The sequence below is a fragment of the Mandrillus leucophaeus genome, unplaced genomic scaffold (assembly GCF_000951045.1).
Source record: "Mandrillus leucophaeus isolate KB7577 unplaced genomic scaffold, Mleu.le_1.0 Scaffold429, whole genome shotgun sequence".
Classification (NCBI taxonomy): Eukaryota; Metazoa; Chordata; class Mammalia; order Primates; family Cercopithecidae; genus Mandrillus; species Mandrillus leucophaeus.
Window position 1 is genome coordinate 1404319 of NW_012104576.1, and position 64608 is coordinate 1468926.

The window sequence follows — 64608 nt, forward strand, 5'->3', positions numbered from 1 at the left end:
CAAATTATCCAATCCAAAGGGGTGGAATCATGAGACCCTGATTTATAGCCAGTTAATCAAAAGCACAAGCTGCAACCCATGATTCGCCCTTGGTGTCTGAAGTGGGGGCAGCCTTGTGGGGCTGAGCCCTCAATCTGCGGGTCTGACAGTAGTTCCAGGTAGTGTCAGACCCAGTGACAGAATTGAATTGAATTATAGGACACCCAGTTGGTGCCTGCTGGAGAATTGCTTGGTATATTTGGAAAAAAAAAAAAAAAAAACCAAAACCACGTATCTGGTTGCAGAAGTGTTATATGTTGAGTGTGAAAGCAGAGAGAGAAAAAACAGTTTGATTTTTCCTTTACATAAAGGTTCTGAGTAAAGGAAGGAATGGAATGAAACAGAAGGTTCTGGTATCACCTGGTGTAAATGAAATTCAGGGCAGTCAGTAACAAAGTCACCTTTTAAAGCTCTAACAATCAGAAAGCTTAAATGTGTTTTATTTTTAGGTTTATAAAACTTATAACTGGGAAAGATGTTAGATCTCAGGTATCCACTCTTCACACTTCTTTTGTCTTCCCTTCCCTTCTCAATGAGCATCAAACCCCTCCCAGGTAAGGAAGATTTTAGGACCGAAACCTGGTTAAAGTCATAGACCAAGGACAAAAGCAATCTGACTCTGGTGGGATGTTGTGGATGAGGATGTTACTCAGAAAGGTGGCTGAGGCCAGGTGGGGATCACTTGAGCCCAGGAGTTTAAGACCAGCCTCGGTAACATAGCAAGACTTTGTTTCTACAAAAATTTAAAAAACAAAAAAAATTAGCCAAAAGGCATGGTGGTGTGGACCTGTAGTCCCAACTACTTGGGAGGCTGAAGTGAGAGGATCACTTGATCCCAGGAGGTCGAGGCTGCAGTGAGTCATGATCATACCACTGCATTCCAGCCTGGGTAACAGAATGATACCCCCATCTCTATAAGATACAAATAAAAAAAGAAATAGCCAGTCATGGTGGCACACACCTGTAGTCCCAGCTACTCAAGAGGCTGAGGCAGGAGGATCACTTTAGCCCTGGAGTTTGAGGCTGCAGTGAGCCATGATTGCACCACTGCACTCCAGCCTGGGACACAGAGCAAGACCTCATCTCAAAAATTAAAAATTAAAAATTAAAAAAAAAAGTGGCCAGCAGGAGGGGTCAGAAGCAGAAATACAAAGATACATTATCCTCAAGTCAAGGCAGAATGTGACAATTGTCATAACTCATGCACAAAGAAAGCTGTGGGTCTTCAGAAGACAGTAAGTCCACATCCTGTGAGATTTGAAAAAAAAAAAAAAAAAGGTAATAGAAAACCAATGGTTGTGGTTCAAAGTGCTCAAAAACCTAGGGTGTCAGATACTGAGCAAACGTGATCCTGTTGTTTCAATTTTGCATTTTTGTTTTGAGTATTGGTGGCGTTTGAGCCATTCCCTTAAAAAGTAAAGGATATGCACCCTTTTTATTTCATAGATAGATACAGCTTTCTTGTGGCAAGAAAGGATTATTTGCAGACACAGAAGTATTTATTTTCTCTTCATTTTCAAAGTACTTGCCTCAGGTTTGGAATTCACTTTCCATCATGAAAGTGGAATAGAGAAAATCACCCTTTATTCCTTTTGTTATTGCAAATTTGAAACATAACTGTCATGTCTGTCACGACACTGGCCTTTTTGATCACTTATGTGTCCGACCCTGGGCTGGGGCCTTTAGTGACAGGATCCTACTTAATCTTCCCATTTTACAGATGAGGAAACAGAGGCTCAAATTACTTAATTGGTCCAAGGTCCCAAGAGACCAGGGCTGTCTGGTGTGGAAGCCCAAGCACCTTCAGTTTCACTTCACTGCTTGGGACTGGTACTCCCTCAGTCCACACATGAAACCACCTTTGCAAGATTATAATAGTAAGAGAAATCTGACATAACTGACGCCATCTTGCTTCTGACCTCCAAGTTGTCCTTGATGATTCCTGGGCATAGGCCAAGCTAACTTTGGAAGAAGTTTAGTTTATAGTTTAACTTGAAGGCAAAGATGATAATAGTCTCTCCCTAAAATTAACGCTCTCCTGGTTTAGGGATTGAAAACCACCTTTGTGAGTCTAATAAGAGAGCATGAGAATAGGATTATGGGAAGGGCATGAACTCTGCTAAAATGTAACATAGTTTCTATAATCACTTACTGCTCAGAAGTCCCACAGCCAGGAGTCACAAGGTTTGTGATTTCCCTAGTTGCGCCTATAGATAACATTACCATTGTAAAACTGAAGATGGGTTTTTGGAGATATTTCTCAGACTGACCCTACCCAGGCTCATGACTCATAACTCAACTAGTCCTGTAGCCCCACACCCCTGTGATTTAATTCACAACCAATAAACAGCACACATTTCCTAGTCCCCTGCTCACCAAATCGTCCATAAAACCTTGGACCTCTGAGCCTTTAGGAAGACTGTTTTGAGAGATAACCCCAATTCTCTCACAGGGGCCATACTTGCATCAATTAAACTCTTTCTCTACTGCAATGCTGGGGTCTCAGTGAGTTGATTTTGCCTGTGCAGTGGGCAGGAAGGACCCACTGGCAATTACCCATGCATTGCAGTGGTAGGGGAGCCATTGCGCACCTGATCCCTTCTATCCTTCCCCTTCCCCATGGCTCTTGAAACTTTCCTATTCATTGGTTGTCTCTTGGTTCTTGAACTTAATTTACTCTCCTCCATTGTGTTTGAAGTGAATTTGTTGCATGACTTTGTTTGTTTTTATTTCTGTTTTTGAAAACAGTGTTTTGATGGGGTTTGAGAGAAAGAGGTGGTGGAGACACTAGAAGCCTGAAGGAAGCAGAGTCAGAGGCATTAGTGACAGAATAATGATAGTATAGACCAGGGATTCTGAAGGAAATTTGTGTTCTTCCTAATTCTGTTGAGGCCAGCTTTGCTTCCTGATCCAGAAGATGTTGTCTCCTAGGCCCTGTACTGAACTTAACACTGAGGTTTAAGGGGTAAAAACTGGAAGACGAAAAAGGAATAGAAACCATGTAATATTTGGGTAATATATTTAAAAACTTTGCTTTCTCTTTCCAAAATTGCAGGCTTTTTTTTTTTTTTTTTTACATTTTTCTTCCTGTATTGGACTGCAATTTACGTATTCATTAAATAATTAATTACTGGTATACATGAAAGAGGCGGTTTTTAAGTATGCATTAATTTATTAAATTGAACATCACCTAATAGTTGCAAATATAATCTGCAGTCCATGGGTATGCTTGCAGAAATCTGCAGAGGAATTCCCACAAATTTTGTGTTAAAGCAACTCTTCATGCTTTGAAATGTGCCTCTTGCTGGCTTTGCATGTATTTTTATGAGGAATACAAATAAGTGGACATAAATAAAACATTTAAAAACTATTACCCATCCAGATTGCTATACTTAATATCTGAACTTGGGGAAACCAGATTGCTTTTATTGGCTAGCTTTCTAGGTAGAGGAATATTTGAAACTGCTAAATGTTTTGAAGGTAGTATTAAGGGATTAGTAAACTGAAATTTTAACTTCCATAGATCTATAATTATCTATAGATAGAGTCTTGAAAGTCATAGGCTAGTTTGAGACAATCAGGGTTTGCACCTTTTAAAATAATACAATGAAGAGTTGAGTAAATGTCTTCAGGGCATGCTGAGTGATGAAAGCAAATCTTCACCTGTAAGACTAAATTATTTTTAAATGCTCTTTATTTATTTTATTTTACTTCATTTTATTCTTTTGAGATGGAGTCTGTCGCTTAGGCTAGAGTGCAGGGACACAATCTCGGCTCACTGCAACCTCTGCTTCCCAGGTTCAAGTGATTCTCCTGCCTCAGTCTCCCAAGTAGCTGGGATTACAGGCATGCACCGCCACTCCTGGCTAATTTTTTGTATTTTAGTAGACAGGAGGTTTCATCATATTGGCCAGGCTGGTCTCAAACTCCTGACCTCAAGTGATCCACTCCCAAAGTGCTGGGATTACAGGCATCAGCCACTGCAACTGGTCACATATATTTATTTATTTATTTTATTTTTATTTATTTATGTATTTATTTTTTGAGATGGAGTCTCTCTCTGTAGCCCAGGCTGGAGTGCAGTGGCGCAATCTCTGGCTCCGCCCCCCAGGTTCACGCCATTCTCTTGCCTCAGCCTCCTTGAGTAGCTGGGACTACAGGCGCCTGCCACCATGCCCTGCTAATTTTTTTGTATTTTCAGTGGAGACAGGGTTTCACTGTGTTAGCCAGGACAGTCTCGATCTCTTGACCTCATGATCTGCCTGCCTCGGTCTCCCAAAGTGCTGTGATTACAGACATGAGCCACCGTGCCTGGCCACATTTATTTTTTAATTGTCACATATGTTCATTGGGAAAATGGAAAATACAGAATATAAGTAATTTCTTTTTTTTTTTTTTTTTGAGACAGAGTCTTGCTCTGTTGCCCAGGCTGGAGTGCAATGGTGCAATCTTGGCTCACTGCAACCTCTGCCTCCCAGGTTCAAGCAGTTCTCCTGCTTCAGCCTCCTGAGTAGCTGGGACTACAAGTGCCTGCCAACACACCCGGCTAATTTTTGCATTTTTAGTAGAGGCGGGGTTTCACCGTGTTGGCCAGGCTGGTCTCAAACTCCTGACCTTAAGTAATCTACTCACCTCGGCCTCCCAAACTGCTGGGATTACAGGTGTGAGCCACTGTACCCAGCCAATAAAAATATTTTAAGAGAAGCATTCACAATTCTACTACCCCAATTTTTGGGGGAGTGCCATGAGAATACATATTCATCTACACAAAGTAATTACATAAATATATTAAATATACAATTATACAACTACCTTTTACCATTCAACATTTTTTATCTTAAGCATTTTCCATAATATTAACTATGCCTCAAAATATCATTTTCGAGGACTGAATGAGTTACTATCTTTTGGATATCCAAAAGTTAATATTAACAGTATTCCATTGGTATGCCACTTAGAATTTATTTAGCATAAATAAATAACCCTAATGGACAATCTTATATTTATTTATCTTTAGGTTTGTATGTGTTTTTGTATAGATAGTTAAGTAGCTCGCTTTCTTAGGACGATGTCTAGTAGGAGAATGCCTAGGTTAAAGATTATGAGCATTTTCACAATCCACATTTGGATCCTAGGTCAGTTTTTCAAAGTCATCCATGCCAGGAGCTGCTGATTTGTAGCCAGTCTCCTTTGGCGAGGGTAGACTGCCATAACGGACAATTCCAATTTATGATGGGTATCGTCCCAATTGGCAGATACAAGGCTCTGTGAGTTTGGCAGCAATAGGTTCCATCCAGGGCTTATTTTACCTCCACCTGCCCAGAGTTCATTATGGACCCTGGAGGAAGGCCCATCCATCCACAATGAGCTCCTAGTGGGCAGAGGAAACAATGGCAGCTATTGAGATGCTGGCTGGAGATGTCAACTTTATGCAGACAACTGTGTCTCTCTTATTCAGTTCACCAGCTGCTCCTGAATATCCCAGTGAACTACTCACCCCTCAAATGTCCTTCTGAACGGGATGAGGGGGAGGACTGGGAGAAGGATAACAAATGTCTCCTGGATAAAGCAATTCATGTCTAGGAAAATAAGAATGAATGTGGAAAGTGTGTCTGGAGAAGACACCGTATTCTATTTTTGGCCACATGTGAACATCTATAGGTAAATTGCTCTGTTTCCAGCACATCCAGATTTGACCACCTGTGAATTTAATTGAGGCATACCCAAGTAGCAATTTAGGTAATCTACTCATTTATAAAGTTGGTGCCTGTGATTTATCCCCGTAACGAGGGGGAGTTGGTTTGCTTTTGATTTTTCAAAGTTGAAAAAAAAAATGGTTATCTTACTTGAGGCTAGTTTAAAGTTTAAAGGAGGGCAGTGACCCAGGGTCATTGGTCACTTTGTGCATACATCTGTTTCCTGTGGGTCACAAGTCAATGTAGCCTCTCTGTTTTCAATTATTATATTATTCTCATTCTCAGGGCTGGCGGGAGTCCCTGCTCCAGCAGCTGTCAGTCTGTTCCCAAACAGCAGCTCTGAAATGGCATCTGATGCGGGATCCGGGTGGACAGGGTCCAGAGAGCTGCAGACTGGGAGAAAGATGCATTTGGGAGTGAAGTGATTCATAATGTCCATGGTAACAAGAAATGCAGGCATTTGATAATTACAGTTGCACTCAAAGCTTGCAATGGAAGGCACTGTTTCACCGCAGCAAGTCAGACACTGTGCACAGTGCATTCCTCGGTGGTTTATGTTGGAAGGTAATGGATTCTGACTGTGGACTCCCTGAAGGGATCCCCGGTGTCTCCTTTATCTCTAGCCTCAGAGTTCAGCACTTGGCCCGCCCACTCCGTGATTGTGAATTCATGGGAAATGGCCTTAAATAACAAATCTTTTTCATCACACTCAGATTTGTACTAGGAAAAAATAACCTGGAAAGAGGCCTGCATCGACTAATTTTGATTAACCTACAAGTGAACCAAGTCACTCACCCCTGCAGCCGGTTCTGCTCCCTCCAGTGAATATGGGTGTCAAAATTAAAGCAAGAACATAATTTTTAAAAATAAGTACATTTCACGCTGGGCGTGGTGGCTCACACCTGTAATCCCACTCTGGGAGACCGAGACGGGTGGATCACCTGAGGTCATCAGGAGTTCAAGACCAGCCTGGCCAACATGGTGAAACCCTGTCTCTAGTAAAAATAGAAAAATTTGCTGGGCGTGGTGGCATGCCTATAATCCCAGCTACACAGGAGTCTGAGGCAGGAGAATTGCTTGAACCCAGGAAGTGGAGGCTGCAGTGAGCTGAGATCAGCCACTGTTCCCAAGCACACACCCTATAAACCCAGCCTGGTAACAAGAGTGAAATTCCATCTCAAAATAAAATAAAATAAAATAAAATAAAACTCCATTTCAGGTAATCTTTCTGTAAAACCTCCCATAGAATCCTCTTACCCATTGTCATTGAATTGCTATGGACCATGAGAAATCTTTTCTCTTTTGCCTTTCAGTAAGTAAATGATCAAATCACCCAGGACAGATGAGGCTGTCTCCCTTGTTCTTAAAGATCCCCATGATAATATCAGGTATTGGCAAGCATGGGAAGAAATGGATTCTCTAAGGCACTGTAGGTATTAGTTGCTACTTTCAGCATTGTCTGTAATAGGAAAAATTTAAAACAGTCTAAGAATCAACAAAAAGGGAATAGTTGAATAAATTATTTTGAGCCATGTTATGGAATACTTTACAAAACGTAGATCAATACACACTGATACAGAAAGATCACCAAGATGAATATTTTTGGAATGAAAGAATAAGTGTAGAATATTATGTATATAGTGTGATAGCATCTATCATATATAAATAGAATGCTATCCACCAGATATATGTACTCATGGGGGAAGTGTGTGCATATGTGGATGTAAGAAGAAGATCTGGAAAAACACACGGCAAATTGATTAGTGTGTTGTGCACTTTTTGAAAGGAAAATTAGGTGTGGTGGGAGAGAGTGTGGTCTGAGGTACTTCAACTTTATTTGTAATGTTTAAAATGAAGATAACTCGCATTTATCCATTTTTTATATATTCTATTTATTACTTTTAATTTACTTTTTGTTTTTTTCTGAGACAAGGTCTCATTCTGCCACCCAGGCTGGAGTGCAATGGCGCCATCATATCTCATTGCAGCCTTGAACTCCTGGGCTCAAGTGATCCTCTCACCTCAGCCTCCCAAGTAGCTGGGACCACAGGCACAGGCCACCGCAGCTGGTTAATTTTTGTATTTTATTTTTGTAGAGCTGGGGTCTCACTATGTTGCCCAGGCTGGTGGCAAACTCCTGAGCAAAGCGATCCACCCGCCTTGGCCTCCCAAAGTACTGGGACTAGAGGCATGAGCCAGTGTGCCCAGTCAGTCTAATTACTTTTTATATTAGTTCACTTATTACTCCATTAAAGTAATAGTTATTATTGATTGCTTATGAATTTATTGATTACTTATACAATCTAAAAAGGGAAAAGTAAAGCTCTCTAGAGTGAGGCACACAGCAAGCACTCAATACATGCTGTCAGGAATGTTGCTCCAAGGGCATGTGGTTCCAATGTTTGTTGTGTCCTTGATTACAGACTGAATCAGGCTGAAATCCTTCTCATCTTGGCTTGAGCTTATGCTTATTTTTCCTGTTTCTGCTCTCCCGTTGGGCATTTTGAAAATTCAAAGAACACGTCTAGCGTTTCCTACTCTTGTCAGAAGGCGTTTCCTTCTGACAGGCCTGTTTGACATTCTGCCTGCTTACCTGGCTCCCTTGGCGGGGAGAAAGTTCTCGGCTGTGGATCTGGCTGCCCCGGATCATGGTGGTACTTGCGGGTGAACAAGCACATCAGCTCCCTGCTCAGTTAACGTGAGCACTTACGGACAGGGTCTGTCTACATCTTCTCGACAGAACATAGGAGTGGTCCCTGCTGGCTTAGGGGGAAAAAATTAAGATTCATTTTTCCCTGTAAAAGTGGTTGACCCAGGGAAAAAATGTCCACACCAAACTTGAGCTGTTAAGCTATTCTGTGGACAATTAGTTCCCTGTGGGTTGTTGCATATCAATACATATCTGCAAACTCAGAGATTTAACAACTCCAGCCAAACACACTTATCTACCCACAGTGGGATAAAGTGTTCACAGTAGATTATGTTAACTGTTGATCCAAGTTCTTTTTAACACATGAAAACAGCTGTCTTACTTTTCTCACAAGTCAGCGGCCTGCAGAATTCTATTACCTGAGTCAAATTTAACGCAATTTAAATTCAAATAGATGAGCTTTATGATGAGAGACAAATAGAAACAGAGAATCCCATCTCTGGCTGGTGGGGAGAGGCCAGGCGAGAGCAGAATGAATCTACTGGAAATTATTTGCAGGGAAGAGAGCATGCCCCAGTTTTAAATTTCGCCACTTGGCCCTGTTTGGTTCCTTCTATCAAATAATGATGTTAGTCTCACCCCCTACCCCTTGAATCGGACCCCAGCAGGATGCTACAGTGATAGCCAGTACCAAGTTCTAGAAGTTTTCCTGTCTTGGGCAATTTCCTGACTTTTAAAAATGTCTTTCTTAGGTGGTTTCCATCCATGCAAATTGATGGGAAGCATATGCTGAATAAAATGCAGCCCCAGAGAAGAGCAGAGGAGACAGGAGGCCTTGAGAAGAAAATGCCCACTCTCCCAATTTTTCTGCTTCACCCTTGCTAGAGCTCTGCATCCAGTGCGCTGGCCTCGCCGCCAGCTGCAAGTCCTTTCATTTTCAGTGGAAGCTCCACCCTCCCAGGGCCCTGGCTGGATACCATTCCCTCTTGCCTACTGCAACAGTCAAGGTCCCCTCCAGGCTGAGGTCTGCCGTTGTAACTGCTCTTTCAGATCCAGACGACAAGATTCCCCAGTGGCATAGGCCTTCTCTCTCCCCAGGCCCTTCTATGGCCCAAGATGGCCTGGAGAAGTCACACACCCACCTCTTTCTAAGACAGGGTCCTCTGAACTCTGGGGACTCCTCCTGTCCATTTTTTTTTAAGACTCTAGAATTACTTGTTGGATCAAGTTCCTGCCTCATCAGTTGAAAACATTTCTGTTATTTTTCTGTGTCTTTTAAGGTGGTGCATTATAGAAATGTAGCTGATTTTAAGTTCAATGTGTCTCAGACTGTGAAACTATATGTCTGAGAGGCGAGTTGAGAATGTCCAAACTTTGCACATCTTGGAAGTGCGATGAGCAGGCTATGAGGCCCACACCACTGATGTTTGCTCTGTACAGAATTCTTGTCTGCAGAGCGGCAAACAGGAGTGGAGTTGTGGCTGAATCAGATTCTGCATCCTGGCTGTGGCCTCTGTTCCCCAGCACACACGCTATACCTGTCTAAGGGCCTCTAGGTTCCCCTGCTTCTCTCTTTCTATCTCACACACATCTTTTGCCAGCTCCCTTGCGTTGAATATCAAATAATATTAAAATCGTACAGGCATACTTCCAATATATTGCAGGTTTGGTTCCAGACCACCACAATAAAACAGTTATCACAATAAAGTTAGTAACACAATTGTCTTTGTTTTCCAGTGCATATAAGTTATATTCACATGACACTGTAGTTTTTTAAGTGTGTAATGGCATTATGTCTAAAAACCTATGTAAACACCTTAATTTAAAAATATTGCAGCCAGGCATGGCGACTCATGCCTATAATCCCAGCACTTTGGGAGGCCAAGGCAGGCAGATTGTTTGAGGCCAGGAGTTCGAGACCAGCCTGGCCAACATGGCAAAACCTCATCTCTACTAAAAATACAAAACTTAAGCCAGGCAGAGTAGCACGCACATAATCCCAGCTACTCCAGAGGCAGATGCATGAGGATTGCTTGAACCTGGGAGGTGGGGGTTGCACTGAGCCAAGATTGTATCACAGCACTCCAGCCCGGGCCACAGAGTGGGACTCCATCTCAAAATAAATAAATAAATAAATAGTAATAAATAAATAAGTAAAAATATTGCTAAAAACATTAACGATTATCTGAGCCTTCAATGAATAAATTGTCGTCTTTTGTTGGTAGAGGGTTTTGTCTCAGTATTGATGGCTGCTGACTGATCAAGGTGGTGGTTGCTGAAGACTGGGGTGGCAGTGGTCGTTTTTTAGAATAAGAGAGCAACGCAATTTGTTGCACTGATTGACTCTTCCTTTCATGAAAGATTTCTCTGTAGCATGCAATGCTATTTGATAGCATTTTACCCACAGTAGAACTCCTTTCACAATTGAAGTTAATCCTCTCAAACCCTGCTACTGTGTTATCAACTAAGTTCATGGAATATTCTAAATCTTTTGTTGTCATTTCAACAATGTTCACAGCACCTTCACCAGAAGTAGGTTCCATATCTTCAGAAAGCAATTTCTTTGCTCATCCATAAGAAGCAACTCCTTAACTGTTCAAGTTTTATCATAAGATTGCAGCAATTCAGTCACCTCTTCAGGCTCCATTTCTAATTCTTGTTCCCTTGCCATTTCCACTACATCTGCAGTTCCTCCCTCCACGGATGTCTTGGACCCCAAAATGTCATCCATGAGGGCTGGAATGAACTTCTTCCAAACTTCTGTTAATATGGATATTTTGACCTCCTCCTATGAATCACGAATGTTCTTAATGGCATCTAGAAAGGTGAATTGTTTCCTGAAGGTTTTCAATGTAAGCTATAGCCTTACAAAATATATTCCTTAAATAGTAAGACTTGAAAGTCGAAATTTCTTCTTGATTCATGGGCTGCAGAGTGGATGTTAACAGGCATGAAAACAACATTAATCTTCTTGTACATCTCCATCAGAGCTCTTGGGTAACCACCAGGTGCATTGTCAATGAATGGTAGTATTTTCAAAGGAATCTTTTTTTGTTTAAGCAGCAGGTCTCAACAGTGGGCTTAAAATATTCAGTAAGCTATGCTGTAAACAGATGTGCTGTCACCTAGGCTTTGTGGTTCCATGTATAGAGCTCAGGTTGAATACATTCAGAATAATTCTTAAGGGCTCTAGGATTTTCAGAACAGTCAATAAACATTGGCTTTAACTTAAAGTCACCAGTTGCATTAGCCCCTAAGAGAGTCAGCCTGTCCTTTGAAGCTTTGACACTAGGCAGTGACTTCTCTCTAGGTATGAAAATCTTAGGTGGCATATTCTCCCACAGAAGGCTGTTTCATCTACACTGAAATTCTATTGTTTAGTGAAGCTATCTTCATCCATGATCTTAGCTAGATCTTCTGGATAACTTGCTGCAGCTTCTCCACCAGCATTTGCTGCTTCACCTTGCACTTTCATGTTACGGAGATGGTTTCTTTTCTTAAACCTCATGCACCAACCTCTGCTAGCTTCCGACTTTTCTTCTGCAGCTTCCTCATCTGTCTCAGCCTTCATAGAATGGCATGACGCAGAGCCTTGCTATGGATTAGGCATTGGCTTAAGGGAATGTTATGGCTGGTTTGATCTCCTACCTAGACCATTCAAACAACTTTCTCTATGTTGGTAGTAAGGCTGTTTTATCACTTATCTGTTCACTGGAGTAGTGCTTTTTATTTCCTTCAGTAACTTTTCCTTGACACTCACAACTTGGCTAACTGGATCAAGAGGCCTAGCTTTCATCCTATCTCAGCTTTTGATGTGCCTTCCTCACTAAGCTTAATCATTTCTAGTTTTTTATTTAAAGTGATAGACATGCAACTCTTTCTTTTACCTGAATACTTAGAAGTTGTTGCAAGGTTATTAATTGGCCTAATTTCTGCATTTTTGTGTCTTGTGGAATAGGAAGACCCTAGGAGAGAGAGAGAGAGACTGGAAAATGGCCAATTGGTGGAGCATTCAGAAAACACACAACATTTATTAAGTGTTCTGTCTTATATGGGCATGATTTGTGCTGCCCCCAAACAATTACAATAGTAACATCAAAGATCACTGATCACAGACTACCCTAACAGATATATTAATAACAAAAGCATTTGAAGAGTTGCAAAAATTACCAAAATGTGACACAGAGATACAAAGTGAACATATGCTGTTGGTAAAATGGTGCCTACAGACTTGCTTGATGTGGAATTGCCATAAACCTTCCATTTGTGGAAAAAGCAATATCTGCAAAGTGCAATAAGGTGAAGTGCAATAAAATGAGGTCTGCCTGTACCTAATTTTGGTATGTAGAGATCCTTTTATGACAGTCTGACTTGCCACCTCTTATGGATAGAAATACATCCTCCAAAAATATATGTTCAAATCCTAATCCCCATACCCAGGTAAGTGACCTTATTGGGAAATTGGTTCTTTGCAAATGCAATTAGTTAAAATGAGATCATGCTGGCATCAGGTGGCCTTTAATCCAACATGGCTGGTGTCCTTGTAAGAAACTAGAAGAGACACCAAGACACTTGCTCAGAGGGAAGTTGTCATGTGGCTATAGAGACAGTGTTTGGAGTGAAGCAGCTATGAGCCAAGGGATGATAGAAGGGACAGATTCTCCTGCATAGGCTCCAGAAGGAATCAGTCCTGCTGACACTTTGATTTTGGACTTTGAGACTCCAGAATTGTGATACAATAAATTTCTCTTAACATAAGCCACCCAGTTCTTGGTAATCTGTTACAGCAGCCTTCAGAAACTAACACACCACCCAAGCAACAACTTTACCTCCTTCCACATCCTGAACCCATCTACAGCAGGTGCTCTGCTGTCCCGTTCACACACCTCAGTTACTTGTAACTCACAAGTTTCTGTATCTTCAGGGTCCAGCACTGGGAACCACAGATAAAATAAGCTCAGAAAAAAAGGCAATCGGGTTTTCTCAGACCACAATGACCTCTGAGTAATGAGGCATTTGCTCCCTAGGTGAATATCCTTAGCTGGTCAGCGGAAAAACTTATAATATAAATTGAAGTTAAGTGTAATAATAAAATAGACAAGGGCAGATGATCTATCATGACACCTGTGTGGTGTGATCTTTTCCCATAGAACTTAAATGCTGTGGTCAATATTGAACCCAGGAGAAATTGGGATATGAGGGTAGCTGCATGAAACCTGTCTGGTTCAACTTTTATGTAACAAAGTTGTGAGCTGTTTTTCAGTTGCCATGGACCCTCAAGTCATGTAACATGAGCATGCCCAAATAAATCAAGTGTGCAACCACAGGGGGAACCCAAGTGCTCAGAGAGAGCGTGGGGAACTGAATTAAGAAGCGGATACAGCATGGTAGGATCCAGGATCCAATCAGATGGAGCCCTGGTGTCGCCTCACAGCAAAATCCAGTCAGATCATGCCACTTGGCATCACCTCATTGCAACATCCAATCAGATCACACTTCATTACCACCCCATGCTTGTAAAACCTGACCCAGCCCCCAGCTCAGGGAGGCACTGCTTTGGGAATTATCCCTGGGATTCTCCTTACTTGTTTCAAGTAATAAAATCCCCTGGCTAAATCCTCCTTGGTTGTGGTCATTGGGCTGATACCCACCAAACGACTGAACCTACCCATTGTGTAGGTAACACAAATGCAACAAAGTCTAGTGCCTCAGAAGCAGTGTGTAGTCAGAAGCAGCCTATCTGGTTGGATTATCTAAGAGTGGAACTTTTTTCTTTTTTCTTTTCTTTTTCTTTTTTTTTTTGAGATGGAGTCTCGCTCTGTCCCAGGCTGGAGTGCAGTGGCATGACCTCGGCTCACTGCAATCTCCACCTCCTGGATTCAAGTGATTCTCCTGCTTCAGCCTTCCGAGTAGCTGGGATAACAGGATCACGCCACCACACCCGGGTAATTTTTGTATTTTTAGTAGAGACAGGGTTTCTCCATGTTGGTCAAGCTGGTCTCGAACTCCCGACCTCAGGTGATCCACCCACCTCGGCCTCTCAAAGTGCTGGGACTACAGGCGTGAGCCACTGCTCCTGGCCAAGAGTGGAATTTCTGGCATCCAGCCCATAGGAAACACATTAAGTATACACTCACAGTTCTAACATTGTGTATTCTGATGGAGTCCATGGTCAAACATTAGGGCTTCAATCTTATGGGTCAGATTTTTCTGGCCATAATGAAGCTGGAGGAAATTGGGATACATTTCCATTTCTGCTTTTAGTTTTTCAATTTTTGCCATCTTCCACTATTCATAGACAGTCATGTTCCTTGACTTGAGTTCAAGGAAATGCTATAAAGTTTCTTAAGTCTTTACCCTTACACATACTTGTAGTGCAAATGGTACTTATGAGGCATCTATATAGAAAGAAAGAACTGCTGGGCATGGTGGCTTATGCCTGTAATCCCAGCACTTTGGGAGGCTGAGGTGGGAGGATTGCTTGAGGTCAGGAGTTTGAGACCAGCTTGGATAACACAGCGAAATCCGGTCTCTACAAAAAAATTTAATTAATTAAAAAAGAAAGAGAGAGCTAAAATAGAGTTGAATGAACGAATAAGTTAGTAAGAAAATGGAGGCTATAAAACTCTAAATTGATTTGCTGAAGCTTTTCAAGCTGACATCCTTCTCAGGGCAACAGAGCAGGAAGAGAAAGTGCCTGGTGGGTTGCATGGTCAGGGATGTGAAGAGGAAGAGTAACTCTCACTCATTCCGTAAGAACAGCTTCTTCTTCTTTCACTGGTTAGGCAGAAATTCTTTTTAGAAGTCATGAAGGATTTTACATGTATTAGGTTAAGGATTTTTTTCGCTTTTGCATATTTCTAGTTTTTTCTTCTTCTTTTTTTTTCCACTCCAGGCTATATCCATGGGATTTGTGGAACTCATTGGAAACAAAATTTCTGACATTTAATCCAATCAATTCACATGCTGCTTTTCAGAGGGATTAGAGCTTTCTCCAGTTGGTGGACAGTACACACTGCAATGTCACCTCAAAATCACGACTAAACTTTGGATTACAATTTGATCTGGCCACTCTAGACAAAATGTGTACACTGCTTTTGTATCCAGCCTTCTTTATGATTGTCTTGTTACCTGTTTCTGAGCTATGTGGAAATGCTTGTCTAGATGTGCACACACACACACACACATTTAAACACACGGAAGAACGCACAAACATCGGTGCTTCTTCCTACAGGGAAAATGGAGGGCAGGGATAGTTCATCATTTTATTTGCTTCATTGAATTATGATTCTACGTGTACCATTGGCTTCATTCCGAAGCTGCCTGAGCACAAGGGGGCGAATTCTGTTACAGCACAAGGCTGCACAACTGAGCAGCCAAAAGTATTTAGTGTTGCATTTGTTGTTGATTTTGAAAACAAACAAATGTGCATTGACGTAAAGCGATCTAAAAATTCAATTCAGGCATACTGACTTTTTTCACACTTAGGCATCAGAGAGTAGCTGAGAAATGAAAGATTCAACCAATAATGGATACGTGCCAGCCCGTGGATGTAATGCACATTTGAAGGCTTTTCATCTCAAGTGTTGATCACAGTTTTTAGCACAAATGAACACTTTGGTTGGCACTTTGAATGTTTTTAAGGGGCGTGGATGGACGTAAATGCTTGCATTCCTGTACAGTTTCTTTCTTCTCCACCTTCTTTGCTTTTTTCGGATGCATACAGAGGGATCTCTTTATCTGAAATCCGTCCCCACAAGCTTTGTACTTCATCAGACACCAGGTTGAGATAGTAGAACTAGGTTTCCTACCCCACTGTACCCCAAATCTCAGGGGAAATTGTCAGTGATGGAAAATTTGAGAAGCCACTGTTTGGTACAGGCCTCCCAAATCAAGCTATTACTTTTTTTGTTTTGTTTTGATTTTTTGGGGATGGAGTCTCACTCTGGGGCCCAGGCTGGAGTGGAGTAATGCAATCTCGGCTTATGGCAAACTCCACCTCCCAGGTTCAAGTGATTCTCCTGCCTCAGCCTCTTGAGTAGTTGGGATCACAGGTGTGTGGCACCACGCCAGGTTAATTTTTGTATTTCTAGTAGAGATGAGGTTTTGCCATGTTGGTCAGGCTGACCTCGAACTCCTGACTTCAGGTGATCCTCCCACCTCAGCCTCCCAAAGTGCTAGGATTACAGGTGTGAGCCACTGCACCCAGCCAAACTATTACTTTTTAATGAATGATTTATTCTAGAAATTCCCAATCTTTTGGGACTTGCCATACTCTTATTTTAGAGTTGTGCTATTCTCAACTCTCCCTGTTTTCTAAGAGCGTATATTTTAGACCACGAGCTAGCATGTCAAGAGAATTTAAATTATTGTGATCTCTTGAGGCAGTTTATAAAAATGTGTGAGTTTTCTGTTTTTATAATCACTGGACCTCTCCCATCCTGGGACAACATCAAGATGGCAATGTACTGATCTGTCATCTTTTTCTAGTGTAGGATGAGCTGCCACTCTGTAAAACTAGGCATTGTTTAATCCAGGTGCTTCTTTATACATACACCAAAGAGTATAACCCCCAAATAACAGGTGATTGTTATTTAATACACAGAGCTAAACAGAGTAATTATAGGTTCCGAGGTAACAGGCCACATGGATGGAAGCTGCATCAGTTTGGGCTTTCTTTGCATGAAGATGTTCTAATTATATCTTTAATGGCCTAGAAGTCACAAGAAGCTGAGAAAGCAATACATTGATATTCTTTCTGGGGTTGTATTGGTTGATAGTTTTTGTTGTGAAAGTGATACAAGGAAATGTTGAAGAGTCTATCAATACTTCAGTAGAGGTGCTTATTCCTTCTGAAATTGGCAGATTCTAGCCTTGATATGTATCCTGCCGTGTAATACTTTAGGTTTTGGTTTTTTGAAACGTGGGTTTTAGGGTCTGAAAGATAAGTCTTTTTGAAAGCACCTCTTTTTGGTTTTTAGGTCTGAAAGATAACTTCCTTATGTTGGTATTCTAACAAATACTGATTGCAATCATCTCGTGTAGCTTCAGTTTAACTCTAAGCTCTAAAATAGAACAAAGTCCCTAACGTTTGCATTTTCTTAATGGAAGATAGTTTAAAAGCATTGTATTTCACCCAGATTTTAAGTCATTACCATTTTATAAGCTTAGAAGAATATCATTTTCATTGGAAAGTTATAAACATCATTTCTACTTCTTAAGCCATATGGAATGTATGATTAAATAAACAGAACACATATAACAGTACCTACAAAATTATTTTGATTGTTATTTGATGCATTAAAAAAGCAAAAGGGTATTTTAAAACTGAGACTAGTGATGACTTCCTTCTGGAGTCTACTGTTAGTGTGTGTTTATTATATGCCAATCAACCAAGCAAATCTATGAATCAGCCATTTTAATAGGGGAAAAAGTGGGTCAAACCAATTGCTTGGCCTTATATAGCTAAAGTGATTGGTCAAATGACCTAAATTTTGCTGGTCAACAGGTTCTCATGATGTCTTGTAGCTAAAGTCCAAATTAGTTTTAGGGCCAGAGTAGTCAAAAGATTGAGAAAACTATATGATTATCCTTCTGTTTTTTTTCTATTTTTAGTGTTATTTTACTTTCTTTTCTCTCAAATGAAGAGAAAGTGATTTTCCCAAGCGCAGGAGGAAAGAGTTACCTCCCTACTCTCTCCCATAGTCTCATCCACAACAGGATGAAAAAGTGAAATAATCCCACTTAATAGATTCAGGAATTCTGCTTTTGCTTGTGGTGTGATCATCTAAAAACACCTACTTAACTTTCTCATTGGATGTTTAATATAGACTTATATAAAACTAAAACTCAAGGGACTATGAAAATACTATTCTTTTTTTAAATTTCTTAAACTCATGGGCTCGAGTGATCCTCCTGCCTCGGCCTCCCAAAGTGCTGGGATTGCAGGTGTGAGCCACTGCACCTGGCTTCTGTTCAATTCTTAAAGCTGTGACATGAGGTCTTGATTGGCCTTGGAGATGATCACATCCCAACATCCCAAGAGTTCCTGAAGTGACCCCGGTAGGTGTCTGTTTATATGATAGGCAGAGGCTAGGTCTCAGCCTCAGTAAAGCATGCCTTGAAGCTCATGGGGGCACATTTCCAAGGACACCATAATATCTGCCACTCTAATTTCATTCACCCAAGTTCCCAAGGGCTCAAACAGCAGTCCAAGGAAGAAGGTATAGTAAAGATCTGAGTGACAAAGGAAAGAGCTGTTTTCCTAACACCACTATATCACATGCCAGGAATTGTGGACATGGCCTATGTGATAGCTCAGCCACTGGTGTGGACAGTGGGCACTTTCTCCCTTTATCACTGGGATATGAAACTGCTCCAGCAAAAGTGCCCTTGTGGTACCTTTGCTACATCACTGTGTAGCACATTGTGAGGGCCTTCCTTTAGCTGCATTTCCACTGACCACTGCAATCTTTGAGACCTTCTCAGAAGCATCATGGTTGCAGTAGCACCTTTAGACATTGGTGGAAGGAGCAGTCCCACTGGCAGGTATCACTGTAGCCTTCATGTCCACAGCCACCGATGGCATCTTGACCAAAAACCAGAGAAAAAGACAGTGGCAGATACCACGCAGTAACTTACAGAGCTCAAGCACCTCAGAAATAATCTCTCATGTTCCTTTCTGGAACACGAGAATTTGAGGGGACTGGCCATTCTGCAGTAATGGGGGGTCAGAGGAGAGCCAGGACACAGCAATAGCATTTTGTCATGGCAGAGTGAGCCTACTGTTATTCCCAGGCTGGAATGGTGTCACAGAATATATGGGCCCGAAAGGCTGTGAATTTCTTGTCTCTCAAGCTAAAAGCAAAAATTCCTCTTTGAAAATTCAGAGAGAAACTCTTTTAGTACAGAATTGCTGTCAAAACTGCGTTATCTTGTCAACCAGGGTGTCAATTAAACTGGGCTTGAAGAAGCACGTTCAGAGGTCCCCACTACGCCTTGTGTCTTGGAATTTCAAGTGGCAATCCTCCACATATAGTGCATGCAGCGTTTCTGTCACAATGTGAGAATGGGAATCATATGCTCTGTTTTCCTGAGGGGGAGAAAAATATTCTTTAATGTTCTGCAGAAATGAGACTGTTTTTCATGATCGGGTGCACCTCACGTCTGCTGTTCAGCTCAATACATTAGATTCACATCCTCCTGGCTGTTTCCACAGGCTGCAGAGGGGAATCAGCATTTTTCTCTGCTATGAATTTGGAAAGTACGTATTTATTTCCCTTGAGAAAAGAGAACGAGAATAAACTTTTCTCTCCTGTATTTCCACCTTGCCCTCTGCCATCTCATTTACTGTGTAATGAGTGTGTTAGTTTGGTCTTGAAAACATCTCCCCAGAAATACAAACTTGCCATTGGAATAACGGACATAGCTGAGGGATCATCAGCATTTTCTTTGCCATCATTTACTGTTTAGAAATCAACGTGGTTCTTAATGGGACTTTGCAAGATATAATCTTACAGTACATTTCAAGACAGAAGGGGGCCATATGGTCTATCCAAACCCATCCACCTGTCTGTCTAATGTTGGTATCATGGAATTTTTTTCTTCCTTGTCTAGCTCTTTGAATATCCTCACAGTTGCATTGTTTCATTGTTGCCTTTGGTAGACCATTTCACACCTTAATTATTCTCTGCATAAAGAAGTTGGGTACTTTTTTCCCCCCTTCCTAAAGGCTGAAGTGGGAAAAGGCTGATGATGACTAACCTGAATCTTATAATAGCAGGTGGGCAGTTAATTGGGAAATGAAAGCGACCTAACACTAATTTGCAGGAGTGTTCAGATTTCATGAGTAATTGCCATGTAAAAGGTAACTTGGCGGTGGGCTCAATGAAGCTGAACAGCAGACCGAGTCTAAATATGGCTATGGCATTTCTGACATATGTTCCTTGCCTAGAGGTATAGCAAAAGAAAGGGGTTGTTCCTGGATGTAAACCTTGAATCAAAAGACATAGGGCATTTTTCAAAAAAAAGCAAACACCAATGAGGCTGGGTATTTTCAGTGAAGTCAGATGATCTCTGAGTTGAAGTGACTTTTCTCATCATGGAGGCTGGGGTGTTACAGTTGCAGTATTTGACTGAGTGCAGGTACAATCACCTGAGGCCAACTTTCTTTCTCTAACCCAAGAGAATCCCTGCAAAATGCAATCTTGAGGAAAGAGCCTGCATTTTACCAGCCCCCCACCTTTTATTTTATTTTATTTTATTTTGAGACAGAGTTTCGCTCTTGTCGCCCAGGTTGGAGAGGTTGGAGAGCAATGGCGCAGTCGTGGCTCACTGCAACCTTCACCTCCCAGTTTCAAGCGATTCTCCTGCCTCAGCCTCCTGAGTAGCTGGGATCACAGGCATGTGACACCGCACCCAGCTAATTTTTATATTCTTAGTAGAGACGGGCTTTCACCATGTTGGCCAGGCTGGTCTTGAACTCCTGACCACAGGTGATCCACCCACCTCGGCCTCCCAAAGTGCTGGGATTACAGGCGTGAGCCACTGCGCCTGGCCCATTTTACCCTTTTAATGGCTATGCAGGCCCTCTTAGTGTCAGAGGTGTTTGAACCAGAACGAGCCCATCTTGAATAGGGGCTGGGTAAAATAAGGGTGAGACCTACTGGGCTGTAGTCCCAGGAGGTTAGGCATTCTAAGTCACAGGATGAGATAGGAAGTTGGCACAAGGCAGAGGTCACAAAGACCTTGCTGATAGAACAACTGTGGTAAAGAAGCTGGCCAAAACCCACCAAAACTGAGATTGCCATGAAAGTGATCTCTAGTCATCCTCACTGCTCATTGTACGCTGATTGTAATACAGTAACATGCTAAGAGACACTCCCCCCAGCACCATGACAGTTTACAAATGCCATGGCAACATCAAGAAGTTACGCTATATGGTTTGAAAAGTGGAGGAATCCTTTTCCGGGAATTACCCACCACTTCTCAGAAAATACACGAATAATCGTTTAGCATACAATAAAAAAATAAGTGAAAGTATAATTAGTCGAGCAGCCCACACTGCTGTTCTGCCTATGGAGTAGACATTCTTTACTCATTTACTTAATAAACTTGCTTTCAGTTCACTCTGTGGACTTGCCTTGAATTCTTTCTTGGGTGAGGTCCAAGAACCCTCTCATGGGGTCTGGATCTGGACCCCTTTCCAGTAGCATAAGAGTGCCTTGCACACAACTGGTTCTCGATAAACAGAAGGGTGTTTGATGGAAATATGGAAGGTTTGGGCCTTCCATTCCATCTTGAAGGGTGTATTCAGACTGAAACTTTTGAGTGAACTGTTGCTTGTCCCAGTTCCAAAGATGAAAGATACTAAGTTCCCTTCTGACTTCCTTCTCCAGTATGTCTTTGCTCCTTCTCCTCTCTACTGGTCTATTCCAATTATCCAACTGGATTATTAAGTGGTCTTCCCCGCAGAATGCAACTGCACATCTAACTCATGTTCCTGAGTAAAACCAGGAGCCGGGAAGAGTTTTACTGAATCCTGTGCCACACACTGCCTCATGTGCCAGAGAGCCTTATACCATTCACCAGGGGATCTTGAAAGACCAATGAAGCAGGAAAACTCCCCTTGTCCCCCGCACAGAGTGTGCAACAGGGGGAGTAGCTCACTTCTTCGATGCCCAGCTGCTCAAACCTCTAGGGGAGCATATAAGGTGGGCAGGTTGTAGGGGCTCCGACCCCATGACAGCTTCTGGGGAGAATATTTACAGCTCCTGAAGCCCCAGTGGGCATGCGTTACATACAGAGTGCTCTTTTAATTTTGCACTTTTAGTTTTCCATTTATAGGCTTGTGTTAACCAGCTCAATTACACCCTCTGCCTTGTTGCAAAGACAGAGGGCTTTCTGTATTGCCTTTGTATACCAGAAGAATCAGATCACACCTGGGCTTGGAGATTTAGTGCAAGGTTTTATTGAGTGGAAGTGGCTCTCTGCAGATGGGAAAGCCAGCAGGCAGATGGCTTTTTCCTTGGAGTTGGGCTGCTCCACAGCGTAACTCTCCTCCAACCACTCAGGCCAAACTCTGCATCGTGTGTCTGGAATTTGTGGCTTCTTGGTTTCACTGACTTCAAGAATGAAGCCGCAGACCCTCGCAGTCAGTGTTACAGTTCTTAAAGATGGTGTGTCTGGAGTTTATTCCTTCAGCTGTGCAGATGTGTATGGAGTTTCTTCTTTCTGGTGGGTTCATAGTCTCGCTGGCTTCAGGAGTGAAGCTGCAGACATTTGCGGTGAGTGTTACAGCTCATAAAGGTGGTGCGGACCCAAAGAGTGAGCAGCGACAAGATTTATTGCAAAGAGTGAAAGAAGGAAGTTTCCACAGCATGGAAGGTTACCACAGCAGGTTGCCCCTGCTGGTTGGGGCAGCTTGCTTTTATTCCCTTATCTGACCCCACCCACATCCTGATGATTGGTCCATTTCACAGAGAGCTGATTGGTCCATTCTACAGAGAGCTGATTGTTCCTTTTTGACAGGGTGCTGATTGGTGCATTTACAAACCTTGAGCTAGACACAGAGTGCTGATTGGTGCATCTACAATCCTTTAGCTCAACATAAAAGTTCTCCAAGTCCCCACCAGATTAGCTAGATACAGAGCACTAATTGGTGCATTTACAAACCTTGAGCTAGACACAGTGTGCTGACTGGTGCATCTGCAAACCTTGAGCTAGACACAGAGTGCTGACTGTTGCATTTACAATCCTTTAGCTAGACACAAAAGTTCTCCAAGTCCCCACTAGATTAGCTAGACACAGAGCACTGATTGGTGCATTTACAAACCTTGAGCTAGACACAGGGTGCTGATTGGTGCCTTTACAATCCTCCAGCTAGACATATAAGTTCTGCAAGTTCTCACTCGACTCAGGAGCCCAGCTGGCTTTGCCTAGTGGATCCTGCACCGGGACTGCAGGCGGAGCTGCCTGCCAGTCCCCAGCCGTGCCTGCACTGCTCAGCCTTTGGGTAGTAGATGGGACCAGGCTCCACGGAGCAGGGGCGGTGCCCCTTGGGGAGGCTTGGGTCAAGCACCGGAGTCCACCGCAGTTGGGGAGCTCAGACATAGTGGGCTGTAGGTTTCAAGCCCTGCCTCGTGGGGAGGCAGCTAAACCTGGCAAGAATTTGAGTGCAGCACCAGTGCTGGCGGGCAGGCACTGCTGGGGGACCCGGCGCAACCTCTGTAGCTGCTGGCCCAGGTGCTAAGCCCCTCACTGCCCTGGGCCGGCAGCGCCTGCCGGCAGTTCCATCTGTGCACCCGGCTAGTCTGCCACAGCGCCTGTTGCAACTCGCACTGGCTCTCCGAGTGCGCCCTGGTTGCTGCTGGTGCCTCTCCCTCCACACCTCCCCAAAAGCAGAGGGAGGCAGCTCTAGCCTCAGCCAGCCCAGAGAGGGGCTCCCACGGTGCCTTGGTGGGCTGAAGGGCTCCTCAAGCCTGCTAGAGTGGACTCCGAGGCGGAGGAGGCGCTGAGAGTGAGGGCTGCTAGCACATTGTCACCTCTCACTAGGGTATCAGGTTTTTATAGGCCCAGGATGGGAGCATGATGGGCCAGGGTGGTCTTGGAAAATGCAACATTTGGGCAGGAAGACAGGAGTTCCTGTCCTGGTCTAGATCCCTGGGGGTGAAGCCCTAACCAGGGACCACGCCTTCCTCTACCCAGCACTTCCCTTTCCACTTCCGTATCGTTTAAAGGGACCACGCTCTTCTCTTCCCAGAACTTCTGTATCACCAGGATGGGGATCCTTCAGATGGGGGAGCTTCGTAAATGCACTCTGGACTGAAAGCCCAACAGCTTTGGGGCCCAAACTGTCCATGGCTCAGAGGCGAATTTACTATCCATAGACATCTCCCTGAGAGTGAAGAGATCGAGTCCCTCACTGACTGAGCTCTGTAAACAACTGCTGTGTTTGGCTGGGGCCCTGAATTATGCCATATGGTGCCCAGGCTCCTGACCAAGTCATAACCAAGACAGGACATAGCAACCCTCAAGAAAAGGGTCTCTTATGGGAGGCAGGGAGGTGGTCACCAAGACACAGAGAACACGTGTGGACTGAGAAAATTAACTTTAATGGGGCATTTAAGGCATATGGGAAAGCATTTGGAAGAATCACAATTTTCATGCTGGCTTCCCAAGTCCTTAAGAAAAAAATTCAGAAAAGGTCTCATCACCATTTGTGAATTGTGAAATAAACACATCTCCAGGGGAGTGCGTGGGTGTGTGTACATATTAATATTACAGGGGTGGGGGAAATATTGACACCGATGATTTTTGAAGTATTTGCAATTCCTGTCCAACTCAGACTGATCTGAAATGGCTGCCAGATTCCCTTTGAAAGGAAATGTTTCCTCCCATTACCTTTCAAAGTCAGCTCTCCAGAGTTTAGCCAAGAGCTGTATTTCAATGTGTTGATGTCACTTAACAAGAGGAAGAGGAAGCATTCCTCTCTGAGTGGGGTTTAGAGGGGACCAGGAGAGTAACTGCAGCCACGTTACAAGGAAATGTGCCTGATGACTTAGCTGGGGCTTTTGTATCTTCCCCATCTACTAATAATTTGCTAAATGCCTTTGCTAAATTGTCTTTTTTCTGCTCCCATTGTTCTATGTAACTGAAACAAGCGAGCATAGCATTGTCATCTAAGTCAATAATGGTCACAAAAGTGCTTTCTCTCCTTCTGCAGCAGACTGCCTGCAAAACATAAAAGAGGGTAGTGATGCACCCGAGCAAATTACCCTCCCAAACTCATTTAAATAACGTCTTCTCCTCATCTATGCAAAACTCAGATGAATATTTACAACGTCCAGGAATAGGTACCCCAGGAAAGAAAGAAAGAAAAATAATAATAATAAAAAAACTCCCCAACCAGCCCAACCTAATCCTGCAAGTGTAATCATTCTCAAAATGATCCCCAAACAAAGTGTTCTAGCTGTGGTTGCCCGGCAACAGTCCCACTGTAGTATTCTGCCTAGGTACATATAAAGTGGAGTCGTCTTTTCTGCACAGAGTGTGCACTATCAACGTAACAGCAGAGATGGAGAGCAAGAAGTGAGGAGGTTAAAAGTCAGGGTCAGAAGTTCAGGTTGCTCTGACCCTCAAATCAATTTCAAGCACTGTTTGTGACATTTTTCTGTGTTCCCTCGCTTGATGTTAGACTTTGCAATGAACCACCGAATCAGACTTCAGGGATCATGGGACCTTGGGGTTTCAGTGGGGTCAGCTCAATTTCTACCTACCAGTGTACTGCCACCTATGAAGCAAACCATTATCTAGGCGTCTGAGAACCTCAAAGTCGTGAAACTCCGAGGGGAGAGAGAGAGGATGAAGTTGCTGTGGCCCCTGTGTCTTTGGGTCCTGCCATAGCTCAACCTGTGGCTTTAGGGGGACTGTGTGCAGGCAGGTCATAGTGTTACCAGAAAGGGATCCTGATCCAGACCCCAAGAGAGGGTTCTTGGACCTTGTGCAAGAAAAATTTGGGGTGAGTCTATAGAATAAAGTGAAAGCAAGTTTGTTAGAGAAGTAAAGAAACAAAAGAATGGCTATTCCATAAACAGAGCAGCCCTGAGGGCTACTGGTTGCCTATTTTTATGGTTATTTCTTGATTATATGCTAAACAAGGGGTGGATCATTCATGAGATTTCTGAGAAAGGAGTGGGGATTTCCTTGAAACTGAGGGATCCTCCGGTTTTCAGACCGTATAGGGTAACTTCTTGATGTTGCTATGGCATTTGTAAACTGTCATGGTGCTGGTGGGAGTGTCTTTTAGCAGCTAATATATTATAATTAGCATATAATGAGCAATGAGGACGACCCGAGGTCACTTTCATCACCATCTTGCTTTTGGTGGATTTTGACCGAAATGTCTTTATTCCAATCTGTTTTACAGCAAGGCCTTTTTGACCTGTATCTTGTGCCGACCTTCTGTCTCTTCCCATGACTTAGAATGCCTAACCTCCTCGGAATGCACCTCAATAGGTCTCAGCCTCATTTAGCGCCCTGGTCAAGATAGAGTCACTCTGGTTCGAAGGCCTTTGGCAATAGGATTGGCAACTCAGTTAGAGAAAGCTGGTTGGGCATCTCTCCCAAGGCATTCTTCCAAAGGTACAGGGATCATTTTTTAGTCACCTTTTTAACAAATGCATGTGTACAGGGGAAAAAGAAGAAGAAGTAAATCACATAAAATAATACATCCTCATATGGCCTTAATCATTGGTCCTAATAGAGTTATGAAAGCATGGAAACATGAGGCTACAGTGTACTCAGGTCCACCCCCACCCCCTCCCCAGAGCTAGACATGCTACCTAGGATGGTTCCAAATCTCATAGGACTTTTCCTTTTATTTCTAGATCATTTTAAGATAGTCTCATGCACCTAAGCAATAGATGACTTCATTTTTAATTGAGTGTTTTTCTTATTTATTGTTTATTAATTTATAATATAATTAAGGAGTTTTATTCACTACAAGGCACAATTATTTGGGGGGAGGGGTTCTCATAATTGCTTAATTTGTGACTTATCTTAGCAAAATATTAACAATACCCCTGAAAACTCCCACCTAAAATTTCCCCAAATATCTCTGTGATTAGAAAAACTTTCCTGCTCAAAGATCTTTAGTGAGTACCCCATTCCTCAGAATAACATTTAAGCCCCCTAGTTTAGCAATTTTGCTGCCTGGCCCTAACCTACCTTTTTAAGGCTTATCTCCCACTACTTCCCTCTGTGAAGTCTGGGTTCAATCAAACTAAAAGTGCAGCTGGATAAAGCCGAAGCTGCACAGCAGGGCGTCAGGGCATCTGCCTGCTAGTCAGCTCCCTCTTGATTGACAGTGTGATTGTGGGCAGGCGCCTTCACGTCTCTTGGTCTTCGTTTCCTAATAAATGCATTGGAGGAGTGAGACCAGGTGCTTTCTAAGATGTCACACGTTTAGACGCTGGCTTCTCCAAAGGGTTTTAGGCAGTTGACCATCCTGTCATTTCAGAAGCTTTCTTCTCTTGTATTTCACGATATTGTTCTCTCTTGGTTTTCTTTCTACTTCTCTAGTGCTTCTTTTTTAGTTTGTTTCTCATGTAATGCATCCTGTGTTCCAGGATTAATATTGACAAGACCTGCCTTCAGCAATCCTCTCTTTCAATTTCCTGGATGATCTCAATCATAATAACAACTCTATGTAATGCCCCAGAGCCCATTTCTGTAATCTGCATCTCCATCTGAGAAGGCCCCACTGAATTCCAGTTACATGCTCCAACTCCACCAGACTTCTCCATTGGGGCGTCTCAGGCACTCCCATCCCAGGGTTTCCAAGCCTGAACTCATGATTTTTCTCCTCAAACTGGTTGTTCACCATACTTTACTCCTACATTTGGTTTAGCATATCATGCAAGCCACAGACTTCGCAGTCATATTAGAATGCTACCTTTCCCTAACCTCCAACAGATATTCTCAGGTGAGTCATCAAAGTCTGGCCATTTTTTATTCCAATTAAATATCTCTTGAGTCTGTCCTTTATTCTCCAACCCCACTGTCAATACCCTTGTGGAGACCTGACTGCTCTTCAGGTCTCCTAGCTAGTTTCTCTACCTTTAGAATGAGCAACCACCCTGAGGCCTTCATTCTGCTGCCAGTGCCATCTGTATAACATGAAGTATGACCAAGCCCTTTCTTTTCCGAAATCTGTTTGTGTTTCGTCATAGCCTATTGGGTGAAGTCTGATATCCTGAGCATGATGTACAAGGCCTTTGTGATTGGAGCTGTCTCATTTCTCTCGATCTGCCCTGTGCACCAGGAAGATGGCATTACTTTGAGTTCATGACTGGACCATGCTCTCTAACACCTCTATACCTTTTCAATGTGGCCCCCTCTGCCTAAAATAACCTTACTTACTCTTCTACTCCTCTGTGCTTCTCTAATGCCCTAGCTGTGCCTCTGTTTTCTGTTGTATTTTTTTTTCTGTGTGTGCGTGTTTCCCACCATTGGATTGAAAGCTACTTGAGGTCTAGGACTGCCCTCATTTTTGCACACTTAGCTCACTAGTGGAAGGAAACTGACATTTATATAATTGTTGAAGGCTAAGTGTGATGGCTTATGCCTGTAATCCCAGCACTTTGGGAGCCCAAGGCGGGAGGGTTGTTTGAGCCCAGGAATTCAAGACCAGCTTGGGCAACATAGTGAGACCTTGTCTCTACAAAAAAATTTTCAAAATTAGCTGGGTGAGGTGGCATGTACCTGTAGTTTCAGCTATTCAGGAGGCTGTGGTGGGAGAGTTGCTTGAGCCTGGAAGGTCAAGGCTACAGTGAACTATGGTTGCACCACTGCACTCCAGCCTGGGTGACAGAGTGAAACCTGTCTTAAATAAAAATTATAAAAATAAAAGAAAAAAATATATATACAAAATCGTTAAGTAAATGGTTGAATCTGTATGGTTTATTTATTCACTCTCTGATAAATGGGTCTTGCATTTTTCTTGAATGACTTCTCTATTTCTCTTTGACTTTTCATATAATGTTTAAATTTGAATATCTCATTCTTTCCTTGTCTAAGCTTTTTCCAACTATCCTAATCTAAAGAAATAACTTCATCTTCAGAAATATTATGTATTTAATAATTAATGTTGCCCATGTCAGTTCCTACTCCCCAGGTAAGGTATTCAAAGTGTTTGTCTTGCCCACAATGATTTGGCAATCATGGTCTTCAGAAAGTACCTCTTTCTGTGTTGATTATTACTGGTGTACCTGGTTTACTAATGCCAGTCTTGTCATGTCTTTTTTTTTTTTAAGACAGGGTCTCACTCTGTCACCCCAGTTGGAGTGCAGTGGTGCGAACTCAGCTCACTGCAGCCTCCTGGGCTCAAGCCATCCCCTCACCTCAACTCTCTAGTAGCTGGAACTACAGGTGTGCACTACCATGCCTGGCTAATTTTTTTGTATTTTTAGTAGAGATAGGGTTTCACCATTTGCCCAGGCTGGTCTTGAACTCCTGGCCTCAAGCGATCCATCCACCTTGGCCTCCCACAGTGTTGGGATTACAGGCATGAGCTACTGTGCCTGGCCATTGTCTTTTCTATTTAGTGCCATTTTTATATCACCACAGAGTGGTCACTTAATATCTTAGCCATAAAAAATGGAGCTGGTACCATTTCTTTTCTTCAGTAAGAGTCTGCTTTCTTCCCTTATTTGTTTGTTTAATATTTAAAGAAATAAAGCAAGGTGTCACAGTTACATTATAGAAAATGTTGCCGTGACAAGCATTTATATTAAAGAAATTCTAGTCTTATCTGTGCTTTGATGATATGTATATTTTAATTAATCTTACAAGGGGAGCTCAGAGAAATTTTGGTTCTCAAAGCAGTAATATCAAAAGACAAACTCCAAATACGAGTGGTTTTGGAAAGCCGGCGGCAAGGAAGATGTTCTATTAAGATGTACTGGTTGTGTAAGAGCTGTTATTATTCATAATTCTGCTTTAGATGCTTAATATTTTCTTCAGAGGTTTAGGCAAAGATTATTGCTACATTTCTGCAGTCATTGGAAAAATCCAGTGTAAAACTTGATACTAGGAATAGATAAACCTTTTTAAAAAAGTAAGTTTTGGGTGAGGATAAGTATCCCACAGTACACTGGACATTTCATAGAACTTATCCGATGCCTTCTTGGGAGACTGTCAGAAATTTTGTAAGTATCAGGAGAGTAGACTTTCCGGGGCTGCTTCTGTGCTCCACTTCTGCCTCTAACAAAAAGAAAAAATATAAAGTTATGCAATTAAAAAGGTGTTAGTTAAATCCTTTCAGGCCAGAATGGAGACTGAACTGGAGTTTGGGGTATATGTTTTATTTAGCCCTTAAATTTATAAAACAAAATTTCAGTCTTTGGTGAAAGTTACATTCCTAGAAACCCACTGGAAAAAATGGTTGTTTATCACCTTAAAAATATGCATTATCCTTTTATTTAAGTGCTTTCAATGTGGAGTGCAATATTTTATATCTGTCTAAACTTTTAATTTCATAAAATCACAATTTTTAATTTCATAAAATCCAGCTGGCCAAATGCAGCCACCACAATTGAAATTACCTTCTGACCTCAAGCCCCTTAGTTTAAGAAAGTTTACTGGGAGGGTTCAAAGGATGCATTGGAAGACTTTATGGAATAAAAGATGTGATCGGAAATGGCATTAAAAACTATGCTGGATTCTAATTTGTGGGGCTTGTGATATTTACTAACCTGGTTCAGGAAAATTGGGTCTTGAAACTAAGACTTTCTTATGTGAAATATATCTAACTTTGCTTCCACTAAGTTTAACAGTACAATTAATAAAATCCTGTTACTGCCTCCCCAGCTGATGGCACTAGAACTGAACCCAGAAGCTGCAGCAGTGGATGGATGATGATCTGAAGAAATGAGATCCCTGATGAGCTGGGAGTCAGGGTTCCTGTAACCATGATGTCACACCCTCATCCTCACACCAAGATGGGCTGGACCCATCTGTCACCCAAGGCAAACAAAATGCTTGGTCTGAATCTTTCAGAAGAAAACTAAAAATCGAGTCACTGTTCAGAATTTTGCTTGTGTGTGACTTAAGTCTTCTTCTCCTGTTGAGGAAGGTGTTGAGTTTGACCATGACAGCCCCACCCAATCCTCAGCTCATCCCAGCCACCAGAGAGGATCTGGAGATTCGAGGCTATGTCATGGAAGACCTTGTCAGAGCACCAGGTCATACTGTGCTGCAGGTGGGGTTCGGGTGCCCAGTGACAACCACCGGGAACACTCATCCCTAAAAGTCTGTTGAACTTAAAGTTCTACTCAAGACTTTCTACATTAAATACCCTTTCATATAGCAAAATCAGCCATGTTCTGAGATGTGAAACTGCAGCACAAATTACTGTGGTCTCCACCTATAGAAATGGAATGTTACTTCATAAAGCCCCAGGCCAAAAAAGAAACCCCAAAACTCTGAAACGACACCCTTAAATTTAACCCGAACATCTGGCCAGCCTCCTCCATCATTGAAACTTCTCCTGAGTGTTGGCATGGATCCTATGTTTCTCCAGCCAGGGAGCTTTGCTCCCCATTCTTGATGGACCCACTGAGTCCCAATTTTCTACATTTTACTTGGGTCACTCCTCCACTTTGGGATGCTTTTCTTACTTTGTCGTACTTTAAAAATGTTTCTTCTCTCCTGCACTCAGCTTCGCGCATTTGTCTTCTTTCTTGATTTAACTTGCTTGGTTCTCGCTACATCAATTCCTAGAGCCATTCATCTGTACTTCTGAATCATTTAAGTTTTGTTTCGTTGCAAGTAATGGAAACCCACTCTGAGTAACTCAAGCAAGAACTGGAATTTATTGGAAGGACAGTGGGATATATCATAAGATCCAAAAAGAATTGAACAAACAGAATTTCAGAGGGAAGAAAAAGGGCAGCTCCAGTGAGTTCAGCAACAAGACAACATAAATCTTCCTAGAGCATAGCTACTAATATTATTCAGCTGCAAGAGCCCCTACCCCATGAGAAACTTGATTGAAAATTCTGATTTCCTGCAGAGAAGAATCTGATTGACCCAGTTTAGTTTTGGTTGCCCAATTGCTCAATCTTACATGAATTATTTCCAGCCAAGGGGACAGGGTGTATTATAGGGACATACCTGCTTTCTCCAAAGAAAAGATCTCGGCATTTCCTGATCATTTCCCTGAGAAGGAGGAATCTTTGTGAGCCAAGAAGATACCTCAAGTATAATGAACTCAGTTACACTTTTTTGAAATCTGAGTATTTGGTATGTAGTGTGCATTTTAAAAAACATGTCTCTTTCCAGGATACAATCTTAACCTCTTCCATGGTGGAGTAGGGCTATGTGATTTTGTGCTCAATTTACCTAGCTGGTGGGCCTCCAGTAGAGGCTGAACCAGTCAAGCCAGCTGATACCACATTAATTTTCCAAAGGTAAATTTCTCTTGGCTAATATTCCTTCTCTCAACTTAAAAAACACCCACTATACACCGAGATACATTGAAAATTTAAAGGTAAATTAGACGTGATCACTTTTCTTAAGACATAAAATCTAGAAGATTTCCTATATAATGAATATTTTTTAATTTTCATTTTTAAAGACAAGGTCTCACTCTATCACCCAGGCTGGAATACAGTGGCACAATCATAGTTCACTCACTGCAACCTCAACTCCCGATCTCAAACAATCCTCCTGCCCCTGCCTTCCAAGTAGCTATGACCACAGGCACATGTCACCATGCCCAGTTAATTTTAAACAATTTTTTTTTTTTTTTTTTTGTAGAGGCAGGGTCTTACATGTTGCCCAGGCAGATCTTGATCTCCTGGCCTTAAGCAATGCTTCTGCCTTGGCTTCCCAAAGTGCTAGGATTACAATTGTGAGCCCATGCACCCAACCTATATGAATAATATTTTAAGGATTTTTGATTAAAAAATACTTTCAAAAAGTTATCATTAGACCCATTTTGAAGATTCTCAGAAGCTGGGCAGTTTCTGCTTGAGTTATCAAGTGGCCTTCACTTTAGGCAAGTTTTTGGGGACTCACTGTAAAGTAGAGGACTCTGAGTGACCACATCTCTCAAATACAGTGTTTTTTATTATCTCCTGACATTTGGAGCTTAAGGAAATATACAATGACATGATTTTTTTTTCCTCTTAACTATCCAAGACAACATTGGAAGACCACACACGTCTCCACTTTATTGATGTTTTACATTGTGCTTGCAGGTGCTATCTTAGAGGTGTGATGTTGCTCTGGTACTATGTATATAAATGCTTTCTATGACTCAGGAATTCTATTGCATTTAAATGAAACTTGTTAGAGTAGAAAGAGACCGGAGTAAGCTAGACTTGGGTTTCAGTCTTTTCAACTTTGCAACTTACTAGCTTTATGGCTTTGGCCAAGTTACTTCCTGAGACTTGGTTTCTTCATCAGCAAAGTAGAATAATAATAATACATGTTTTACACAGTTGTTATGGGAAATAAGTACGATAATATATGTGAAAGGGGTCAGGCACGGTGGCTCACATCTGTAATCCTAGCACTTTGGGAGGCCGAGGCAGATGGATCACCTGAGGTCAGGAGTTGGAGATCAGCCTGGCCAACATGGTGAAACCCTGTCTCTACTAAAAATACAAAAATTAATTGTGAGTAGTGGCACGTTCCTGTAGTACCAGCTATGTTGGAGGCAGGGGCATGAAAATTGCTTGAACTTGGGAGGCAGAGGTTGTAGTGAGCCGAGATTGTGCCATGGCACACCAGCCCAGGCAGTGAAGAGAGACCTTGTCTAAAATATATATATATATATATATGAAAGGGCCTGCCAAATATGTGTGTGTGTGTGTGTGTGTGTGTGTGTGTATGTGTGTGAGAGAGAGAGACTGAGAGAGAGAGAAAGGACCTGCAAAATAGAAAAATCAGCATACATTTTCTTGCCTCCAGCATAGTAAAACCATGAATCTCCTTCCCTGGGCCTCCATCTCATTATAGATGCCTCCTCTGTGTCCTAGCCTGCAAAGACAAGCAGCTCAGGGAGGATGGGCAGGTGGGTTCCTATTCCTTCCAAGGCAGCCCAGCTTGATAGTATCTAATGATTTCTGAGGCTGCATGGCCATAGGCAGTCAAACCCTGGGTATCTGAACAGAAGGCTGAAACCATAGAATCTTGTCCCTGTGACTGTTGGCACAGCTTTGTGTATTCTACAGAGGCTTACTGTATAGTTTATTTCAACACACAGACAAAGATGCTTCATGTAAGGAATCGCTACAGGTTAATCAATCAATGGCACCTCTAGTGGTTTTCATTTTTAAAAACAAGTGGATGAATAAACAAATTTGGCCTTGGGATGCCATTCAGCTCAAAGTCAGTGGCAATCACAAATAGCTTTAATAAATGAAAGAGATATTTTGGCATAGCCCATTGAGGCATATGAAGAGCAATGCCCTTGCCAGTATCATAGAGTATATTAGATACTCTACGTTAATTGCTTCTTATGAATGGAAGGGATGTAGGAAATGGAATTTTAATTTGTACATTTAAGCTATGCGATTGAAGTTGAAAAGGTCTTTGTGACCTTATGGATTTGAAAGAAAAAGAAAACTTTTTTTCTTTCAAAAGAAAGAAAAAGGCATAGCTGAAATTGGCATAAAAGTTATGTCCCATGGCTGATGTTGCTGCTGTTTGATGCTTGCTGTCAAATTGTAGAAAAGCAAGACATGAATCCCAGAGTAATTTTCTATGTGTGCATTTGCCAACAAATAAGGCTGAGTCTAGTTGGAATTTGGGTTGTTCAGAAATGGTAGAAACATAATCAGTTTGTGTTCTATCTTCCATCGCGAGTTCTTGAGTTGGTAGAAGCTTAAACTGTTTTTACACCTCTTGCTTGATAATCAGACCCAGACTGCATGTTCTGCAGATATACGGACATATTCTATGACAAGCCTTGAGGGCTTCTAGCATGAATTAAGAGGAAAACCCTAGAGTGGTATTGACATTTCATTTTTGGAAAAGACAGAGAAGGCATAAGGAGCATGGCTGGATTGCAGGCTGGGGTAGCTTCTTCACCTGGGCTCTGTTATCATTTTCCACAGCACCATTTGCTGCCACACCCTGAAATGCATTCTTTGATGGTAGAACTTCCTCGCCATTTAAATTCCATGTGCCTATGACTTATTCTAAGGATACCCTGAGTGCATTGTGTTTGCAGCTCTTGTGCAGTCGGATCTCTGCCACTTTTCCTGTAATTGTCAACCATCTTGGTTGCCCAATGAGAAGCAGCTTGATATATGCATCAAGCCAACTCATTTTCTCTGTTTTCATGCCTAATTCCCCAAAATGAGTTTATTCCTCACAGTATATAAGTAGATATTTTATATATATCTGACATATCATACGCCTGAAAAATCTGATATACGTGTACAACAATGAAAATAAACATTAGACCAAAAATAAATAAATAAAAATAAAAAAGAGATAAGGCTTTGTTCCTAGCTAATTATATGATCTTAAGTAAATAAATAATGTATCTTCTTTGGGCTTCTCATTTCTCATCTTTAAAATTCGTAAACAAAAAAGTGAAAAGACCAAAATAAAAAAGAAGAAAAAAATTAAAAATCCACAAACAAGATATAAAAATAAAAATAGATAGTCTGTAAAAAGTATTTGAAAACTATCAAGTTCTATATAAATGGGGACTGTCTTAGTCTGTTTTGTGTTGGTATAAAACAGGGGTGTTCAATCTTTTGGTTTCCCTGGGCTACACTGGAAGAACAATTGTCTTTGGCCATACATAAAATACACTAAAATTAATGATAGCTGATGAGCTTAAAACAAAATCACAAAAAAACTCATAATGTTTTAAGAAAATTTACAAATTTGTGTTGGGCCATATTCAAAGCCATTCTGGGCTGCCTGTGGCTGTGGGTGAGATAAGCTTGCTATAAAAGAGTATCTCAGGCTGGGTAACTTATAAAGAAAAGAGGTTTGTGTGGCTCACAGTTCTGCGGGCTGTACAAGAAGCATGGTGCCAGCATCTGCTACTGGTGAGGGCCTCAGGGATCTTCTAATCATGGTGGAAGGTGAAGGGGGAGCAGGTGTCACACAGCAAGAGAAGAGAAAAAGAAAAAGGCGGAGGTGCCAGGCCCTTTTTAACATTCTCATGGGAACTCATAAAGCAGAGATGGCAACAAGCCATTCATGAGTGACCCACCCCCATGACATAAACACCTCCCACCAGGCCCCACTTCCAACACGAGGGTTCAAATTTCAACATGCGGTTTGGAGGGAACAAATATCCAAACAATATCCAGGGGCAGTATTTTAGTACTTGCTTTGAACTGAGAACATCACTAGGAGAGATGAAAAAATGAAGGGCACGGTACCTGCCTTCATGAGATTGGTAATTTCCACAGGAATATCACACATAAACACATATAAGAACTAGCCATGTGAGTCATTATATGCTCGCGCACATAATGTAGGCAGGCGGTCTACACCATGATCATAGTTGAAAACAATTGAAATCTTATAAACATTAAATTGCTACCCAAGCATAAGGTGTTATTATTAATGATAAACATGATCATCGTTTTACCATTTCCATATGACACTGATTATTTTAGAGATTGTTGCCATTCTTCTTGATGTCCTAGCTTAGGTTCAAGATAAACCTACATACGTGTCATTTATTTAGTGCCTTTATATATCTTGCTTACCACTATATCCCAATACCTAAAACAATGTCTGAAGGTATATCATGGAATGAATGGATGAGTCAGTTAATCAGTGAGAAAAGAAGTTGCTTTTTTGGGGGGCCCACCCATGTATTTTGTAATTCTGGAGAAAAAAAATAAAGCTGGTCTGGACACACACATACATATTAGCTTCATCATACAAAAAGACATATTGACATTGAAGACAGCAAGTACAGGGGCCTGGTAGTTATCTGAAAAAGCTGTCTAGATAACTGTTAATCTCCTGCATCCATTGAGAACCATTAGTCTAATGTACCAAGGACTCTGTGTCTCTACCATGGTGCAGCAGGGAGATGAAAACCTTTCATGGACAGTTTCCTGCCTTGTAACTTTCTCTGATTCCTTACAGCCACCTAGAACTCATGCTATTAAGACACTTGCACAAGGTTACTATGTGAATTTAGGTCTGATTGAATCGTTAATTGTTTTAACCAGGATATTGTTCTAAAAGCAGTTGGAGGGATGTAGAGCAAAATCTTTACCCATTGGTGTTCACCTAATGCTGGTCTTGATCAGTCTAAATGGAGTTGTTTTCCAGGAAGATAAACTACTCGAATCAGTTTCAATGTAATAGTTAACCCCTCAGGCCAGAGCACATGGTTGTCATTGTGCAGCTGCACTGATAGAATAGTTTGGCCCGTCTGAATGTTTGTCCTATTTCTACATAATTGCCGACCACCCATAATCTGCAAGGAATAATCAATTTTTTCTTTTCTTCTGATTGTCTAAGAAACAAAAGCTGCCCTTCCTTCCTTATTTCAAAGTTTGACAGAAAGCAAAAGGTGAAGAATAAAAGCGCCTTGCATTGTCTAACATCTACCGCAGTGTTTGAGCTGCAGCTGCTCCTCCTCCCGTGATTGTTTTCAAATATTTCCTCAAAAAAGGCATTAAAGAAAAACACAAGATATTACACAGGGAACCAAAACAAATCACAATCTTCAAGGACAAAGCATTGCAAAATGGCTTACATCCCCAAATGGGAACAGATATGGCTGGAAATTAAAACAATCTTTTTTATTTTAAGTGGAAATGCTAGCAGATGCCACAAGAAACATATGGAACTCGCCACAGACAAATAGGGAACGCTTTCTACGTGTGGAAGTACAGCAAAGGGAGTGACCACCTCTGACTGTCAGGGGAACCATCAGCTCGAACTGTTTGCTATGGCAGGAGGGAGTTTGCAGAGTCTGGGGTCCTGCCCTCATGGAAAAGCTTTAACGATCTTGACTGCGTAATTTAAGTCATTCTTGTCAGGGAGTTTCAGAACACTATTCACAATTATATTTATTTCAAAATGCATTGATCCCAGATATCTTTTTAAATGTGCTCACCACTGAATTTGTGCATTGTTACATATTCCCTCTTTGAGCCTCTGAATGAAACAAAATAAATAGGAAAAAATGGAGACATAGAAGCACTGTCCACAAGGCATCTCCCACTCTAGAGGTCTCCCAGCCCCATGCTAGCTTGTTAATTTTTTGTTATAGCTTGTCTGTCAAACAAGGAAGATATAATTCTCCACACAACATATTTTTCTAAAGCAATGTTTTTGTACAATTTCCTGATTTCCAAAAATATGACCAACAGTATTCTGGTTGAGTTTTGTTGTTGTTGTTGTTTTAATTTCTCTGAAAATGGCAGTGATATAGTAAATGTTCCCTTGCCCATGTACCACGTGGAATAATTTTACTGTGAGACTCAGAGAAGGCAATCACAAGCCAGCTTTCCTTAAGTAGTATTTATCCTTTCCAAATAGTTCACTGGGGGGCGTGACAGGAATAAAATGCTTTCTATATACAAAAGTATTGTTTCTAAAGATGAAAAAGCCCTGAAATCCTGACTGACATTCAAGTTGGAGGTACTGTGAATATGTGGAAAAATAGGATTTTACACAGTGACAACACCAATAAGCATTCTGAAAGGCATGCTTGCAATGAAAGAGCTCCGTTTGGAGCAATCCAGATTGTGGGCTAAAATGGTCTCCATGTGGCAGAGTATATTTGTGAATGAAGTGCCTGTCAATGAGGAGAAATCAATTTTAACAGCTCATTTATTGATGAAACCAAGTCTAGTCTCAGCAGTTAAAGTGCTTTCTTGGAACAAGAACTAGAGGATTCATCTGTCTCACCTTAACGGATGAAAGAAAAGCTTCTCATAAAAAATGTTATGGCTCCTCTGCCACTGGAGCTTGGATGAGCTAATATTTGATAATTAGTTAACAGGGCAGTTGGGAAACGTAGAACGCCTGCTCTTTCCCATGCTTGTTGGATTCTGTGGGGAAAGGATCATTCAAATATGCCTAAAAATGAATGCTGTAATGGTTGTATTCTGGAATTATTGATCTTTCTAACACTGCCAAACTTCTTTAACTCTGTTTTTGATTTGACGACTCTGGTTTATTTACCATCCCAACACTGTGCCTGGCTTTTTCCAGGCCTGAACTCACACACAGCTCATGGGAATGGCACCCTGTGGAGTTGTGCAGTACACAGCTGGGTGCACTGTCCCTGTGTAGGTCGCCTCCTCCCTGAGGCTGGATACATACTCGCCTTCCTTCCTAGTTGAAGTCCTGCTCTTTCCGCTCCTGGTTCCAGCTCTTCTGTGAAGCCCTTCCCCACTCTAACAGATCGTAGCCATAACTCTTCTCTTGTATCTGTGATGACCTCAGTCACTACTTGGAATTGACCATGTTTTGTTAGCTGTGTACATGTGTATGTTGAGAGACATGATACGAGGTGATTGGAAGCTTCGAGGCAAAGTTGGAATGCTCTTTTCAATTCCCATAATGCACAAGTGTTTGCCGCCTTGATTCCTGGCACTATGCCAAAAATTGAGGCATCATTCTTGATCTTTCTCTCTTTATTACCTACCTCTCTTCAAAGAACAAGTCCAGGCAGCTCTATGACCAAAATACATTGATAGTCTTACCTCTTTTCACCACCTCATTGGCTATCTTCTTAGACCAAGCCACCATCCTTTCTCACCTAGACAAGCCACCATCCTTTCTCACCTCGACAGCTGCCATTTCCCCCACAACTAGCTTCCTGCTTTTACCCTTTTCCCTCAATAATCCATCTTCCACATAGTATATATTTTCTCCCTCACCGCTGTTTAAAATATACCATTAGCTTTTCATTGCAATTCGCATAAAATCCAAAAATTGCATAGTTTATATTTGTCATTTTGTACCTGCCTAGAATCTGAATCTCCCTTTCTACTTGGGTAAGCACTCACCACTGTATGAGCTTAGTGAGAGGTAAGACTGTGCTTTCTGTAGTGAGTTAATTTAAGCACTGGTGGTGACTTAATTGCTTTCTCAATTCGATTCCACAGGGGACTATGTTAAATGAAGTTGAGAGGGATATACCTTGGTAAAATAAAAAGTGGGGAGTTCAAATTCTTTTTTCTCCTCTGTGAGTGTCTAGAAGGTCTTCATTCATTAAGGACTTGAGAAACACGCTGTTGAAATGGTACTATCATCTTTGAAAAACATACTAGTGCCTCTCTTCTGTGAGCCCTGAAGTGAAAATACGATCCCTCATTTCAGTGTGGCTGGAAAGATTCTAGAGTGGAAGAGACCAACCAGCAATGGATAATGGTCAGAGGCGAAGAGGGGAGGGTGAGCATGATAGGCTATACGTCCTGCCTGGGATGTGCAACATTGTTAATTGAGGATGGATCTTAAGACTGAGGTGGGAGAGGAGAAAGACAGAGATTCCTTTAAGTCCTCTTTTGTATTAGAAATTCCCTTTCTGTTAAGTAGAAAACAGAACTTTAGGATTCATGGAAAGAGGCCTGTTGAACCACATTGAGAGATGTAAAAGCTCCTCATCCTATTCCCAGAATTGTGCTCATTCTGGAAACCTTTAAGTGAAGGGAAAAGGCAGAATCCTTGAAGACCCTGAAATACAATCACAAGTAGGGACAATAAAACATCCTTCTCGCTTTCCTCAAGGAAACACAAGACTTTAAATTAGAGCAACCATCCACTGAAGCAATGGAAATACCCAACTATTCTACTGGTCATTAGACCTTGGGTTGAGCTAACATTAACTTCTGGTGCTTCAAGTAATACTGCAGTCCACCAAGCAAAAGGAAGAATTGTAGAGGGTCAATAATTCAGCTGATGAATATTTATTGACCAACTACTGTCTGATAAGCATTGTTCTAAATGAAGAAAATATACTGGTGAGCAAGACGGAGTACTTGTGAAGCTTATAGTAGAGTAGAGAGCTAATAAATAAACAAACAAATTATTTTCAGGACAAATAGATGCTCTAAAATGGACAAAAGAAGGAACATAGTGAAGAGTGACTTAAAGGCAGCTGTTGAGTCCTGAATCCAGTGGCCCAAATTATGAAGAAGAGACAGTCATGGAAGAGAGTTCCAAACAAAGAAAACAGGACCCTGAGATGAAACAAACGTGTCTTAGTCTTCAGGGAGAAAAATGAGGACAGTGTAGGTTGCAGTATATTGAAGATGGTGGAAACAGAAATAATTGATATCAGAATCATACAGGAGCCAGGAGAATCTTATAGGCTACAATAAAGAGTTTGGATTTCATTCTGGTTGAAGTAAAAAGCCATTTGAGAATTTTATGCACAGGAGTGACATGATTTGATTTATGTTTAGAAAAATTACCTTTGATTCTGGGTAGAGTAATGCAAAAATTGGTGAAAACTGAAAACTGTTTATGAGCCTATGATGCTAGTCAAAGAAGAGATGATGGTGGTATAGACAAGTGTCACAGGAGTGGTGATTGTGGAATGTAATCAAATTTGGGGTACACTTTGTAGTAGAATTTATAGAACTTATGGATGAATTAAATGTGAACACAGGAGTGGAATAAAGTATAAAATCAAGATTTCTAGTCTGAGGTACTAGGTAGATGGTGGAAGTCTTGCTTGGGAAAGAACAGGTTTGCTGAGTGGAGAACAAAAATGAACTGCTCTCTTTTATTAGTTTAAGATGCTTATTAACATCCAAATGGAGATAATTAGTAGCCAGGAGAATATATGAGCTCAAGGAGAAGTTCAGGCGTGTATGTACATGTAGGTATGTAGGTATATACACATACACACATACATGTGTGTATATGTGAGATATATACATTTATATATATGTTTTATGTATATATATTTTATATATATATGTTACTGAGAGTCGTGGATTGGGTAAGATAACCTAACAAGAAAGTATACATAGAAAAGAGAAGAGGGGGCCAGGCACGGTGACTCATGCCTGTAATCCCAGCACTTTGGGAGGCTGAGGTGGGCAGATCACCTGAGGTCAGGAGTTTGAGACCAGGCTGACCAACATGGTGAAACCCTGTCTCTACTAAAAATACAAAAATTAGCCAGGTGTGGTGGCATGCACCTATAGTCCCAGCTACTTAGAAGGCTGAGGCATGAGAATTGTTTGAACCCAGGAGGCAGAGGTTGCAGTAAGCCAAGATTGTGCCCCTGCACTCCAGCCTGGGTGACAGAATGAGACTCTGTGTCAGAAAAAAAAAAAAAAGAAAAGAAAAGAAAAGAGAAGGCGGGGGGATGAACACCAACCAAAACCCTGATAGATTCCATACTCTGACAATTAGAGATGCTGAAGGAAAATAAGAAGCTATCAGAGGAGATAAAAAGCAGTAAGTCAGGTGAGAGAGGAATCTTAGACCTATCCCATTGTGTTTTCCCCAGTCTAAACATAGGTAACATTGACAATGGACAGAATCCATGCACACCAGCTCCCAGATCTGTGAAGGGAAGACCAAGACCAAGTGAATGTCTCTGGATATCTCCCTCTTTACCTCTTTACCTTACCAAAATAATATTACAAAAGTGACCTTGCATAATTAGAGACTTGAAAATGAACAGGCATAGTGATTTTTATAACATTCTAGTTTCATGTTCCACTGTGACTTGTTGATGGATCTTGGAGCGTAATATATTACTGTTTGATTAATCAAATAGTGACTTTCATTTTAGTTGCTGTTTCAGATGTGATTTCCTTACTAAAGCAAATTAGTGCATCCCTGGCACCTGGTATACAGTATGAAGTAAAAAAATACTTTTTCTTAGTCTCATTAAACAAAGAACACTAGAATTCATTTGTTTTCACCTGGAAAGGATTACAGATTTGTCAGAAGTTATTACTTTACCTCTAACTGTGGGCCACAATATGGGCCAGTGACATTGATCTTCTCTCCACCCCACACAGCATCATGCTGGTTCAGTAAGTTTGCAGTGTTTTGCTGCAGTGAAAGTAGCAGATCTAGATGCATCAAGAAGACACGTACAAGCCAGAGGCTCTACTGTAAATTCCATGAAAATATAGGGCACAACTACCTTAGTAACATTATGGGGATTGCACCTGACAAAACAGCATACCTTTGCACTCCATACCACTAAGAGGTGGTCTCTCCAGATTTTGGAGGTATTTTAGCAGTCTCCCCTTGTCCATAAAAAATATATTCCAAGACCCTTAGTGGATGCCTGAAGCCCTGGATAGTACCAAACCAGATTGCCATCAGGTGGAACGCCTTTCTGTTCATGTCTTCCACCCACAAATTTTACACCTTTTCCGTCTTAACTAAGCACTTTTCATGCACTGTGACTGTAACTTTTGCAGTTCGAGGTGTGACAGCAAAACCAGTACAAATTTCTATTTCCTTCATCACAATTCCACAGATAGAAGACTTGTTCTTACTATAGATCTTAGCAACCTCAGTGTGCGATTTTCTTTCTTTCCTCCTCAAGTCAAGAACTTTCATTTTTTCACTTAAGGGAAGCACTTTATAGCTTCTCTTTGGCATATCTGAATTTCCAGCATTACTACTCTTGTGCTTTGGGCCATTATTAAGTAAAATAAGGATTACTTGAACACAGCACTGCGATACCACGACAATTGATATGATAATCGAGACGACTTCTAAGTGACTCACGGGTGGGTAGTGTAGACAGCATGGAGATGCTGGGAGAAGGGAGGATTCGTGTCCTGGGTTGGGTGGAGCAGGACAGCCCAAGATGTCATCATGCTTCTTAGAATGGCACACAATCTACAACTCACGAATTACTTATCTCTGGAATTTTTCATATAATATTTTCTGACCGTAGTTGACCGTGGGTAACTGAAACCACAGAAAGCAAAACCATAAATAAGTGCAGGTCTACTGTACATGAAACATTTGTGTGTTCCAGTCTTACCCACTTATAAGGTGAACTGAAAGTCTTGAGCAGGGACTAGAGCAGGAGGTTGGCCAATAGAATCTGGGTCACAAGCCATTTTATTACTTAGTCCTCATGGCTGAGCAGAATTCTGGTGCTTTAAGTGTCTTGGAAAATGGGAATACTACATGAAATTCTGGTACCATCAAAAGGGAAATCACGAGAATTTTGGAGGGAAATCTTACCTTCTTTAACAAATATTTATCCTTATTTTACTTAATAATGGCCTGAAGGACTCATGCTCCTTTTAAGAAACAGTTGTTTTTTGTTGTTGTTGTTTTGTTTTGTTTTTTTTTTTTTTGAATGCTGGGATCTGGTATAGATTGAATGCCTGATCACAAACAGTAGGAGACCATGTGACTCATGTTGTCCAACATGAATAAGGATTGTCGGATTGCCATTGCCATAAAATCTGATATGCCCAGCGTGTCTTCATCATACAAAAATAGGGTTTATGAGACAGAGACCAAGCAGGTTGTGAAAGCACAAGTCAGTTCCATAATCACACAGCTGACATTCGCAGTATGGCTATTCCTGTCTCACTGCAACCCCCTCTTTAATCTGCCTTAATACCTCACTGGAGGTCCCTGTGAAAAGATGGCTACAGAGGAACAATTTTAAAGCCTGGTCTACAGATGCTCTGCTTAGTATGAGTGTGCTGGTCCCCCTGGAAATGGACTGCTGTGTTATTACAGCTGCATTTATCACAGGTGGTCCTGAGGGGAGTGGAAAAAGAACATCTTTCCAGTACAAATAACTTTGGGTAGAAGATCTCGTAACTGCACTGTCAGGAAGAAGAGAGAGCCTAAGATAAGAATCTATTTCAGGGCATGTGCAGTGGTTCATGGTGTGGCTCTATAGTTGGAGATGTGGAAGGAAAAATATTAGAGGACTGTTGACAATGAAATTTGAGGGGAAACGTGTAGATGGATTTATTGGAACGGGTCCAGAGTGAGATATTTGCTCCTGATATGAATGCTTACCAAAATGTTTCCATGACAGAAATAGCCTCAGTTGTTAGGTTGTTGAGAAGAGCATCATTGTGGTTATTAGTTAACCTCATTGTCCAAATATTTCAGGGTCCTTCATGAGCTCTTGACCAAAGGAAGCATGACAGTAAAGATGGAGACTGAGGAAAGCTTCAACAACTTGGACTTTTAGTCAGTAAAGTTTATCTGGATGCTGCCACCTCAAGAGCCTAATCAGCAGCAGTGAGCAGTCTTGAAATTTTGATATGGTATTATATCCCTGAGGCGGATGTGAGCAGACAGTAATAATCTGGTGGCAGGCTTTCCATCTTGAAGAGGGACGGGTCGCATCATCATAGCCTACCATACACCACTGCTTGTGACCCAGGTGCTCACTTAGAGACAAAGAAGAAGGGGATGAAGAAGAGAAAGAAGAAGAGGAGGTGGAAGAGGAGAAGACTGATATCCCTGGGATCTGGTACAGATTGAAAGCTTGATCACAAACAGCAGGTGACTATGTGACCCATGTTGCCCATCACTAGGGAGTCACTAGTTCTATCATGCAATATCCGCATTACTCAAAAGCACCTGGGTTTATAGAATGATGGAATAGCCTATCAATCAGTTGAAATGTCATCTCCTTATAGAGCCTTTCCCTGACCACCCAAGTAACTCTCTGTACTATTACTCTGTTTTATCTTCTTTGTCCACCTTGTATTTCTTTTCTTTTTCTTTCTTTCTTTTTTTTTTTGTTTTTTTTTGTTTTTTTGTTTTTTTGAGATGGAGTTTGGCTCTTGTCCCAGGCTGGAGTAAGACAGTGTGATCTCAGCTTACTGCAACTTCTGCCTCCCGGGTTTAGGCGATTCTCGTGCCTCAGCCTCCCAAGTAGCTAGGATTACAGGTGTGTACCACCATGCTCAGCAAAGTTTTGTATTTTTAGTAGAGATGCGTTTTCACCATGTTGGCCAGGCTGGTCTCGAACTCCTGACCTCAGGTGATCCACCTGCCTCGGCTTCCCAAAGTGCTGGGATTACAGGCATGAGCCACCATGCCCAGCCTCCACCTTGTATTTCTATATAAACTTGTTTTAAGGTATTACTTAAAAAAATCAATTTTCTCATTAGAATGCAAACTAGAGGAAGTTGAACCACACTAGTCTTATTCATCACCTCATCTGTAGCATCTAGAACAGTACTAGGAGCAAAGTAAATGTTTAGTGAATATTTTTAGTGAGTAACTAAACTATTAATGAAACGAATAGTTAGGACCTCATATATATTTGATTAACTATTGGAAATTTAAGGCTTAAATTACTAGCAAACACTTTCCCTTTTGATAGGTGATCTGAATCTCCATCAGGAAACCTACAATCCTAGAAATTTTAAGGCCTGGGAACAAATTTAAAAATAAACAAATTGGCATTTATTCTTTCGAGCCTATTACTTGCAAAATGCTCTGCCAGTTAGCACGGAATATACTGATGAATGTGACATGTCTCCCGCACTCAAGGAATTTATAATTGAGGAGAGAAAACACGTATAAAATGGTAAATAACAGACAGAAATAATACTATTGGATAATTGTGTATATGCAAAGAGGAAGTAGTGATTGATTGATCTGGGACTGGGGAAGACAGAAAGGTTTTGTGGAAGAGGCAATATCTGAACTAGGGCTTGAAAAACACAGAATTTCAATAGGCAGACTTGGAGAGAAAGACGTAGGTGGAGGTAAGACATTGAGTTGAACAGTGTGTTTGGGGAATGGGGGTACAGAAAGCATGGAGAGATTGGTTGGAGGCTTTGGCCAATCATTCAAGACTTGGATGCTACTCACTCAGGTGGTTGATTTCATTGTGGGAAGACATCCGAGGCTTGTGAGGAAGAGCCTTACACCATCTGATCTGTGTTTCAGGCTGTGTAGCGCGCGAGAGAGATTAGTGAGGGAAGAGACTGGAGACAAGGAAACCAAGTAAGAAACTATTCTGAGAGTCTAGGGGGTAAATAAAGCAGGTAGACTTGAAATCAATCTATGCTAGAGGAGATGAATTGAGCCAGAAGGTGTATAGATAATAAAAGAGGTTTTGTAATAGGATTAGACAACGTGTTGTATGTTGATGAGTTGAGAGAAGGCACAGTCTAAAATAACTTTGTAATTGTACTCTGGGTGATTTGGGGGATTGAAGTGGTGTTAAATGATGAGAAGATGGAAGAAAATCAGGAATCGAGTTGAAGATCAATTCAATTTGGTTGTCGAGTTTGAGGATCAACAGAATATCCCTCTTCACATGTCAAGCAGGCATGCAAAAGTTTGGGATGAAAGCTCACGTTGGAAGTCAGGTCTGATGACTCAATTTTGAAGTGATGTTTAAATATAATGATGTTAAAGAGACAAGAAAGTCAACACTTAACAATAAAGAGGACACAAGAAAAGAGATAAAGGAGAATGAACAGGTTTGCTCCAACCAAGATGGCAAAGCAGAAATGTGTGTGAGTGGTGATCCTAGCTCTGCCTTTCTGTCTTTTTCTCCCAGTGGTTCTTCCTCCCTTTTCCTCATCACGCTTCAATTATACCTGCCTTATCACTCCCAGGGCAAAGAAAGAAACAACACACCAACTTCAACTCATCACTTCATGGTAGTTTCCTACTCAAAACCGTTCACCATTGTCTATATACCAACGTCCCATGTCCCATGTCCCATGTCCCAACTCTTTATGTAGCATTTGAAACTTTCTTTGGCACGGCCACAGTCTAACCTTGTATTCCATGATGCTGCCCCTCTCTCATTCCCACACCCTGTGCTCCATGCTGACTTTTCTAGGTTTGTGGTGTCGCTCTCGCTGTCCTTGTGCCTGGCATAGTCCCTTCCTTTCTTTACTGAACTACTGGGGGCCTAAATGCACTTAAAGATTTTAAGCCTTTGTAATTTTTTTTTCCATTCAAAATTCCCTCACTTTATTGACTCTTATAGAATCTTAGCCATGCTTCTATTATAGCATATGCCTTGGAGTTCCTTGCTATTTATATGCCTTTGTCCTTCAACAGACTGTGAGCCTCAGGGGACTGTCACTTCCTGCCCTTTGTACCTTGTACACCTTTCTCAAGAACTCTCAACACAGCAGTGATTAGATGGATGTTTTTGAAATAAAAGAGAAAAATAATTGCAGCATGCCACTCTTAGCTATGTGTCTTCTCTTTCTTAGTAGGACTGATCTGATACGACGGTAGGAAACATCACTGAACGCCCATACGCAGGTGGAGAGGTCTCTGGTATTGCTTCATTCCCTGGCCCATTACTTCCAGGAAGAAAAAAATAAGAACAGAAAAAGAAAAAAAGAAACCCACAAAATGTATTAGGTTTGGGACTGGAGGGAACTTCATTATTTTTAATGTCTCAGTAAAAGGTCTTTTTTTCTTTCTACATTTACCAGACTAATCCCAATAATGTCTTTTAAACAATTAATTCTAGTTTCAAAAGCATTCTACTCTGCAGTTTGTCCAGAATTAAGTGACCATTAGAAGGCATTAGCTTAGAAATGAGTGCCCTAATTACTTCTGAAAGTTAGCAATAAAGGAGGAAAAAAGTCTAAATTTCAGAGACATCAGCATCCCTGCAGCCTCCTGGCTGCTTTTTGTATACCTTTCTGTCTTCCTACCACACAAAATGTCGCCAGAGGAAAGTACTTGGGTGTTTGGATACCTGCCAACTGAATTTTGGATTAGGCAAAAGTTACTTCTTGTCCCAACTCTGGAAAATAAAGCATATGAAAATACATTAAAATGTGGACAGTTTACTTTGGATAATGTCAGAGAATGCCATAAAACAGGAGCATACAGATGGGATACAAATGGTGCTGATCTGATTGTGAAACCACAGAGTTTTGCTGCCACTTAGAAAGGGTATTGTACACACAGCACTGTGGCAAACGTGCTTGTTTCAGCGGCAACTTCATGTCAATTTGCTGTCTGAGTTCAGAATGCACAGCTGCTCGTGTAGGCCCATTGGATATTCTGTTCCTAATTCTAGGTATAATAGAGGTCCTAGATTCCTAACACATTCTCGTCTGGAGGTGAGGGTCGTTACTGTCATTTACCCTGCTCAGGGGAGAAGATGTGCAGGGCTCTGCGCGTATGGCTGATGGAACAGATTTCTCTCGATGGAATAGCTTTGTGCATCCTATGTGTAACCCATTTGCACATGTGAGAGGGAAGTGTTGGCAGGGCTCACAGCCTTAATGTTTGCTTTATAGGCAATTACTTACAGCTTCCATGTCCGCCCATGGAAGTGCAGGTGTTCTTGAAAAGGGTTCTTGCTCTGTGGGGGAGAAGGCTTCTCGTATGTACTGTTTCCCTCTTCCCCTCTGCTAGAATGTAAGATCTTGGTTGTCGTAACCCTTAGGGGAATACGATAGGATTATGAATGCTTTAGCAGGGTAGGGCAGGGCTTGAACTCCTTTAGACTGCTTTGTCAGGACGTTGAGGTTTAGGAACAGAAAGAAACAAGCCAGCTATTTTTTCCCCTTAGATTTCGCTCTAAATGATAGCAACTACCATTTCTCAGGTCAACATATATTTTGCATATCTCTGTGCTGAAGAGAGGGCCTTTGAGGCCATGGACTTGAATGACCTTACTGGCAAATCTGATCTGGGTTTCTTCCCCGCTTGCTGAAGTGGACAGTAGGAAGTTGGCACAGAAAGACAGTCTAGGCTGGGCGCAGTGGCTTATGCCGGTAATCCCAGCACTTTGGGAGACTGAGGCAGGCAGATCACCTGAGGTCAGGAGTTCAAGACCAGCCTGGCAACATGGTGAAATCCCGTCTCTACTAAAAATACAAAAATTAGCCAAGTGTGGTGGTGGGCGCCTGTAATCCCAGCTACTCAGGAGGCTGAGGCAGGATAATCTCCTGAACCTGGGAGGCGGAAGTTGCAGTGAGCCGAGATTGTGCCATTGCACTCTAGGCTGGGCGACAAGAGTGAGACTCCGTCTAAAAAAAAAAAAAAAAAAGAGGCAGCCTAGCCTTCTTTCTAGCCTTTCTTTCTAGCTTGGGCTCCACAGTCCATGCTCCACCCCCTGGCTGTGTCCCTTCCTTTCAGTGGTACATTCACCTACTTCCTTCTCATTAAAATCCATTTCACAGTCTCAATGTGATGAGTAAATGAGACAAAATGTATGAAAGTTTGGGCACAGTGGGGAGCATATAGTTAACACAAGCTGGCCATAACAATGACACCACCACCACTGCCACAAAGAGTTTGTTGTCGAGTTATCAGAAGCTTCACAAAAAAGAGAGCTATCCAAGGGGAGGGAACAGAGAACAGCATTGCCGTCTCCATATTGCTATTTTGGCAGGAGTCTGGACTTTAATCAAATGAAAGTATATTAACTTCAGAGCACCACATGACACTGTACCTGCAGGCCTAATGAAGTCTTTGATGTGGTCTGTCCAGTTGCATAGGTACCCTACCTTTAATCATGGGAAGCCAATGACAGATAGTAACTCATAAGACTCGCTTTCATCTCAAAATATTCTTATAGCATGATTTTCGAAGTAAATACCTAGGCATATTATTTTTTTTTGCCTTTATACCAAATTAGAAGCAGGTGAGAGGATGCTATTTTGTGACCTTTGCCATGAGAAGATGAGTTATTCAGAGTAAAGAAATATGTCGTCTTCTTCAAAATTTGTATCTTTCTCTGAACTACTGTGGTTTATGTGAGAGCTCAGGGCTAGAAAAACTTAAAAGTTTTGGAAAATTGTACGTATTGTACCTTGGAAACGGGTTTCAACTCCTTCAAGAAAGATTGTCAAATGCAAGGATGTTATGAATTCATCATGCATTAATCATTTAGCCCCACTGGGGAATTTTCTGTTCTTTGCCTTATCCGTCATTGAAAAAAATTCACAAGACCTACATTATTCCATTTATTTTATGGTTATAAATAATCAAATACAATTTGCAACTCTGTGGTTTGTAATGCATTCAGATTGACTTAGAACATGATGGAAAAGAACAAGCGTGGTTTGTACTTGAGGTTTGCTAAGGACTGGAATTCCCCAGGTAGTTCTCTCTCATTATGTAGGGCACGGCTATGTTGTAGAGACCTCTCCAGAAGCCCAGGGGAGGGCCTCCTCTCATTAGGCATGTACCGGTGAGCACTGCTGATGGGAGAATGTGACACACCGCAGATCCGCAGGCGGGGATGAGAATGATCAAGATTTTTTAAATGGAAATTTTTTGAGTCATCTTGGCTAGAGTTTTTTTTTTTTTTTTTGTAATCTCCAAATCCTTCAATGCAAAAGAGAAATAGAGGGTGATAATTCACAACTGAAGACTGTTGCTGTGAATTGGTAGTGACAACAATATGGTCAAGGTCTGTTTTTCACAGTTCGGTTCACACTTATTTCAGGGCTGGGGGAAAATGTGTTCTTGAAATAAAACTCAGCTCATTCAGAGATTGTGAGCATGAGAGCTTAATGAAGATTCTTTTCTTCTGAAATTATGAGCTTCCTTCAGGGTCCAGCCTCCCTGCCTGCCTGAGATCTTCTAGCCGACTGGAGATGGATGCTATTCTCCTTGGCATTTCCCAAGGCCAGTTTCCAAACGTGTCGCCCACCTGCCCCTGTTGGCTGGAGTGCGGGATTCTAATTAAGTCATTGCACATTCAGGCTGTCTCCTTTGGTGACAGAGCCATGCCCAGGGAGATGCTGAGCCTATGACAGTTGTGTTCCTGAGGCTCCGTCGCGGACACCTAGATTACTCAGCTATTGCCACTCAGCCTCTGCGCTGAGCCTATGGGCTTTGTTCAGGTGGTGTTTGCATGAACAGGTGAGTTATCCAAGGAAACCATTACCCTCATTAAGGCATTAGCAAAGTTCAAGGGTATATCTACCCTGTGGTGTCTATTTGGGCCATAGGCACGGCAGTTTGTGCTGTACACCCTTGGTATAGGAGATAGACCAAGTATATACCGCTTTGGTCAGATTTAAAAGGCCAAGATCAGAATAGGCGTTCTGACACTGTTGACCTTGTTTAAGGGGAGATGAGAGCCCTGAAATCCTGGATCCTTTATTGGGCTACTACCCTTGAACTGGCAGATTCCTTAGTGCCTGTTGATTAAGGTGTCCGGTCCCAGGATATACGGGGCCAGTAAAGTCCACCGCAAATCTGTCTGTCAATATGGGCAAGATTCATCTTTACCTAGACCGGGGAGATAAGCCCCAGTCACCTTCAGAAATTTCTCCTCTCTGCTTCTTTTCCTTCCCCTCTTCCATCTGTTTCCTGAGATCTAACATTATGAGCATTTAACAACCCGAATGCCCCATGCCTCACCAGCTTGTGGGGACAAGTCAATAAATATTGATATTTAAGTATTCTTGCTCATGCCCTTGTAAAGATGATGTCTGTCCCTCCTCCTCCTCTCCCATTTATCCCTTGAAATCTGGGACATTCACCTATCCAAACAGTTACTTCTCTACACCTGTTCTGTTCATCTCTTCTTTGTTTATATCCTGTGGTCATGAACCCACTGTAAGAAGCCTTCATGCTTAAAAGTTTCTCATGCTGGAGGTGCTGATCTTTGAGGGTGCCCACACTTCTGATCCAGGAAGTACCAGGAGTAATGGGTTCTAAGCCCACCTGTAGCTTGCTCCTTTAACCATTCCCTGCACAAGGCTCCAAGCCAACCATGAAGTTTATCCTGGGGCAGATAACATCCTACCATGTTCTCAGTTCTGTACAAATCAAATAAGAAACAACGATAACCAAAAAAGCCCTCTCTTTCCATATCTCTCTCTCTCTATATATATATATTATATATATATAATATATAATGATATATGATACAGTATATGATAGTGTGTGTATATATACACACATATATATGCACATATATATACACATATATATATACATATATACATATATATATGATGGAATACTACTCAGCCATAAAAAGGAATTAATTAATGGTATTTGCAGCAACCTGAATGGAACTGGAGACTATTATTCTATGTAAAGTAACTCAGGAATGGAAAACCAAACATTGTATGTTCTCACTCATAAGTGGGAGTTAAGCTATGAGGACGCAAAGGCCTAAGAATGACACAATGGACTTTGAGGACTCAGGTGGAAATGGTGGGAAGGGGATGAGGGATAAAAGACTACAAATTGGGTTGAGTGTATACTGCTTGGGTGATGGGTGCACCAAAATCTCACAAATCACCACTAAAGAACCTACTCATGTAATCTAATACCACCTGTTCCCCCAAAACCTACAGAAATTAAAAAAAAAAAATTTTAAAGCACAGCACCCTCCTGCATGTTAATTTATGTAAATGGATACCTGAAGTGACAGTCAGTTCTCCAGTTCCAGAAACAGTCAAAATAGAATCCCAGCCCAGCATGGTGGCTCATGCCTGTAATCCCAGCACTTTGGGAGACTGAGACAGGAGGATTGCTTGAGCCCAGGAGTTCAGGATTATCTTGGGCAACACAGTGAGATCCTGTCTCTATGAAAAATAAAAAAAACTAGCCAGACCTTGGTGGCGCACATTAGTAGTCCCAGCTACATGGGATGCTGACTGGGAGGATTTCTTGAGCCCAGGAATTTGAGGCTGCGGTGAGCTCTGAGGGCGCCATTGTACTCCAATCTGGGACAAGATTGAGATCCTGTCTCTAAGAAAAATAAAAATAAAAAATAAAATTAAAAAAATCTCAGCCTGGCACTTGGCTAGGACACTTTGTTACAGACAACAGAAGACCCTATAGGGCAGAGACCATCTGACTGTGCAAAGATGCAGCCGAACGGCTCCTCCCTCTGGGCGTTTGTCATGTAGGGACCAAGTTGTGTCCCCCAAACTTCATCTGCTGAAGCCCTAACGCCCAATGTGACTGTATTTAGAGACAGAGCCTTTAAAAAAGTAATTAAAGTTAAATGGGGTTATGTGGGTGGGGCTCTAATTCCATGGGACTGCTGTTCTTATAAGAAGAGGCAGAGGCTGGGTCTGGTAGCTCACATTTCTAATCCCAGCACTTTGGGAGGCCAAGATAGGAGAATCACCTGAGCCCAGGAGTTCGACATCAGCCTGGCAGCATAGTGAGATCCCATTTCTACAAAAAATAAAAAATAATTAGCAGGGCGTGGTGGCATGCAACTGCAGTCCCAGCTACTCAGGAGGCTGAGGCAGGAGGATTGCTTGAGTCCAGGTGGTCGAGGCTGCAGTGAGCTGTGACTGAGCCTGCACTGAACTTCAGCCTGGGTGACAGAGTGGGATCTTGTCTCAAAAAAAAAAAGTAAAAAAGAGGCAGAGACACAAGGGATGCATGAGCACAGAGGAAAGGCCATGTGAGGACACCGTGAGAAGGTGGCTGTTTGCCAACCAGGATGAGAGGCCTCACCAGAAACCCATCTAAATAGCACCTTGACCTTGTACTTTGAGCCTCAGAACTGTGAGAAATTAAATTCCTGTTCTTTCAGCCACCCAGTCTGTGAGATCTGTGGTACCTCATGTGGCAGCCAGAGCTGACTAATTCACTGTTTCAATCCTTAGTTTCCAAAGCTGGGCCCCTGTGCAGGCATGTGGGTTTTCTTACAGCGGCACTGTAGTAACAGGTGTAGAGAAATAATAACCCCTTGCCCTTGTACAGTCATCTGTCCCTTCCAAATGGCTTTCATGCATGTTATTTCATTTGATTCTCATAATACCTTTATGGCCCTTTGCAGGAGTTAGGGCATTTTATTGCCATTTTACAGCTGATGAAACTGAGGCATAAAAAGGCTATGTAATTTATGTAATTGGTCTGAAATCACCTTGAGTGTTTGTGCACCAGGCCTACTGAAGCCTAACCCAGGATTCTTTTTACTCTGCAAGGGTATCTATAAGTGGATTAGGATAAAGGACCTACGTGCAGCTGGAGAAAGCATCCATTCTTTCCTGTGTTTTTAGCATCTGTGTGATGGCCAATGTGTCCCAATTCCCATTCACAGAGTAGCTGCAGAGCCTCTATGAAAGAGCTCAGTGGAGTCATTTCATGATATGTAGGACAAGATGATCACAGCAGGAAATAGGCAACAGTGTTGCCAAAAAAATAGGCCTGGGGCACCCAGCAGAGAGTGAGCCCAACGAGAGGGGTGGCTGAGCCTCTGTTGTCAGCCACTGCGCAGCCTCCGCCCCATCCCGCTGTCTGAGTTAGATTGCTCTTGAAGCTGTCTACACTGCAGGTCCCTATTATCATTTAGCTTTTCATTCTGTGATTCTTTGTAGGAGGGAGTTGGAGGTAACATCCTTTCAGGCTTGATGTTCTGTTAAGAAGTGGGTGTTCTTTTTACTCTTATTCAGAAACTCCCAGTGGCGACTGCCTTGAGTGGGCTGTTTCTCCTAGTCTAGCTAAATCTGTGGGATAACTCAGAGGGATTTTCCTCCCCGAGTCCCTGACAGCAGTGGAGCACCTCTGTGAGCACCTCATTTCCAAAGCAGCTTTTATATAGATGGCCAGAGATACAAAGAATCATATTCCAAATTCATTTCGACCTCTCTCCATCTTGAGAAGGAAACCGCCGGGTGAACTTTCTGCCTCCTTTAATAATCATGCTGTTTCGTGCCTTGTTTTCATTCTGTCTAATATGGTGGTTAAAACTGGAGACCTGGGAGCCCAACTGCCTGGGTTGCTTGTGTGACCTTGAGCTAATTACTTAATCTCTCTAATCCTGAATTTTCCTTACCATTAAATAAGGATAAAAGCACCCCTCTTCTTGGGATTGAAGTAATGATTACATGGGCTAATATGTAAAGTACTTAGAATAGCCCCTGCTACATGGTAAGTGGAATGCAATGTAAGCTATTATTAATAGTATTACATCAGTATTGCTTATCCAGTAGTTACCTCTCAAATGAATGTTGCTTGATATACATAAAACATTTTCAGGCTGGAGTGCAATGGCGTGATCTCGGCTCACTGCAACCTCCACCTCCTGGATTCAAGTGATTCTCTTACCTCAGCCTCCCAAGTAGCTGGGACTACAGGAGTGCACCACCACACCTGGCTAATTTTTGTATTTTTAGTAGAGGCAGGTTTTCACCATGTTGGCCCGGTTGGTCTCGAACTCCTGACCTCAGGTGATCCACCCCACTCGGCCTCCCAAAATGTGGACATTACAGGCGTGAGCCACTGCATATGGCCCACAAAACATTTTTATACAGTTAATTTTCCTAGCTGCATTCGTTAATAATATGCATTGGGACTATTTTATTTAGTTTTTAGATAGACAGAAATTGTATATATTTATGGTGTATGACATGATGTTTTGATATAATATATGCATACCTTGTGGAAAGGCTAAAATTTAGCATATGCATTGCCTCACATACTTGTGTTTTCATTGTTGTGAGAACACTTAAAATTTACTCTGTTTGCAATTTCCGAGTATACAATATATTGCTATTAACTATAGTCACTGTGATGTACAATAGATCTCTTGGCTTATTCCCACTAACAGAAATTTTGTTTCTTTTGATCAACATCTCTTTACCCCCGACCCCCTAGCCTCTGGTAACCACCATTTTATCATCTGTTTCTATGGGACTTGACTATTTTGAATTCCACATATAAGTAAAATCAAAACACTGTTGTCTGTCTGTGCCTGTCTTATTTCACTTAGCACAGTGTTCTCAAGGTTCATGTATGTTATTGTAAATGACAGAATTTTCTTCCTTTTAAAGGCTGAATAGTATTCCATTATATGTATGTATGTATGTATGTATGTATGTATGTATCTATGTATCTAGCTATCTATCTGTTTATTATCTAGCTATTCTATCTTTCATCTATCTCACATTTTCCTTTTTCATTTATCTGTCGATGGACACAGGCTGATTTCATATAGTAGTTCTATTTTTAATTTTTTGAGTAATCTCTAAGCTGTTTTTCCAAAATGTCTACAATAGTTTACCTTTCCACCAACGGCACACAAGTGTTCCCTCTTCTGCACATCCTGACCAACCCTTATCTTTTGTCTTTTGATAACAGCCATTCTAACAAGTGTGAGTGATATCTCATTGTGGTTTTATTTTGCATTTGCCTGATGATTAGTGATGTTGAACATTTTTTCATATACCTGTTGGCCACCTGCATGTCTTCTTTTGAGAAATGTCTATTTAGGTTCTTTGCCCACTTTTCAATTGGCTTGTTCTCTTGCTATTAAGTTCCTTATACATTTAATATTTTGGATATTAACCCATTGTCAGATGTATGATTTGCAAATATATTCTTCCATCCCATAAGTTGTCTCTTTACCCTGTTGATTGTTTTCTTTCCTGTGCAGAACTTTTTAGTTTCTTGTAACCCATTTGTCTATTTTTGCTTTTGTTGCCTCTGCTTTTGATACCACATTTAAAAAATCATTTTTCAGGTTAGTGTCATAGAACTAGATGTTTTCATCAAGGAGTTTGACAGTTTCAGGTCTTACATTTAAGTGTTTAATCTATTGTGAGTTGATTTCTGTATATGGTGTAAGCTGAGGGTCAAATTTCATTCTTCTGTATGTGTGTTCTTGGAATCTTTGTCAAAAAATCAATTGACGGGCCAGGCATGGTGGCTGTGCCTGTAATCCCAGCACTTTGGGAGGCTGAGGCGGGTAGATCACCTGAGGTCAGGAGGTTGAGACCAGCCTGGCTAACATGGTGAAACCCAGTCTCTACTAAAAGCACAAAAAGATCAGCCAGGCATGGTGGTATGCACCTGTAATCCCAGCTACTCGGGGAAGCTGAGGCAGGAGAATTGCTTGAATCGGGAGGCAGAGGTTGCGGTGAGCTGAGATCGCACCATTGCGCTCACTCCAGTTTGGGCAACAAGAGCGAAACTCCGTCTCGGGGGAAAAAAAAAAAATCAATTGACTATAAATGCGTTGGGATTATTACCATTATTATTTTTCCAAGGCATATTTATTTGGGGGAGCTTGGGATTACTTTTAATCTTGCTCTTTTATTCTTAGTTCCTCCAGTTTTAATTTTGTTGTCTTCTTTCTTAGCTACTCCTCAGATTTAAACAATTTTAAAAAATTAAAAAATACTACTCTTATATTCTTTCCTTTTAAATTATTTTCAAAATATAAAGTTGGCAAGATTCATTCCAGGACAACCTAGTTGCCTCTCCTCTCATCCTCTTCTGAAGGCTCATTGTACTTCATGTCTGTCACAAATGCATCATCACCCAGCTATACTGATGTTCGCAGGGCCAAGGCCTCTATTTGATAGCTTTTCCAAGTCCTGCACAACGTTTTGCATGCAGTAAAAATTCAGAAATTACATGGGAATTGATTGGTTCACATCCTCTTTATTTCATTCGTACATCTAAAGTGTTAGCCTCCCACAATGGCCAAGTCAATTCTACTCCCACTTAATGTACTTAAATATACACCTGGTGATACTAAAACCCACCCACAGAAAGATGTGTAGGTCATGTTGCTTTGCTTTTTCAGTCCGATTGCCTTGTAAGTTCTGCTCTCCCACATTATCCACCCACATTCCCATGCCTCTCCTAGAAGGTAAGCTCCTTGAGAGCAGAACCTCGTGGGGCTTGTGTGCTGACATGTCCTTGGTAATCAGAATAGTGGCTGGTAGACAATATTGGTTGCCTATCAGCCGCTGCTCTTGTTTCTTTGCCAGCATAACCCTGATTTTGTCTGGCATCTTTTAACCACGTACTTCACATGGCTGGGCCCCCCCTGTGCCCAGCGTGTGTATTGAAATCCATCTAAATTAATCCTGGGTTTTTCTATTCTTGTTGCCAGTGACTAGTTTAAGAGTGAGCATATTCTGTGCTTTTGTAACACTTACTTGTCTTTGCTCCTAGAAAAGAGCAATGTGATAGCTGTATCTGTGGCAGCCACCTTGGCATCATGAGGAGAGCCAGCTCAAAAGCACAAGTTAACACCACAGTGATGGCAGAGTAGGAGCGGGTGGGACTCTGGGGCCTCGACAGCATCACTGTGCAACTGCCGCTGAACCGATTTTGGAACCACTCCATCTGCAAACTTCTTACGTGAGATAATACATTTCCATGATTGTTGGAGCCACTTTTAATTGGGTCTTCATTTTCTACCACTGAAAGCATCTTGACTCAGGAGGCATGCCATAAATATTTGTGAACTTACTGACTGATGAAACCTGCCTTAATTTATGTCACATCAGTGAACTAAAGCTCTGAGTGTTGAATAGGAGAGGCAGAATATTCTGATGGGGGGAAATCCCACTGCTCATTATTTAAGCAGTCAGGAAAACAACGATGTTTATGTTGTTTTACTTCCTGACTTAGGTGATAGGGTTGATACGTAAGGAGGTTCTAAACCTTGGGAAAATCACATTAAAAGAAAAATTTTACTACATTTTTGTTGTCACTTTTTTAGTTGAATTTTATTTTTAAATTGGCCAGTGCTCAAAATATTGCCCTTGTGAAGGTGGCCCTGGGGGCTTTTGCCCTGGCTGGTGCTGTTGCAGGATGTGGAGCCAGGCGCCTGAGCCACAAAAGTGCCCATCTCTGGGGGAGGACTGCAGAGGCCTCCGGTCACCACCAGGGCTGACAACAGTGGAACTATGTGGCAGGTGCCATGAATGCAGACCCGATTCCATGGTTTTCTTAAGGGTCATTTGCAGCCCAGATAAGATCATTCTCTTTCTACGTTGCCAGGGGTTCCTTACCTGCCCACCTCACCTATCAGTTCTGAGGACCACAGCACCATCCCATGAAGAAGGAAAGCAGGCTCTGGCATCAGGCCACTCCTTCATGTCTGCCTGTTGTGTTTGAGGCATCAGAAGGACTCTTGGTGATTTGTCACCTTCAAGCTTTGCTGTCTCACCTGGAGTATCACAGTAACTATATATCCACTCCACCCCCTGGTTTTGCCTCATTCCCATTCAGATACTACAATGGCACCAGGGATGTACTTTCCTCAAGGCAGAGTTGTCAGTGCTGCTTCTCTGCTCACTATCATTTAATGGCCCTATCATCTATGGACACATGTAGACTTCTCAGTCCACCATGGAAGGACTGGCTCCATCTGGGCCCTGCCTGCCTCTGTTGTCTCATCTTTCCCCTCATCTTCCATAGATATAAAAATCTACCCACATCAAACTGCCTTAGTGTCCAGAACGTGACACATGCTAATACCTCTTTGGTGCCTTCAATGCTGCTGTCCTCTCTCTTGATTGCATTCTCTACCTTGTTCTTCCTGCACCTTTTTTGAGTCACACCTTTTTTTTTTTTTTTTTTTGGTGAAACAAGATCTGGCTCCGTCACCCAGGCTGGAGTGCAGTGGCATGATCTCGGCTCACTGCAACCTTTGCCTCGCAGGCTTAAGCAATCCTCCCACCTCAGCCTCCTGAGTAGCTGGGACCACAGGTGTGCACCACCACATCCGGCTAATTTTTGTATTTTTTATAGAGATGGGGTATTTGCCACGTTACCCAGGCTGGTCTTGAACTCCTGGGCTCAAGCTATCTGCCTGCCTCAGCTTCCCAAAGTGCTAGGATTATAGGCCTGAGCCACTGCGCCTGGCCTGAGTCACATCTTTTGTGTCTTCTGGGAAGCCTTCCCTGATTCCCTTATACAAAACCAGAGTCTACCTTTTCTCTGCTCTTCCTTTTAATCACCCAACTGCACCAATCACCTTGTCTTAGGATTGTCTCTTTGTCTCTCTCCCCACCTACATGCTGAGCATGTTGTGGACAGAACTTGGTCCTGTCCATCTTTTTCTGTCCAGTGTCCTGCACTGGGCTTAGCACACACCGAGTGCCTGCCAGATGCTTTGTGGGTTTAATGGAAGTGAATCCGATGGAAAAAGGGTAAGAATGAAACACCTGCAGCAATTTCTGATGCAGGCAGGTTTGTTGTAGGCATCCTCTCTTTGGGTTTGATCCTAGGAACCCAGAAAAAGAACCAAACATTAACTCCTTTGCAGGGTAGTGTCTGGAAGTAGGTCTTGAACAGAGGAAGAGAATTTGGGAGGTTGAGGCAGCACTGCTACATGAGCACCACTAACTGACCTAGAAGTAATCAATGCTTTGTTTTCGTTTATATGTTTTCTTGCCATTCAGATCATCAAAACATTTTTGCAATCTAATAATAATAATTAGGCTAAGTGTGGTGGCTCATGCCTGCAATCCCAGCACTTTGGGAGGCCAAGGTGGGAGGATCACTTGAGGCCAGGAGTTCAAGACCAGCTCAGACAACATAGTGAGACCTTGTCTCTACAAAACATCAAAAAATTAGCTGTGTGTAGTGGCACACACCTGTAGTCCCATCTACTCTGGAGGCTGAGGTGGGAGGATTGCTTGAACCCCTTGATGGGGGTGGTGGTTGAGGCTGCAGCGAGCCATGATCACACTATTGCACTCCATCCTGGGTGACAGAGCAAGATCTAGTCTCAAAAAAATAATTCTAGTTACATATTAAAGCTTAAATAGGTTAATTATATTCATTTTATCCTTCTTTTACTTTAGAATTTAGAGCTCTGTAGGTCAATAAACTTGCACCATCTCCTAAGAAGTCTAAGTCCTTGACTGACTGTGAGACTGGAGCATTTGTTCTTCCATTTCTTCCAGGGTTTCTTCCATTTCCAGTAGGGAAATCGCCATTTGTTTCTGATATCTCTCCCCAGCTTCCTTTGTGAACTAAAGGGCAAACTTTTAACTCAATAATTTTAGCAATATCCACCTCCTCCGTTGATAAATAAATCTTTCTGTTTTCTTTTGGGAACCCCCCATCTCCTTTGCTCACCTATCATTCAATACATGCTTCTGTTCTTTCAGGGACTTTCTTAGGAATGTTATTTGGATTTATCTTGGACAGAGAGCTGCACCTGGATTTCAGAAAGGTGGTCTCCCAAGGATCCTATAGATCAAATTCTTTCACAGTATTTTTTCTAATGGATAAACAGAAGAATCTTCCTCACTCCTGAACTGCCATTGTAAGAGAAAAACTGACTATCCCTTTGCGAGGGAGGAAAAACATTGTTAGTGACATTTTTGAATGAGATTCATTAGTTTGTATTCCTCTCTTCATAGCAACCAACCCTGTTTACTTCTGTGATTTTTGTGAGCTGGATGAGTCAAGGTGTCTTAGTTTTGTTTTCCTGATCTCTAGATTTTAGAAAAGTGTACATTCTCTTTTGCTTGGCTACCGTGCCTGAATTCAGAAAGTATAATTAACAAGATGGTATTTTACATTGAAACAGTTGCGTTAGTGTCTTGTGAGAGAATGCTACAGTTAATGGAAGGATAGAAAAGTAACAGGTGGGCCGGGCATGGTGGCCCATGCCTATAATCCCAGCACTTTGGGAGGCTGAAGTGGGCAGATCACTTGAGGTCAGGAGTTCAAGAACAGCCTGGCCAACATGGTGAAACCCCATCTCTACTAAAAATACAAAAATTAGCCAGGCGTGGTGGCACGCACCTGTAGTCCCAGCTACTCTGGAGGCTGAGGTGAGAGAATTGCTTGAACCTGGGAGGTGGAGGTTGCAGTGAGCCAAGATTGTGCCACTACACTCCAGCCTGGGCGGCAGAGAGAGATCCTGTCTCAAAAAAGAAACAAAAAGTAACAGGTGATGAATGCTTTTGCTTTTGGTGCATGGGATGGTAGCTGACCCCTGAGAGGACTGTGCCCATATCTAAGTTGGTTAGATCCAGTTAAAAAGGCATACAGAATGCCCAGGAACCCTGTGTCCTTCGGAAGTTTTGTCCTCTGTAGGAAAGTTAGACCCATACATTTCAGTTTCTTTAATGCTTTACCAGAGTTTCTACCAGTTTCCTTTGGTGAAATGGTTTCCAGATCATAGGAAGAAAAAAAGGAAAAGAAAAAGAAATGGAAATGACGAATGGCTGTCATGTGCTTTAGCTCCCAAGCATGAAATTGGGGCTCAGGCCAGAGGAGTGAGTTTTCTTTGGGTCCAAGCCAGCAACATGAAACCTCAAGAACCTGGTCTTTGGATATATCATTATCTACCAAGCCAAAGGAAATGGTCGACATGATGCTGACTAAGTGAGATGAATTTTGGTCTATAATTTATGTGAACACCAACTAATAGTTAAAATGTCAATTACTATCAGTATCAAATTGTACAATCATGTAGACAGTGAGAACAGAGACGCAGGGCACTAAGATTCTGAACTCTCATAAAGAGTTTGGGCTACATACTCTGGCAATGATCACTAATTTTGCTGTGTTTTGATTTAGTGTTTGTGTTAATATATTCTAGTATGTCTGAGAATATGAAAGTAACACCTGGTGTGCTCTGTGCAAATGCTTCTCTGCTTCAGGAGGAAAGCCAAAGGGGACACGCAGCAGAACCTGAAGCATCATTATAAATAGGCTCCAGGGAACAAACTCCTCAGATTGCTGAGAATAAAACAAAGTCAGAAAAAATATACAAATATACGAGCCTTTCTTATACGCAAGACATACCTTTAAGTGAAGATTATGCTCAGAAGTTTGTTTTGGGGCAGTTTGTAAACCAAACCAGGTTTTTGGGTTTTTTGTTTGTTTGTTTTTTGAGACGGAGTCTTGCTCTGTCACCCAGGCTGGAATACAGTGGTGTGATCTTGGTTTACTGCAACCTCTGCCTTCTGGGTTCAAGTGATTCTCCTGCCCCAACCCCCTAGGTATCTGAGACTACAGGCGCACACCACCATGACCTGATAATTTCTGTATTTTTAGTACAGACAGGATTTCACCGTGTTGGCCAGGCTGGTCTCGAACACCCGGCTTCAAGTGATCTGCCTACCTTGGCTTCCCAAAGTGCTGGGTTTACAGGCATGAGCCACCGCTCTGGGCCCTAAATCAAGTTTTCATTGCATAGTTTTGTTTGCATTCAAATGTCCTCGAAACATATTCTTGTGCGTGCACACATACACATGCACATAATTTGCAAGTAGGGCCCCTGAGTCCAATTTTTAAAAATGCTCATGTGGGTCGGGCGCAGTGGCTCATGCCTGTAATCCCAGCACTTTGGGAGGCCGAGGCGGGCGGATCACGAGGTCAGGAGATCGAGACCATCCTGGCTAACACGGTGAAACCCCGTCTCTACTAAAAATACAAAAAATTAGCCGGGCGTGGTGGCGGGCGCCTGTAGTCCCAGCTACTTGGAAGGCTGAGGCAGGAGAATGGCATGAACCTGGGAGGCGGAGCTTGCAGTGAGCCGAGATTGCGCCACTGCACTCCCACCTGGGAGACAGACTCCGTCTCAAAAAAAAAAAAAAAAAACCAAAAAAACAAAAAACAAAAAAAACTGCTCATGTGGAGAAGTCTAATTCTCCTGATGTCTTAAGACTGTCAAAAGGTGGATATTCTTTGGAGTTATTCCTGCCCGAACTGGGCATATCATAGGTTGTGCTAGACTAGTGCCCACATGAAGGTGAGGCTGATGACTTCACAGACCTTGAAGCAATTGCTTCAGGTCCCAGTGCCTTGGGGATCAGCATTCCCTTCCTTTTGAGTAACTGAGGTCTGGTAACTCACAAGTTTAGCTTATTACACAGAAAGTCTCCAAGAAGAACAGGCAAGGCAGGAATAAGCCCTCTCCTCGAAAGACCTAAAAGCTCAACATACTCATGGTGAGAAAAGCTGCAAGATTATTTTAAATTTATAGCATTTCCCAGATCTGCATCAAATCTAATAATGAAAGATGTAATAAATTGACCTTTTGGATTTTCTTGCACAGAAATATCCTAAATTCATGTCATTATTTTATTCCACCTCCCTCCC

At 41.9% G+C, this 64608-nt stretch overlaps 1 long non-coding RNA gene across 1 annotated transcript; it reads left to right on the forward strand.

The window, feature by feature from the left end:
• Positions 1-25392: 25392 nt before the first annotated feature.
• LOC105548997 lies at positions 25393-38270 on the forward strand. Its single transcript, XR_001007490.1, has 3 exons — positions 25393-25903; positions 30754-32354; positions 37402-38270. It is a non-coding gene; the product is annotated as an uncharacterized LOC105548997 (long non-coding RNA).
• Positions 38271-64608: the final 26338 nt, after the last annotated feature.